Genomic DNA, 72,089 nt, shown 5'->3' with positions numbered 1-72,089 from the left:
CAGCCTTCAAAACTGCTGCTGTCACCCCCACACTCAAGAAACCTGGTCTGGACCCCTCCTGTCTCAATCACTACCGCCCTATCTCCAACCTCCCCTTCCTCTCCAAAACCCTCGAACGCCTCGTCTCCACCCAGCTCCAATCCCACCTGCATTCCAACAACCTGCTTGAACCCCTCCAATCTGGCTTTCGCCCCCTCCACAGCACAGAAACTGCACTCCTCCAAGTCCTCAATAACCTCCTCACCTCTGCTGACACCGGAGCCCTCAACATCCTCATCCTCCTGGACCTGAGTGCAGCCTTCGATACCGTGAGTCACAACATTCTTCTCACCAGACTCCAAGACATCGGTATCGAAGGTACTGCACTCAGCTGGCTCCAGTCATACCTCACCAACAGATCTCACTTCATCTCCCTTCACAACAACTCCTCTGCCACATCCACAGTCACACAAGGTGTCCCCCAAGGCTCTGTACTCGGTCCACTCCTGTTCATAATCTACTTATTCCCCCTCGGTCAGATCCTACGCCACTTCAACCTGGACTTCCACTGCTATGCTGACGACACTCAGATCTACCTCAGCACCAACACCCCTCACAACCCACCGCTCTCCCACATCAACTCCTGCCTCTCTACAATTAAAGCCTGGATGCAACAGAACTTTCTAAAACTCAACAGCGACAAAACACAACTCCTCCTCATTGGCTCCAAATCCACCCTCACCAAAACCAACAACCTCACACTCAACATCGATGGCACTTCTGTTTCCCCCTCCCCCCAGGCACGTAACCTTGGCGTGATCTTCGACTCCACCCTCTCCTTTGAGCCCCACATCCGCCAACTGGTCAAAATATCCTTCTTCCACCTTCGCAATATCGCAAAAATCCGTCCGTCCCTCACACCCCCTACAGCAGAGAAACTCATCCACACCTTCATCTCCTCCCGCCTTGACTATTGCAACTCACTCCTCTATGGCATCAGCAACACCTCCATAAATAAATTACAACTGGTCCAGAATGCAGCTGCCCGACTCCTCACCCACACCAAATCATGGCATCATATCACCCCAGTCCTGAAAGACCTTCACTGGCTCCCCGTCTCCCACCGGATCTCCTACAAAATCCTGACCCTCACCTACAAAGCCCTCCACCAACTTGCACCCCCCTATCTCTCTGAACTCCTTTCCCCCTACCAACCTCAACGGTCCCTCAGATCCACCTCGGCTGGTTTACTCTCCACCCCCACGTCCAAACTCCGCAGCTTTGGGGACAGAGCATTCTCCAGGGCAGCTCCCAAGCTCTGGAACTCACTCCCCAATCTCATTAGAGACTCCGATTCCCTCACCACATTCCAGTCCCGCCTCAAAACACATCTTTTCTCATCTGCTTACCCGTAGCCCCCTCCTTCCCCCTACCCATCAGTCCATGTGTATGTATATGATTGTGCCTGTGTATGTCGCTTTTTGTCGTTCATCTCCTGTCTGTCTGTCTCACACCGTTTTCCCCCCGACTATGTTAAAGCGTCTTTGAGATTACTATAAAGCGCTATATAAATCTAATATATTATTATTATTATTATTATTAAATTGCTGTCAGCTGCTCCAGCAGTGCCTGCCCAGGAGAAGGAGGAGGAGGAAGAAGGCCACGCCTCCCAACACACTGACAGACTAGACAAAACAGGGAAAAACACACAGGAAACAAAAGGGCAAGGAAACAGAGGAAACACAAGGAAAACTAGGCTGCCAAAGTGATATCATGACAACCTTCTGCCGGTCCCCTACTGGTTCGTCTGCTTGGACTGTTTGCTTACCTGGTTTCGGATCCTCTGCCTCCACGACTACATCTCCTGCCTGCTCCTCTAAGGTACCGTTGCCCTAACCCAGGTATGGGCAAACTACGGCCTAGGGGCTGTATACGGCTTTTTAAATGTTATTTTTTTTTTGGGGGCATTTTTTAAGCATTTTTTTATTGATTGGACAGTGTTGAAAGGGGGAGAGAGAGAATTGACATGCGGAAAGGACCACAGGCCGGATTCGAACCCGGGTCCACCGCTGCAAGGGACAGAGCCTTGGCGATACATGGGCGCTCGCTCTACCGACTGAGCTAACCAGCCGCCCTGTATACGGCTTTTTAATCCAGCCCGTCGAATATTGGTACAAAATTGTCCAAATTATAGTAAAGACCGCATTCATTTTGCCTTTTTCCTGCAATACTCGGTGTTTCAGTTGATCCCACTCCCCAGTATGAACACTCTAATAGTCCTTATTTAAAAAATTAAGTTTTTAAAGTTGTAAAATGAACTAGCAGCTGAATCCAGAGTTATTTTCCTCGGCATAATGAACGCGCATCAGACCCACGAGACTGCGCTGCCCTGCGCGCTCATGTGACATATCGGGTTCTGCCTGCCAGCTTCCTGCTAGCTGTAATAATGGAGATATTGGCAGTAATTCATCACTTTTATCGTCTTATAATACACCCATGGACTGTATGCTGTAAAGCCTGTGCCGTGAATGTATTCATGCATTCCGTTAATGTAACGTACGTTAATTAACATCTCCGTTCCCAAACAACCGGGTAGTAACTACTAGGTAGTAGAGTAGCACAACACAAACGGAATTTAACGTAGCTATGCTATTATTATTATTATTATTATATCTAATGCAGTTAAGCACAAACTGAGTTTCTCATATCCTTTTGCAGCACCGCTGTCTCCTAAACAAACACTAGCTGCTGCGGTTAGCAGGCTAGGCTACTACATTAGTAGTACCAGACTGCTACCAACTAGCTACGAGTGAGTAAGCTCATGAACGCGCAGTAAAGTCGTGTACGCTACGTTCATGCAAGCGAGCCGTGACGCAAGGCCTATGGAAAGAAGGCTTGGTCACGGGTCTTGAGGTCTAATTCACCTTTGCTACTGCATTGAGCCCTTCTGTAACAATGAGTGGACCAAAGAAAAGAAAAGTCGACAGTGAGTGCCGAGTGTTTACTGAGGAGTGGACTGCTAAATATTTTTTCACCAAAGTGCGATCAAAGGCTGTATGACTCATTTGCCAAGAAACCGTTGCGGTTTTCAAAGAATACAATCTCAGCCGCCACTTTTCCGCCAAGCATGCTAACTACGCTAGCCAACAGTCAACGCAAGAACGGCCGGCTGCTGCTCAGAGGTTGGCAGCCAATTTAAAGACTCAGCAAAATATTTTTCTCCGACAAACTGCTATTCAAGAGTCAAGCACCAAGGCAAGTTATTTGCTAGCATTCAAATTAGCAAAGGCCAGCAAGCCTTTCTCCGAAGGGGAGTTTTTGAAAGAATGCATGGTAGAGACAGCAGGTCTCTTGTGTCCAGAGAGCAAAAACAAATTTGAAAAAATTAGTTTATCACGCAGGACAGTGACTCGCCATGTAGAATTAATTGAAGAAGACTTAGCCAGCGAGTTAAACAAAAAAGCTGAGTCATTTAAGTTATATTCGTCAGCACTGGACGAAAGTAACGACGTAAAAGACACCGCTCAGCTCTTGATTTTTATCAGAGGGATTAATGACAATTTTGAGATAACGGAGGAATGTTTAACCATGGAATCTCTAAAGGGGACAACACGAGGAGAGGACCTGTATGACAGGGTGTCTGGTGTCATCGAGAGGCTGGAGCTACCTTGGTGTACACTTGCCAATGTCACCACAGATGGATCGCCAAACTTAACAGGAAAAAACGTCGGGCTGCTGAAAAGAATCCAGGATAAGGGGAAAGAGGAAAACCCTGAGCTGGATGTAATTTTCCTACACTGCATAATCCATCAGGAAGCCCTGTGTAAGTCTGTATTGCAGCTTGATCATGTAGTGAAGCCAGTCGTAAAACTCGTTAACTGTATACGAGCGAGGGGACTTCAGCATCGTCAGTTTATTAAGTTCCTTGAGGAAATTGATGCTGAACACCAGGACTTGCTTTATCACTCTCATGGTTAAGTTTGGGGAAAGTATGTCGACGAGTGTGGGAGCTCAAAGGGGAGATTAGCTCATTTTTGGAGTTAATCAGGAAAGCTGACGATTTTCCCGAGCTGAGCGACGCAGATTGGCTTTGTGATTCTGCTTTTGCTGTGGACATATTGACACACATGAATGAGCAGAACATGAAGCTACAAGGGAAAGATCAATTTGTGCATGACATTTACACAAATGTGAGAGCCTTCAAAGCCAAGTTGACTTTATTCTCAAGACAAATTTCAAACAAATCATTCGTTCATTTCCCCACACTAGCGACACTGAAAGAGGCCCCTCGACATGTGAGGAAATACAGCAAATCGCTGGACGACCTGCATGGAGAATTCTGCCGTCGGTTCTCTGATTTTGTAAAAATTGACAAGTCACTTCAGCTGGTGTCATGTCCCCTGTCACAAGACTATGAAACAGCGCCGCAGGAGTTGCAATTGGAACTGATTGATCTTCAATGTGACGCCGTCTTAAAGGAGAAGTTCAACTCCCTTAAACTGGATGAGTTTTATGCTTCACTAAGCAAAGCCAAGTTTCCAAACATCAGGAGGATGGCACAGAGGATGCTGGTGTTGTTTGGCTCTACCTACATGTGTGAGCAGACATTCAGCGTGATGAACATCAACAAATCATGCCACAGATCCCAGTTAACTGATGAACACCTCAGATCTGTCCTGAGAATTGCCACAACCAAACTGACTCCAAACTTTGATCAAACTGGCAAAAAAGGGTGACCAACAACACTGTTCCCAGTGAAATTAAATGTAAGTTTTCTTTCCTTTTTAGTTAAGGGCTTTTACTTGTAATTTATTATTAGTTCACACAAACACTCTCCATCCATCTGATACTGGCCTGGCCCGTCTGTCAAATTTTAAAACTCATTGTGGCCCCTGAGCCAAAAAGTTTGCCCACCCCTGCCCTAACCTGAACTAAACTGTGTGTGTGTTAGGGCAAACGTCACCACCCACTCACCTGCTTCTCGGTCCAGTTTGGCCTGTCGAACCCACCTGGTAGTCGCCGACTTTGTGGAGATTCATTGCTGGATTGTTGAACTGTTCTGTGCACTGCTTTACCTGCCCAGCTGTGTCACTGCTGAGTTTGGCATTAAAAGTCATTACCAACTGTTCCGGATTTCCTTTGTGCTGCAAATGGGTCCTACTACTATTACTACTACACTACCCTGATTACTTTTTATGATCTAGAGATGTTTTGAATAGAATTAATCAATGCTCAACTGGAACTCAAGTCCTGTCTGATCATTGTCCTATTAGCATTACTATTAGTCCACCATATAATAATCCTTCTTGCAGACATTGGCACTTGAATTCTCATCTAGTGAGTAATCTCCAATTTAAAGAAGTTATTGCCAAAGAACTTGAATTCTTTCTGTTGTTGTGTTACGTGCCGTGTTGTTTTGTGTGTTTCTGGCCACCATTCCCCGCCGTGCTGTTACGGTGAGTAGTTGTACGCGACTGCGCCCAATCACCATCAGGGCCGGGTGATTAAGAAACCAGGAGAGAGGAACAGCCAGTGCCAGTGAGCCTGTACACAACATCACGTGATGTGTGTTTGTGGTTGGTTGACGTTGATGGAAGATGTGTGTGCCGGGGTCGGCAGTATAGCTCCCTCTTAGAGAAAGTGTGTAGAATCTGTAGTCTTTAAGTAGGACTTAATTAGTTGTTTAGTTTTCACAGCACCACTCTCCCTTTGGAGAGTAGCTTTAAGTTGGTCATTGGAACTTTTCATTTATTGATAATAAATTGAGACACTTGTTTGCACTCCTTTGTTGCCCATCTCTCTTTCCCTGAGTTTGTTTTATTGTTACTCCCCCCCCCCCCATCCCCTGGACCCTAAACGGCGGAACATAACAATTGGGGGCTCGTCCGGGATCAAAGAAGTTGATTGGGTAACTGATTTATGGTGTGAGCCAGTGTTTCTTTGTGTTGAGATTGTCTCCGGTGGCGATCGCGGTAAGTGTTGTTGTTTGGATGTCTATGGTATAGTTTTCATTCAGTGTCTGCACAGCTTCCTTGGACTATACAGGTGAGTGTCTAGCTGGACTGTATCAGTCTTTCCTACAGAAGCTCGTTTATTATTTTACCGTTTTTGTTTTCAGAGTAATCCTGTGCGGGGATTTATTTCTCTTTTGGCGGCAGTTGTTTCAGGCCCCCAGCCACTGATGTGTGCCCTCTCAAATCGCTTCAAGCCCGGCACGCTTCAGAAGATAAGTAGCTAAGTTTTTGTCAGGCAGGATCTAAGGAAATTTGTTTTGTGGTGAGACAGAACTTAATGTTTGCATGTGTGTGTGGCATCCGGCATCAAACTTATCTTGTTTGTCACTGGTAGATGAGGATTTTTTGTAACTGGTGAGTTAATTAGGCTGATTGTGGCTAGCCGTAGCGTTAGCCATAGCACTAGCAGAGTCGCTAGGTTTGAGTTAGTCTGCATTCTGGCCTGAGAAAAAGAAACTCAGTTAATTTTGCAGCCACTAGGTGGTGCTGATTCTTTTTACTATAGGCTTTATTGCTTGTCCTTTGAACCCTGTTCCCCATGTAACCTGTCCTGTTGATGGCTTTCCGCTAGCTAAATTGGTAGAAAGATATATCACATAGGCTTTATGAGGTATAATAATAATATCTTACTCATTGTTTCCTTTATTTTCTTTCTTCATTTCAGTTTAACTCCATTTTCATACTGTCAATACTAACAGTGCGCACTAAATCTATCATTCATTGACTACAGTGTGTTGAAGGAGTTATCTGTCTGTCTAGTTAAGGAAGGGGACTCTTTGATGAGGACAGAACAGTCTGACTGTCACTGGTGAGTATGGCAGCCTTTATCTCTGATCCTACTCTGAGTCAGTTTGAGAAATGTAAAAAGAGCAATTTGCGGGAGATTGCAGAGTATTGTTTCTGTGTCAAGTTCCCTTGCTAAAGGGGAATTGAAAGCTGTTCTTTTGAACAGCTTGTGTAATAAAGTTGTTTTCAACTTACCGGCGCATGCGGAGTCTCCTGGTTTGGTGACTGGGGCTATGACAGTGGTATCTCCAGGCGGGGGCCGTTCTGATTGCCCGGTGAGGGAGACGACCGAGCCCTAGCCGGTTAGCTTTACACCTGCTGTACAGAGCGGTGGGGCGGAAGCAAAGCCGCAAACGTTGCCACAGTTTGATCCGTTGTCTGTAGAATCATCTCCCGCTCTAGAATTCATGCTCGGTTGAGAGTGCGTTCAGCTCGTCTACAGCTGGAGAAAGAGGAACGAGGGCAGGAGTGCGAGTTTAAGCTTCGGAGGGAGTTAGAGCTGCGAAAGTTAGAGGTGGAGTCAGAAACAGCTATGAAGATGTGTCAGTTAGAGCTTCAGTCAAATGCTGTTTGTACCTCTGCTATCACATCATTTATCGCCTGGTTCTGCTGCTGAATTCGACATGAGTAAAAGTATTTCTCTTGTACCTGTGTTCCGTGAGTCTGTGGTGGAGTCCTACTTTGGTGCGTTTGAGCGCATTGCTGCTGCTTTACATTGGCCAGAAGATGTGTGGGCTATACTTCTGCAATGTATGTTAGTCGGTAAGGCTCAGGAGGCTTGCTCTTCTCTTCCTGTGGAAGACAGCCTTGTCTGAGAAGGTTAAAGGCACTATTCTGTGAACGGACGAGTTAGTGCCAGAGGCTTACAAACAGCGTTTTAGTAACCTTAAAAGAGCGTACAGACAGACTTATGTGGACTTTGCCAGGGAGAAGACAATCCTTTTTGAACATTGGTGCAAAGCATGTAAGGCTGAAGACCTAGCCTTAGTGTTTGAGCTGGTGATGTTAGAGTAATTTAAAAACGGTGTGCCTGAGTGTACTGTCATTTATTTAAATGAGCATAAAGTAGCCACCCTGCAGCAGGGCAATGAGTTCGCCTTCAAGCATGATTTCCCTAATTGTGACTCTAACCAGAGCTCTGATGACATGCAAGTTATGCATGCCAGTGCATCGTCGGGTTTTAAGGTTGAGAAACTGTGTTTTCACATAGTCGATAACTGCATGTTGTTGAGACGGAAGCAGCAGGGTTCAGCTTCACCACAGTCCAAGGGTGTGCGGTTAATTAAAACTGTGTTCCGTGGTGGCCACAGTCTGATGATTGTTTTAAACCGTTCATCTCTACTGCAGTCAGAGAACCAGCGTCTGGTCATGCTGATGGAATGGATACCTGCTGCCATCAGGTGGCTGTAAAGAGAAACAGTGTAAAGGCATGGGCTTCAGTAGTACTGACTGTCATGACAGACACAGCTTTATTCTATAGTTGAAAATAATGCCATAACTGCTGGTTGAAAAACCATGTTGTAGAATAAAGTTAGTGTTGCTCTTGCAACAATTAACTAAATTACACATGCAAATATTTCGTGTTTGCAAATGAATTTCTGTCCATGCACAGCCATAACAGAATGTGCCATCTCAGGAATCCATTTCATCAAATAGAAATGATGGAGGAAGATTTCAGGGTCTTGCGTGCAAGGGGGGTGCTGCAGTTCCGTGAGTCAAGCGACCCTAAAGTCTCGGGGGCAGGGGTAGAAGTCCAGACCGGCATAAAGTGGAGAGCAGAGGCGGCAGTTGAGCAGGCAGAGTCACGGCTACGCCATGGAGTCCTGGTGGGATCAGTGGCCAGAGGAAGGGCTGGGCTAGGAACCACCACAACTCCCCGTTACAACAAGGCTTGGGGGAAGGAGCGGCAGCAACTGCTCCGGGATGAGGTGAGTGCTGCCGTTGAGGAGGAGAGGTCCAGTAGAGCAGTGGGAATGAGGCAGCAAGGATCCTGGACTAGATGGGAACATGCAGTGGAGAGGAGGGGGGGTCCCAAGGCCAGGGGTAGAGGGCCCATGCAAAGGTCTATGGTTGACCCTTAAATGGGATCAAGAACAACACTTTACTTACTTACCCCCCCCCCCCCCCCCCCTCCGCTGTTATTGTGAAAATGGTTCGGTCGAAACTGGACCCGGAAAGCAGCGAGGGGTGCGCACCACCACCACACAGAGGAAATGCGCCAGGATAGGGTCCGACGGGGATCCTTCCAGACCGGGCGAGCGGTCGTCATTCACCCGCCGAGTTGAATCTTCCGGACAGACTGAGCGGCCGACTGACCGACGCCATCCGTGGAGAAATATAAAACTATTGTCGGTTCATTATGAAACTGTGGCGGGCGTAATTAATGGTAAACACTGGAGCCTGATCCGTGTCCCTCAGCTGATCGATGAGAGATGACGTTACCTCCAGAGGGACGGACTCATACACGGATTCAAATGTCCCATCATGAATATAAATATGATGTAATGGAACTTCCTGCTGTAGGGCCCTATATTATAAAGTACGATGATAGTGAAGATGACAGAAGTTGATTAACTAGATTCACATGTTTCTTTATTTGAGAGTTCTTTTTGCCATAGGTTTATTTTATCAATAGTTTAATTTAAAATCAATACACGGGCTAGATAAGACCTGGGACCATTAAAGTAACCGCGTTTATTTCCATTGAATAAGAGAGCATTTAGACATTAACCATCATTGTGGCATGTCTTGATAAACTACGGTCAAGGTGTCAATAAATAATTAATAAATAAGGTCTATGATTCTAAATTAGAAAAGTTCTGATCAGTCAGGAATAGGCGTGGTTTTAAATATGAATAACTATTACAGACTGGGCTAAAACACACTAGAGGCCTGATTCTCCTTTACAATTATTCACCAGCTACATGTTTACAATCAGACAGGCAAACTCATTAAAATACATCATAATTAAGATCAGTGTATATAATGGAATAGTAGCATTACAATGTACCAGAGGTCACCAAACTTGGGCTTTCATAACAAAAAATTCTCCGGGGGGCATGCCCCCGGACCCCCCTAGCTGGCTACTGTTTCCCCCTGGCTGGCTACTGTTTCCCCCTGGCTGGCTACTGTTTTCTCCCTGGCTGGCTACTGTTTCCCTCTGGCTGGCTACTCCATATCCTTGTGGAAAGCCCTGATTGGGGGCTCAACAAATTAAAAGCCAGGGTACAGAGAGAACAAGAAAATTAAAGGATCAGAGAGGCAATGACCAAATCTTTGAAGAAGCAGCAGGTATGACAGGCGAAGCTGAGCGTATAAAGATGAGGAGCTATAGGCAGACTATCAAATAAAACCCGCTAGCAGGCTCATTTTTAAAGTTGAGGTGAAGATACTGGTATCATATGAAACTGGGCGACCTGGATTCGGTTCGGATGAGGGGCCCAATTTGGAAAATCTGTCCCCTTGCCCATAATTCCTAATGGCTGGTCTGGCTGTAATATACTGCTTCTTCAAATCTGTGTAAGTGTGTGTTAATTACATTGGCATGAGTCTTCTTGATGACATGTTGATAGCACAGTAAAGGCCATAGAGCAGAAGCTGCGGGTGTATTAATTGAACTATTGTTGTTTGTTATTGGATTTTTGGGATAATTTCAATCAGACTGTTCAGGTGTGTTTAGGTTGATTTTTGACATGTTTCTCTGACATTACAGATGCACTAGACTATTTTACCGCTGCTGTACTGATCATAGTAAGTACTTGCCTGTTCATCATATGACACAATTGATCGGTTCATTTTTCAGACCTCTCAAACACTGAAATAGGTAACTGTCAGGGGAACTGGCAAAGGAGCAGTTTTCTTTCTTGCTTTGCAGTCTTACAACTGTAGCTTACTGTTTGATGCAGTGATGTTTTCTTGTCAGATCTGTGGACATCAGTCTAGCACCTCAGTGGCCTATGTGAGACATATGAAAATTCACAGTAACATACCCAATTTAGTAATGCAGTGTTGTATGCCTAATTGCAAAAGGACCTTTTGAAAATGTGTTGGTCTGGAAGCACATATAAAGTATACAGAAATCATAAGGGATGTGTGATTGAGCCCGGAGTAAGTGTGTCAGTGGACCTGACATGCCATGTTGATTTCTGCAGTGCCAAATGTGATTCCTTGACTGAGTTTTATTCTCACCTTAAAGTGAATATCTAAGAAGGACAAGCAGTTGCATGTCCTTTTAAGCAAGGTGAAAAGACATTTACTGTGGTATCTACATTTACTCATCATTTGTCCAGAACACATAAAAAAAATCCAGAGGGGAATTTAATAGAGTCAATCATTGCCCCAGCAGGTGTAAATGGAACTAGTGGCACTCATAATGATAGTGATTTGCTGTGTGACATGCAGCTGACAATACTGAGCATTTGGAGGTTAGCCCTGAAAATATTGATGATGCATTGTTTTTGAGGAATCTCTCTCTCTTTTTATCTTAAACTACAAGCAAAGTCGCTGCTTCCACCCTCCACTATTCAGACAATTATTGAAGATTTGCAGTCAGCACATGACATCAGCCAGTTACAGTTACTTTTTAAACTGAATGAGAAGTTGCGTATGCTTGGGATTCCAGATGATGCCATAAAGACTCTTATTAGTGATCTGAAAGCAGAAGATCTTTTTCGGACTCACAATACCAACACACTGAAAACAGATCAACGTAGAAAGACGGTATTCAAAAACCAATTTAATTATGTTGAACCAGTGCCTATATGTCTGGGACAGAATGAAGCTGGCAAAGAGTGCTTTGCACAATATGTCGCCATAAAAGAAACACTTGAAGCTCTTTTCAAGTGCAAGTCTGTAAGTGAACAATACAATCAAGTACACACCCGTACCCAAAGTAAGGATGTTTTTCAAGATGTGTGGGATGGGGAAAACGTTACTGAGATCTCACTCCAAACAGAGGGGTCTTCTTTAGGCTTGATCCTTTTTCAGGATGCTTTCGAAGTTTCACACCCACATGGTTCAGGCAAAAAGAAACACAAAATACTTGCTGTGTATCTCACGTTGGCAGACCTATTACCTCACCACAGGTCAAGTATTGACCAGATGCAACTAGTTCTTCTCTGCAAAGTACAAGATTTCAAGTATTTTGGTCAGGACTTGGTCATGGGTCGTTTGGTAAAAGATCTGAAAGACCTGGAGAACAATGGTGTAGTGTTACCTGAAGGACATGTCTGTAAAGGAATACTGCATGCTATTGTTGGTGACAGCTTAGGGTCACACAGCATTGGAGGATTTCTTGAGAATTTCAGCTTGAGTGTTAATTTCTGCAGATACTGTGAAATAGACCGAAACACTTTTCAGGTAGATTGTCTCTGCAGGGCCACTACTTGCACAAAACAATCATACAGAGAGCATGTTCAGAGACTGCAAGGGGATTCAGTCCATAGTGGAGGTATCAAATTTGACTCCTTGTTCAATGAGCTGTCCTTCTTTCATGTATGTCAGCATGGATTGCCTCCATGTATTGGCAATGATTTGTTTGAAGGCATTGTAGCCTTTGATCTCGCGTTGTACATCCAGCATCTGGTGAAGGTAGATCAACAGTTTACTTGTCTTGAACTGAACAGAAGAGTTAGCCAGTTTAAATATCTAGGGAATGATGCAAATAATAAACCTTGTGAGGTGACTCCAGGAAGTGATAAGCTGAGTGGGCATGCTGTCCAAAACTGGTGCTTGATGAGGATGCTACCAGTGCTGATTGGAGAGAAAATTGAATCTCCAGGTGAAAATCAAACCTGGCAACTGGTTTTACAATTAAGAGAAATAGTTTCTCTTATTTGTGCACCAGCCATTTCCACTGGCCAAATAGCATATTTGAGACTGCTTATTGATGAATGTATGTCAGAAAGCAAGCTTTCCCCGATAAACAACTAAAGCCAAAGTATCATTATGTCAGCCACTATCGAGAGCTCATAATCCGCTTCGGACCACTTATTTGTTTGTGGACATTACGATTGGAGAGCAAGCACAGTTACTTCAAACAGTGTGCGAGGAAACTGCATAATTCTAAAAACTTGTGCTTAACTCTTGCAGACAGGCATCAGCTCCTCCAGGCATATCTCAATACTGGCGATTTCTTCCCATCAGCTGTTGTAGTGGAAAAGGCGACAGAGTTTTTTACTCTGGACTACAATCATAACATCAAGGAATCGGTATCAAGCTATGATTTTGGCCCTGACAATACTTTGATCTCTCATGAGGCAACTGTGAAAGGCACAAAATACAAAAAAATATAGAAGACAGTTCTGAGGGCCTTGTGATTGGAAAGATCATGGTGATACTTATCCACAATAATTCAGCAGTGTATTTTATCACTGAAAAATATAATGCTCTGCTTCTCCATGATGTAGGTGTTTATGGCTTCACACCAATTCAGGAAAGCTACTGTTGTGTTAAACAGGATGACCTAGTTGATTATTATCCTTTACCAAAGTATGTATTGTGTGAGATGCCAATAATTGTTCCACACCATTCTTTCCTCTCTATAGAGAACAATGACAACCTTGGCAGAGGAGCTGAAGGAGATCATCCCTAGAGCCTTGCCAACTATTTCTGAAGCTGTTCAACAGAGGACATTGTAGACTAACTACCTGTTATTCAACAGCGAAAACTTATAGATGCATTCAAAATAGGTATGTTTGCTTACTGTCACAGCATCACTATTTCATTATACGTTAATAATATTGTATTGCTTTTTTTAAAGCTGTATGTCCTATGTCATATTTGTTTTCATATTTTAGAGACGGAGATAATCACCTTGGACCTCCAAGTCCTGCCGTCGCCTACCACTGCAGTCAGCAACCACTCTACACCATTTTCCAGTCCATCCAGCACATCTTTGCTCTCCTGCTCGGAATCTAGTGGTACTGAAGAGAGCCAGCCATCCTCCCACATCAAATCATGGCCAGAATCGTTTCAGGTACCATGGAACGCCATGCCTGTGGACCTTCGTTCAGACATCTCAGGTGGTAAGAGGCCTTCACCTACCTCACGACGGCAGATGGTGAGAGTGATAGCAGAAGAGATGAGGAAGTATGAGCCAAACCCAACACGCTCGCAGTGCCTCACAGTTTGCCAAAACATTGTTCGTCAGTACCCAAACAGTTTCCCCGATCAACTTCACAGGAAAATGGATGTACATCACTCCTGATCCAAGTAAAAAATCGTATCGAAAACCTGAACCGCACCAGCAGCTTTTGACAGCACCGTTCATCCAGCCATGGAGAAAAGAGATAACCTACTGACATGTATGGCTGTGCCAGATTCCAGCCCAGCCTCCCACCAGACGAGACTGAAAACACAGTAGAGAGCAAACGTCAAAAACTAGAAGGGATCTACAGTCGGGACGGTATAAATGGGGCTGAGAGAGCAGAGGTAAAGTAGCTAATGGAAACAACTTTCTATCTGCAGTGGTGCCACATAAATGCTCTACCAGCACCAACCATTGAGGATTTAAGAACCAAGTGGCCATACCTGTTCACTCAGAAAGGGTCCTATGCTCACTTTGAGCATCTCACTGATATCCCTGTGCTGCGTACACTTCAGCTTTCCCTGGAGAAATTTGGTAGAACCATTGTAGAACTCTTCAAGACCAAACCCACCAATGCAGGAGTCAAGGAAGTTCTCTCTCTGCACTGTAAAATCTAATAAATTGGCTTTACTTAAAAAAAGTATGCAAATTCATTGCCTCAGAAAAACTAAGTTAAGTAAACTTAAGATAGTGAGTAATAAGAACTTGTTTGTTCTGAGTGTGCAATACTTAAATTACATAGTACAACTAACATAAACTTTTTAAGCTTTTGTAACTTAAAAGCAATGCTTTGCGCTTACTTATTTTTTTCATTTTGTGTGCACTGCTTGATACAAATTGAACCCTACTTAAATCAATCACTAGCCACAACTTAACACTTTAAGTTCTACTCACTCATCATTTTCAGGTTCACTTATTTACAGCGGGTAAAATAAGTATTGAACACGTCACCATTTTTCTCAGTTAATATATTTCCAAAGGTGCTATTGACATGAAAGTTTCATCAGATGTTGGTAACAACCCAGGTATCTATACATACAAAGAAACCAAAACAAATAAGTTCAGAAATTAAGTTATGTGTAATAATGTGAAATGACACAGGGAAAAAGTATTGAACACGCTTACTGATATTTATTTAATACTTTGTACAAAAGTCTTTGTTGGTATGGAGAAACTAGTCGTATGCATTGCTCAGGTGTGATTTTGGCCCATTCTTCCACACAAACAGTCTTCAAATCTTGAAGGTTCCGTGGGCCTCTTCTATGAACTCTGATCTTCAGTTCTTTCCATAGATTTTCAATTGGATTCAAGTCAGGTGATTGGCTGGGCCAGACTAGCAGCTTTATTTTCTTTCTCTGAAACCAATTGAGAGTTTCCCTGGCTGTGCATTTGGGATCATTGTCTTGCTGAAATGTCCACCCTCGTTCCATCTTCATCATCCTGGTAGATGGCAGTAGATATTTATCAAGAATGTCTCGGTACATTTTTCCATTCATCCTTCCTTCAATTATGTGAAGTTTTCCAGTACCGTATGCTGAAAAGCAGCCCCACACCATGATGTTCCCACCTCCAAACTTCACTGTTGGTATGGTGTTTTTAGGGTGATGTGCAGTGCCATTTGTCCTCCAAACATGGTGTGTATTATGGCATCCAAAGAGTTCAATTTTGCTCTCATCTGACCAGACTATATTCTCCCAGTATTTCACAGGCTTGTCCAAATGTTGTGCAGCAAACTTTAAACGAGCTTCAACATGCTTTTTATTAAGGAATGGAGTCTTGCGTGGTGAGCGTGCATACAGGCCATGGCGGTTGAGTGCATTACTTATTGATTTCTTTGAAACAATTGTACCTGCTAATTCCAGGTCTTTCTGAAGCTCTCCACAAGTGGTCCTTGGCTCTTGGACAACTCTTCTGATAATTCTTTTCACTCCTGTGTCAGAAATCTTGCGAGGAGCACCTGGTCGTGGCCAGTTTATGGTGAAATGATGTTCTTTCCACATCTGGATTATGGCCCCAACAGTGTTCACTGGAACATTCAGAAGCTTAGCAATGCGTCTGTAACCAATGCTATCAGTATGTTTTGCAACAATAAGGTTGCGAAGGTCTTGAGAGAGCTCTTTGCTTTTACCCATCATGAGATGTTTTGTTGTGTGACACCTTGGTAATGACACACCTTTTTATAGGCCATCAGTTGGGACTGAACCAGCTGATATTAATTTGCACTGACAAGGGGCCGGATTACTTTCTAATTACTGATTGATTTCAGCTGTTGTCTTGGCTTTCTATGCCTTTTTGCACCTCCCTTTCTACATGTGTTCAATACTTTTTCCCTGTGTCATTTCACATTATTACACATAACTTAATTTCTGAACTTATTTGTTTTGGTTTCTTTGTATGTATAGATTACTTGGGTTGTTAACAGCATCTGGTGAAAATTTCATGTCAATAGCACCTTTGGAAATATATTTACTGAGAAAAATGGTGATGTGTTCAATACTTATTTTACCCGTTGTAAATTAAACAAACTAATTTCCTTGAACTGAAAGAATTCTACTATAACAATTACAACACTTAAATCCTTTAGCTATATACACACATTGTGTAAACTATAATAATCCCCTATAAACAATACATTGAGAACACTCATTAGGTTTATTTAGCTGCAATACAACATTTTTTTTCAAATGCCAAAAAATCATTCAACAAACAGTGAATATTGGACAGATCTGGGCTGAACAATAAACAAGTAGATGATATTGCCATTATTTTAGCTGATGAGTCCAATATTATTGTATATATTATCCAACTATTTTCTTATTATCCAATCCAACTGTCCATACTGTGATCTTTGTAAGGTATTTAACACTATTGCAATAGCAATATGAATTTAGTCTATTGTTCAGCCTCAAATAGTCTTCTGTCCCTAAATATCAATCTCTCGCACATGTAAGGGATAATGAACAGCGAGCCGGTCATTGTTGTGAAAGAATCCCCTTTCATGTCTGCGTGCAGCATCGCCCTGAAGGGGATTCTTTCACATCAATGAGCCGCTAGCTGTACTTTATCCCGCTTATTACATGGCTACTTACTGAAGAAATCAATATTATTTGTCACGAAAATGGTCCTCCAGAGTCTGACATCAGAGCTGCGCCCATAGCAACGGTCTGTTATTCAGAAATAACAGACTGCAGAACGCCGTGATTGACCAATCAGAATCGAGTATTCAACACAGCCATGTAATAATCAAGTATAAAATATCAACTCAAACAACAAATTTGTGGTTTGATACTGGACTGCAGAACATGTGGATTGCATATTTGCATCAAATGGACAAGGCAAAATAAAATCTTTATGTAAAATTTGTATGTGTAAATTATTTGCACTTGAAAAGGAAGACATACTAACCATTAAGTGTCTCACAATATTAAACATGTAAGCACCTGTTAACTACAAGACTGAACCTATCCGGTAAAGCAAAACAGACCTGATGCAATTCTGACATAATGAATACATTAAAACCTTTAAAACAATTACAACATTATGTCCCAAACCAAGCATCAGTCCTAGGATAAAATCAACACTACATCAGTCCTTGGTTTTAACTCTTCACAGTCTAACCCAGTAGACTTTTTTTTTTTAGAGTTAGCAGTTTTGGTGGAAGGGTTTTGTTTCCCAGTAAAAGCATCACTGTTTGAGTGATTTTGAGTGTATTTGTCATGCATTTTGAGTAATCCAAATGCAAAGTATATGTAAGTCCAAATAACAGGCATACTGCCTGAGGCAAGTCTTTAAAATAGTCCATGACAATACCGCCCTCAAGTACGATGGCAGTGGAGATAGGCTGGAGGTGCATTGGGTTTGGACCCTGCTGAGGACCATCTTCACTGAGAGCAGTGAGTACACCAACTGTGAGGGATGCTAGGGCTTCATCTCTCTCTGTATCCTGTAAAGAAACACACATGTTCTTTGGAATAGCAAGTTATGTTTGCTACCCATTGGATTTGCTCTTCTTATGAAAACATTCATTTTTGGTGTTAAAGTATTTGCTAGAGAATAGAATACTTCTAACACTGTAGCCAAAGACATGTGGTATCAATAAACTAAAGATATGGAAGTATAATGAGGTCCGTACATTTTTGAACAGTCACACTGACTTTTCACTAGACACTAGACTCCTGCTCCTGAGAATTGAAATGAATGACTATACGGTTAAAGTGGCAACTTTCAATTTTAATTACAGGGTGTTATTTACATACTTATCAGATGAATTGTGGCAGAATTGGAGCAAAAAACTTGTCACTGGACAAAAACTGCCAGGCCTCACTGTATATTGTGAAGACATTGTTACCACTTTGTTCTGAGTCTGTATAAGTACTGGATATGTTTTGTCAAGAAATGCAGACCAATCTGTTTTTTGTGTTGAAGTACTTACAACGCATGTCTTGTAGAAATCACTGGAGTCATTGCCGACTACAATGGAAATGCCTTTGAGGACAACAGAGCGCAGTGCGGTAACGTCTGGTGTCTAATGATACAGAGATAGAATAGATGACTTAACAGACAAATTTATAAGGCACAAGCACAGGACAGACAGGAAGTGGATTAAGTTGGCCTGTATCACCTTGGTGGGGGTTCACACAGACCTTTGAAGTAGCGCCTTGTAGATGATGCTATGGATTACTATAAAGTTGCAAAATGAAATTACTTACCACCCGGTTGAATTGCTGCATTAACTCGGTCAGTTTCTGTCCAGCAGTTCCTTTTTTTGACTTGAAGACTTCAATGAAACGTGGGGTGTGCTGGTCCAGAGACTCAAAAAAGACTCCCTCAAGATTCTTACTGGCAATTCTATTAAACTCAGCAAATACCTGAAAAAGCAGAAAAGGAGGGGGGGGGGGACCAGCATATTAATTAGAAATAGATTGGATTCATAACATTAGAGCTTACAAGATAGAAAGACAAGTTACATTTCTAGCTTATTAAAATATAATACTATTTTCAAGCAAATCAGAATAGTGCATATACGACTTTTTAGCCAACAATACAAGATGATAACTTCTGATAGAATCCGGGTCAAAACCATTATTTAATAGTGGACATAGCATTTCACTTGCCAACACAGTTGACCTGTATTGGCTTTACTGCTATGCTCATTTAAAAAGCTCCATCAGATTTTACAAAATTAACTTCTTAACACATTTCATTACAAGTTGACTCCATATGATAATCTCTTAATGACAATAAAAAATATTATAGGTGATATAATTACTGTCTAATACATGACTCAACTGTCACACATAACCCTATGATATGTACATTTTAAAGTTAAATGAATATATCAATCTGATGCACTTTGAAAGCAAAATTAAGAGGCTAGATCCAACAGTGTGCTCTTGTAAACAACTTCGTGCTCTATTAAACAATTTAATCTTAAACACATTGTTTGTATAGATATGAATGGTGTTGACATGGTGAAATAGTCACCGTAAAGCATGATAAACGAGACGGGTCCGCGTTTCAAGACGGGTCGAGTTGCTGCAGACATGCTGCAGACGCTCCATTAGACAGCCCGGTCCTTCTCCGCCGGGAGAGAGGGCGAAGAGGTCCGGGAGAGCGGTGCTGGAAAGTTCACGACCGGAGCCGCGAGCAATCCTCACCCCGAGCCTCCTTCACACTGGGCCTTACCGAGCCGACGAGCCAGTCGCGGTTGGAGGAAATGCTCCCATTCTCCGTGCCAGCCAGCGCCGGAGGGAGAAGTCCCTCCACACAGAGTCTGCCTGTGGGCAGACCACGCGCACCACACCGGCAGACCGCGCACACCACACCGGCAGACAGCGCGCACCACACTGGCACACAGCGCTCACCACACCCGCAGACAGCGCTCACCACATCGGCAGACAGCGCTCACCACACCGGCAGACAGCGCGCACCACACCCGCTATTTACGGTTCATTGTGAAGTTAGCAGCGGGCCGCCACAGTCTTGTAAAACACTGACATTGATAACGTTAACGTCACTTACGTGAGCGAGTGGATGTTTTGAGAGGGAAAAGTAAAGAGCTAACTTTAAGCTATAATTTACTAAATTATATCCGAACGTCAAGTCATCCAAAAAACACATTATAATGTATTGAGATAAGCCCAGTCAGCCCCTTTGCATATTTTATCTTAATATACGGATGGACGTTACTCCATCAAGTTTATCTGATAAATGCTGTGAAACTAACTTAGTTGTGGATTGAACATTTTTAGCCTCGTGGCCAAGCTGCTAGTGAGGCTAACGTTATCCCTAACTAGCAAGCTAACGCCTGGCACTGAATTACAACAGGACAGCAAAACGTTAATAACAGGTTAATAAAAACTGAGTTAGGTTCACTTATTTCTTTTTATTGAATACAATGTTAGTACTTACAGTGAGGGGGAAGATGTCCAGCTGTCATTTTGTGTCATCCAGCTTCTGATGGCTCAAGGTAAGTTTCCTTTCCTTATTATGTATACAGTATGTATATATATATGTATATATATATATATACATATATATATATATAATGACTCATCTTACCAAGAGTACACTTTGTATTTCACTTTCTTTGTCCCAGGAATCTGCCACAGCAGCTGACATTGAGAGGACAATCTCCATACCTGAAACTCCTCGTCTGATACTGCTTGGTATGTTTACATCATTGGACAGGGAAGAAATAAAATTTTCTATTAAAGGTCCCATATCGTGATCATTTTCAGGTTCATACTTGTATTTTGTGTTTCTAATAGAACTTGTTTACATGCTGTAATGTAAAAAAAATAAAAATGTTCCTCATACTGTCTGCCTGAATATACCTGTGTTTACCCTCTGTCTGTTTCAGTGCATTTCAACGGAATTGCAATGGAATTTTGTTGCTAGGCAACAGTTTGGGTCCATGTATACTTCCTGTCAGCTGATGTAATTCACATCCACTGCAACAGGAAATAAACTGGGACACATTTAGAATGTTTACGTTTAAAACCGTGTAATGATCTATATATTGTGTATTTGTGACATCACAAATGGACAGAAATCCTAACGGCTTGTTTCAAACGCACAATTTCTGAATACAGGCTGTGTGTTTCTCCGTATATTGAGCGTTTTGATAGTTAAACAGTATTTTTATAGCACTTAGACCTGAAAATCTCACTTTTTACAATATGGGACCTTTAAAGCATATGTAATAGTCTTGTAAAGAGATGATGATCTCATTTGATGATCTCTATTTTCAAATGTATCTTATTTCTCTTAGTTGGAGTAATGGTTAATACATAAATCATTTATTTTCTAAAAAACAAAAAATGCCATTTTTGAAAGAAAATAGAAAGTAAACCAAAACCCCCTCTAACTGTATCATAGTGACTTACAGTAGTAGTTTGAGCATCAGCTGTTCTTTCTGCCACTAGCCAAACAGGATACATATTATATCACAATAACTATTCTGTAACGATAAAAACTTCATCTCTCTGCATGTAACTCTGCGGCTATTGTTATTGGGGGCAGTTGAAAAGAGAAGCAGTAACTGTTGATTCAGGGCACTAGAAAAACAGATGGACAGAATATTCACAACGGAAAAAAATAGGGTTTCTCAACTGGTATTACAGATGACAAAATTCTTTTTCACCACTCAACACGTCAACATTGACTAAAACCCCATAAATCTGACAGAGGAAAATTCTTCTAAGTTTCAGGTGAAACGGCAGGAAGCTGTATTCAGCGCTGGATGATCAGCATTGAGGGCCACATTATATGTGAGGGGATCCAGCCCACATTCCTGACGGGGTTTGTGGCATTGTTTTCCACCTTCTATACCTTTAATCTCCAATACCAAGAAGAGGCACATGCACACTGGAATTCATCCAAAAGTTAGATACTTTCAGTAAAAGCTGTTTTTTAAAAAAAATCTTTTTGATGACATTGCACATCCATATATTTGGTGGCTTTTATTGTGTTATTAATCTGAGTGAGTTACACAACTAGATTTTTACACAGTGTCTGAAAAAACACTATCATTTTTCAGGCTCTTCGTTGTAATAAACCCTGAAAGAGGCACCAAGGCTGGACGGGGCAAAGTCATATCAAAGAAAACTGGCAAAGTCGCCAACAAAAACACAACAACCGTCAATCCAAATGTGTCCACCCTGCTGAGGAGACTCATGGACTTCCAGTGGGACTTCATTTAAGATGGTGAGCTTACTTTATCCTATTACTCATATAATATATATTTATCATAACACAGAGCTTGTCTCATTCCTGTAATTCTTTATCCCTCTCAATCTCACCCTCCATTCCTCTCTCTCCTTTACAGAGTAGAAAGTCTGAGAGAACTGGTGTCTTCTAGTAGGCCACAAGTCATTCACTTAGTACCTCGCCATCACCCAATACTTGGATTTCAGCATTTAACCATTAGCCTGGTTGGATCCTGAACATACAGTTCAGTGCATGTCTGGTGGGGTTCATTTTATTTATTTATTTATTTTTTTGACAGAGCCATTATTGACAAAACACGTTTTATTTAATGTTCTTTTTCTTATTTGTATCACTGAAATGCCTTAAGTTTGGGGAATATATACAATTTATTCACGTTATATTATGCACGGCAAGATATGTGAGTGTTTTGTTGTAATAGTTCAACTTTCTGTAACGGCTCCACAAAGCAAGGTTTGCAAGATTGCCAGATGACTGCATTACAACAAATGATGCAGTTTCTTCAAATGAGCTGTTCTGCTCTCACCTGGTTTAGTTTTCTAAACATTCTTTCAAATTTTGCAATATTCATATTGTTATTCAAAAAAGGTTATATAGTTGATCATGTTCAAAGTTCTGAGCCTAAGTGCCTGCACTTGTATTGCACTATCTACAGCAAAAAGCCAAAAGCATTTTGAGAGAGAAGGCTGTCTCGGCTTTTGTTAGCATGCAATTGTTCTGCATGTGCAGTTTATATAAAAATAAAAAGTAATGTGCAATAAGAAGGTGTGGATTTGTTCTCTCTCACATTGTAATTACATTTTTGTACAATCAGTGATTTAACTCTGTTCTTCACTCACAAATATGATTTTGTTATGGTTCGTGTTCTGTGCTTGTAGCCATTCTTTTGGGAAGACTTACAACCAGTAAGGTCTATTATAGCCTTTTTCTGAACAAAAGTGCCTTTAATCGTATGTATAGACTATTCCTGTGTGTATAATCTGTTAAATCAGTATTAATTAAGGAAAAAAAAAATTAAATGGTTTATTAAAACGTATGTAAAAAAAAAAAACTAAATAGTACATTAAAACAAGTCTGTCAACTGTAAGATACTGTAAAAGAAAAAAGATGAAACAGCTATACAATGTATTTTTAAACTAGTCAGTTAACTGTAAAATACTGTGAAAGAAATCAAAAAAACAGTTCATACTGTACTTGTCATTAACAGTACACAACCGTAAATGTCAGTGACAGTAAAACAATGTTAATTTTACAGTAACATAATGGCAACCCTGCTTCCAGCTGTTTGCTGTTTTTTTACAGGACAATTTCTAACAGTGGGGATTAACGAACCTGCGGCGTCTTGTTGTGGGCACAGAGCAGCAACTAACCATCGACTTGTGGAGGTAAACAGATAAACACAAACTGTCTGTGCAGAGAAAGAACTGACAGCTGCAGATTCTGAGGACAGACAGGCTGGACATCTGAAACATGATTCATCAACCCCGCTGTCTCAACAGACCTTTTATTTTACAGGTTTAATAATAGACTAATGACGTTACACCAGAACACAACACAAGAGAACAAGGCAGATAACCAAAGGTTCCCATTCATTTTTATAATGGACATTTGTGTAGTGATATTTTATCAAACCGTCAAAAAAAAAGCCTACAGTCACAAGACCAGTCTCTTGAGACAGCGGGGTCTGTGAGATTGACAAGTCCGGCTGGCTAGCTAGCCATCCCCGCAGGCTTGTGGATGCTTTGTGGAGCTTCTCAACTCTGAAAATGCTGTCCTGAATACCAGTGGTCTAGAAGTGCAACAACAGTCACTGATGTCCGACTTTCCCATTTCCACAGTGTTCAACTGAGTGAGTTTGTTGCCTGACCCTAAATAAACTTCTCCCATGTGCCCAGGCCGGTCACTCTCCTTCCTACAGCTACTTCCTACCTGCTCTGCCCTTTCTGAGTTTGATTAATAAGACTAAGAGCATGACACAACATGCACATTTGCATAATGAAGCAGAAATGCATAAAGAAATGTAAAAACAGATGTATGAATAAATGTATAAAGAAGAGAAGACAATGAAATAAGTTTGGGGAAATAACTAAGGGCTGAAATGCTAAGGGAAAACATGCATAAATAAATAAATGCTTTTACACATACTGTAAATAAACACATAAATATATATAAAATAAATAAAAAGCAAATGCAAAATAAATACAGAAATAAAAATAAATGCACAAATATATAAATATTTTTTTTAAATTAATACAAATAAATACATTAATAAATAAAAGTGGAAATTAAACAACATTAACTAAATAAGGGAATTAATACAAAGGTAAATAAAATAAAAAAAAAAGCTAATTAAAATCAATTTATGTCACATTTTATCAATTAATTAATGACTACATTTATTTTTAATATTATTTGCTACTTTGAATGGCATATTTGTTCATTCATCTAGTCATTTATTTATGCATTCATTTTGGCAGGTTGTGTCCTCCATACCCTAGAAGTTTGTCCCATGGACAAGACTCAAACAGTGTGTCCCTTATTGCAAAGTGCTACCAGATTGTCTTTCTGTTATTCCGTTTCCTCTGCTCTGTCTTGTCCTCCAGGCCAGCTGTTATCTTGTTGTGTACACTGACGTCGTGTCTTATAGTACGCAGCCGCCTGGCACGCCGATGCGCTGCGGCGTGGAGACCCAACCAGAACGCACCAGAAGCAGTTTTGCGTCGTGGAGAGGTGGATCCTGACTATTCGCAGTGCAGAGTCGCTGTTGAGCTGCAGCCCGCCGTCAAGACGTGATAGAAGAAATCAACCACAATGTAAACATCAGCTTCTTCAATGGAGCATCGTCTCCCGCTGCGGGCGCCTGCGGTGTTCACCATGTTCACCACTACACGATGCGGACGCTGATGCGGCGAGCGGGAAGCCTCTGCGCTCTTGAAGACCGCCGAGGGTGAAGAGAGAAGAGCAGCTGCATCCACCAGCACCCACCAGCATCCAGCAGCCTCTCAGCCTCCACAGCAGCAGCAGCAACAGCAGCAGCATCACACTCTGCGGATTGTGTGTTTCCACTCCCTGCCTCTCTCCATCTCTCGGTTCTAGTCGCCGTGATCGACCGAAAGGACCCTGAGATATTAATCTTCTTCATCCAACAGCACCTAGACAACAGGAAAATCAAGATGAAATTTCCAACTGAGAATCCAAGAAAGCCTGGGAGCATGAACCCTCCACCAGGTTAGACTGACAATTCATCTTCGATATTGTTTTCTGCAGTGAGTCCACAGGCAAAACATGTTCTTATCCAATCTGTATTTTCCCATCAGCTGTTGTACTGAGTCTGGTGAAAATGTCTCTTAAGATCATCTCATTACTGCCTGTTGTTAAATAAAATGTCACAGTGTGTGAACCAGTCTGTAGGCTACCTGGTCTGCAGCCACTGGGCTGGTTTCTATGAGGCAGCTAGATATATATATATATATATATATGAGCTATGAAAGATTAATGCTGACCAGAAATTGACTTTACAGAGAAATATGGTAACGTTACAATAGAGGCTGATGCTATGGGAGAATAGGTACTGCAGCTGCGAGCTGCGTCTTCACTGTGGCGTCTATTGACGGGGGGGGGGGGGGGGGCATGTGTTGATACCTGTGCAACCATCCATTGGGAGGCAAGGAGAAATATGTATCTGAGCTAATTATGCCCAGGAAAATGAAAACAGGAGCTTGAGTGTGATGCAGTGGAGACATGTTGAAACATTACCTCATCCACCGCTGGCAAGATACCCCCAAATCCTGCATGTCTGTCATGTCCTCCAGCGTCCGCATCAGCATGCTACCCAGTCCTTACAGGTGATTTAGAAGTTCAGCACATGAGACAGACAGAGAGAGTGATGACAGCCTCCCACACCATTAGTTCTAGAATCTCTAAAGCGTGCTGTTCATCAAAGCACCTGCATGTGAACAGTGCAAAGACCATTCTATATTTTCATATAGATGATGAAATGTGAAAATCCAGTGGTTTTGTTTTGCCTGTCGGTCACGTCGGGAGATCACCACTCCCATGGGAGTGTAACCAGTCAGCAGCCTGTGTTGGTTCCAACGGATAACTGGCAGCAGCAGCAGGTGTGACATTTAGCACTATGTTGCCTTTTCTATATTGAGCACTTTTAATGAGGTACACAAATGGGGTGAAGCCAGGTAAAGCCATTTTCATTATAGTATTTATTAACTCAAGGTCCACTATATATCTTTTTCCAGAGCTTTCAACCACATCTCACAATCCTCTTCAACTGTTTTCACCCCCGCAATGGCAATGACAGCATTTTTATTAAAAACTGAAAACTTCATCGACAAAGTCCACCTGCTGATGAAGATTGTGAGATGCAGTTGAAAGCTCTGGAAAAAGCTTGTAAGTAGACCTTGAGTTAAGAATTTCAGTTTAAATACTATTTACTGTAGCTCAGAGGGTAGAGCAGGTCATCCACCAATCGGAAGGTCGGTGGTTCAATCCCCGGCTGCTCCGGGTCACATGTCGATGTGTCCTTGAGCAAGACACTTAACCCCAAATTGCTCCCGAAGGCAGAGCCATTGGTGTGTGAATGAGTATTTAGACCAGATCCTGATGGGCAAAGTTGGTACCTTAGCAGCCTCTGCCATCAGTGTGTGAATGCATTTTTGCTGCAACCCAATTCTTTTCATTATTGATGAATACATGGAAAAATGCCAACATCTTTCTTTTTGTCTTTAACCATGACAACTCATGTAAAATATGCAGAGTGCTCCATAAATCTATACTACTTACAGGAGTCGTTTGTGAAATAGTTACTGTACAGGGTATTTATGCTTTTTTAGATAGTTCATAGCAGGAGGCTTTCACTATTGTTTGTAAGTCAGGTATTGTCTTCAGGGTTTTCCTCCTGTCGTTCTTGTCATTCATGCTGTTCACCTATTGCATATCAGTGTTTATCAGCAGGAAATATCACCGTATCATGCAGACAATGCATGGTGCTCAAACCTACAAGTTGATGGACAATGTTTCCCTGATGTTGAACTTTTAATGTTAAGATTATCTGCCCAGAGAATTCTTTACATTCCTCCTGATGCTAATTCAAAAAAGACACTACGGTAGTGGACTACAGTTTTGGTTTTCTTTCTTGTGCATTTCGTTGTGCAACCCTTTGTTGTACAATGACAATAAGTGAACCTTGTGATGTTGCAGCACACATCACGCTGCTCAATTGTCCTTTCTTTCAGTGGACGTTCAGACCAACCTGGTCCCCCCCAAGAAGGTGCAGCCAGGTATGCTTCAGTCCAGCCTGGTGCAGGCCAGCTTGGCCACCATGCAAAACCCGATGGGCTGCCCTCTCCCGAGGCTCTCCGTCTCCTCCCGCGCCCCCAGCATGGTGGCCAGCATGGAGGCGGTGGCCGACGGCTCGGCCCCCTTCACGATGATGAAGCTGAAGACGGTGCTGGCAGTGTTTGTGGTGGTAGTGGCCTACCTGGTGGTGGGGGGCTTGGTGTTCCAGGCACTGGAGCAGCCCTTTGAAAACGACCAAAAGATCACCATCACATCAGAGAAGGCAGACTTCCTGAAGAAACACCCGTGTGTGTCCCCAAAAGAGCTGGAGGCTCTCATCAAGGTAAGAGCAGCCGTTGGTCGATACTGCAGCCTTTCCTCAGCTCTAGATGTAGTCCCCAGTGGGGACTCAGGTCTACTGAAATCTGAGCTTCATATCGATCTGACTCCATTCAAGCTCCACACACACACTCCACACTCTGCCAGCCACCCTGGAACTGGATACAAACCACACTGAGCTGTCTAGTACATACACAGGTGTAGAGTCTTAATGGCTCCTTGACATCCTTGAAGCTCCTCGAGGTCATGTGAATCTGACATAATATTCTCCTGAGATGTTTTTATATGAGTAGTCGATTAAGTGAATCGCTTTGGATTTTGGTCTGTTGGTTGGACAAAGCAAAACTATTTGAAGCTGTGATGTCTTTCTGAGATGTTGCTCTTGGAAATTGTGATGGGCGTTTTTGACTAAATGTTTAATTGCTTAATAAAAAAATCATATTAATTAAAAAAATAAGAGATAACGATTGTTAGTTGTTGCCCAAGCTGAGTATCTTTTTTAGTGTGGTTCAAACCACCAGGAGCCAGATGTTCAAACTTAAAGCCTTACAGTGGAGATTTGCACATCACTGAATTAAAACAGATTTCAGAGTTCTTACATAGAGATTAGTTATTGTTCAAATTTTACACCTAGTAACTGTTGTAGCTGACTGAACAACTAAACAACTAATAATAGCTAATAGCTTGCTAGTATATGACTTGTTTAGGGTGAAGATTGTAAGAGGGAATATGTAATATGGTAGTCATATCTGACCTTAAATCTGATTGAAATGCTGTTTAATAATTATGTTATTGATGGGAAGATTTATTAAATAAATAATTAATAAATTAAAAAATATTCTGTCAGTGACATTACACTAAATGGCCAAATGAAGGTTGCAATATTTCACAATATTTTCACTACTCACTCTGTAACACGTCTCCATGTTTGCATATATAACTAAAGCAAAAGCATACCTATAGTTATAAAGTATTATCAAGTAAGTTCAATATATCATTTCTAATACAACATCGCTCTTCAGGAAGTTTTGTAACAGCTTGTGAAGCCACAGTGAATTCCTGTTTACATAGTTGCTTTTGATTGGACAGCGTTACAAATGCTTCCTGGCAACCGATTTACGCATCCCTTCACTAGCGAAGGCAATCCTTGAAGGTCTTATTGATGACATTTTTATGTAGATAAATCATCTTTTGAAAATAATACTTCCACAGAGCTTTTAGAAAGGTGCCGAATAACACTCGCCGAGTTTCATGTTGACAGCTCGCTGATGATTCTCTTTTACAAATCTTACACAGAATCTATTTCATCTTTTTCGTTCATCTGATGGCATGGCGGTCAAAATATTAAATCCAAAAATGCACCGGCAAAAATAGTAAACACGAGCAGTAGAATGACACTTGTCCAGCAGAGATGCCTGACTGTCAGGTGGTGAAGAGGGCAAAATCCATCCGATCTGACCGCACCCACCCTCTTCATCAGGAGCTTATATCCCTACCCTCTTCATCAGGAGTTTATATCCCCACCCTCTTCATCAGGAGTTTATATCCCCACCCTCTTCATCAGCAGTTTATATCCCCACCCTCTTCATCAGGAGTTTATATCCCCACCCTCTTCATCAGCAGTTTATATCCCCACCCTCTTCATCAGGAGTTTATATCCCCACCCTCTTCATCAGGAGTTTATATCCCTACCCTCTTCATCAGGAGCTTATATCCCTACCCTCTTCATCAGGAGTTTATATCCCTACCCTCTTCATCAGGAGTTAATATCCCCACCCTCTTCATCAGGAGTTTATATCCCCACCCTCTGGCACCCTCTTCATTAGGAGTTTATATCCCTACCCTTTTCATCAGGAGTTTTATATCCCTACCCTCTTCATCAGGAGTTTATATCCTTACCCTCTTCATCAGGAGTTAATATCCCGACCATCTTCATCAGGAGTTTATATCCCTACCCTCTTCATCAGGAGTCTATATCCCTACCCTCTGGCACCCTCTTCATCAGGAGTTTATATCCCTACCCTCTTCATCAGGAGTTTATATCCCGAACCTCTGGCACCCTCTTCAGATTCCCGTCAGTCAAGACAAACAGATACAAACACTCATTCAAAGGAAAAGGACGTAGTTTGCTGCTTAAGCTGACTTCTTATGATGATGATGTTGATACCGATTCTCATTTCTTGTTGTATCGTTGTCGCTGGATGATTTTGTTTGCTTGTTGGGTGTCTTGATTAGAATGCTATGCTGGTCATATTTAGCAGCGGGATGACAGGTAGTCTTTATTATATTGTTTGTTCATTGATGCAGTGCTGCTGAGTCTGTACTGCTGAGAGTGTGCTATTTTGACTGTGTGATTTCATGTTGTCTTTATGTTTTATGTCACACCTTGTGCTGCCAAACCAATTGTCCTGCAGGGAAAAATAAAATTGAACTTGATCTTGAACTTGAAGTATGGCTTTTCTAAAAATTTAATTTTATGATTGTGAATAAATCATTTTTTTAAAAATTGATGGGTCTAAAATGAATGTTTTATCTCTCTGGAATTTATGTGACATTTGTCTAACGAGACTTGTGAGCCAATAGTGTAACAACGTTGGTATGTCGTGGTATCTCTTTCATCAGTGATCAAGTTGTCAGTGTGGAAAGCAGTGTGGAAAACGTTTGACAGTAAGCGGCCGGCTTCACTCCGCTACCAATCCCAGTGCTCAGCGATAAAAGGAAGCTGCCTCTGTCATAGCTGGCCGCAATGACACTGGTGTCTCATCGTCCGAACAACAATAACCCATAAAAATTACAATTTGGCATATTTAAACAAAACCAACAACAACTACCAACAGCCAAAGTCCTTACAACCTTAACTAATGTGTTGTCACCGGTTAGATCATCAAAATGAGAAAAATTACAGCTTCAACCCCTGAGGAGATATGTTAGCATCTTAGCATGGCGACCTGTTGCCCAACGTTATAGTTCCCTCAAACAATGTATAACGAAGATGCCCATGAGAGGGGATTCAGGGTGGTCGACCAAACCAGAGTTGGTGATTGTTGGAAAGACATACCAAGACAGTTTTGGTGAGTTATATTTTGTTGCTGCTGGAACAGCTGATCTCCCTGCTGAAACAAGGTTACGATATTGCAACGCTAGTTCTATATGCACACGCAGAGCCCTCTACTGGACTCTATGAGTGGTACTCTCCTCCAATCACACGTATGCATTCGCCCACTGAATTATGCATAATTGTATCGAGCCAATCAAGACACGTCTACGTGCGGCCCCCACAGTATACGGCAGGAGCAACTCCTTGGTAGAGGTCTCCACTTGTGCTGATAGAACTATGGTTACAATATTGTAACCTTCGTTCAAACTCACACAGGCTCTGACCTCTACTGGACTACTGGGGCGATGCACTCACAAAGCAATTCCGCCAGGTGCTTCTCGAAAAGGGCTCCACCGGCCACACCATCATCGAAGCACACAAACAACTGTTCAGTGTGCCTGAAGGGGGGCCGTGCGTTCAACATAACATGCCAACGCACAAATAGGGCATCCTGCCTCCCTGTCTCCCGCACGGGGTGGAGGACAAAAAGCATCTGGTTGTATGACTCTCAACCTGAATGAACTCCTCAACTTCTTGGGAACAAAGGAGGGGTTCGGTCTGAGAGTAGCCCTGCTACGGTCGACACAAAGTCTCAAGCAACTGGGGTGCACCGACAGGGCGGTTAGTTCACATGTTCTCTTAGCTGAAGTCAAAGCCAGTACCAATGCTGTCTTGAATTACAACGCCTTCAAGGAGGAACGCTCTAGAGGCTCAAAGGGGTCCTTCATAAACACTGTAAAGAAGAGTGAATAGACGCGACTGTAGAGGGCAGGGGATCTAGCCTTCTTTCCTCACTCAACGCTGGAACCACAACCACTTTGACATGTAACAGGCAATTGTGGATCCTGCTCTTGCCACCTGGATGGTCTGCACAACCTGTACAGACAGTCCAGGCCTCCTCAGCCTGTCCCTCTCAGGAGCCAAGCCTGGAGAGGATGGCCCATGTGGGCATCGCGCCTATTGCCCCCGCCTCCTGAGACCCCCCACAGAACAGGGGGATGGTCCAGGGCTGGTCCGCTAACAGTCAGTCAGTTCAGCCAGCTGCGTTCCCAGTTGAAATATTTTGTCAACATTTTCCAGCACTTGACTGTCACATAGCATTGCTGTTGGGGCGGCTGTGGCTCAGAGAGTAGAGCAGGACGTCCACCAATAGGAAGGTCGGCGGCTCCTCCGGGCACTAGTCGAAGTGTCCTTGAGCAAGACACTTAACCCTAAATTGCTCCCAAAGGCTGTGCCATCGGTGTGTGAATGAGTATTTAGATTAAATCCTGTGTGAATGGGTGAATGCTGACATGTAGTGTAAAGAGCTTTGAGTGGTCAGCAGACTAGAGAGGGTATATAAATACAAGTCCATTTACCATTTACATAACAGCGTTATGCTTCGGCTTAAAACTCTCTGACCAGCCCGCTGATTGTGGAAGCAGGTAGGCCGCGAGTTCTTCATTGATGGGGGGCATGCCGAAGCAAGACGCCTCTGTGCAACCCTGCACCCTGAGAAAATCAACCATACTTGCCACAGGAGCGCAGAAATTGGACGATAATGCGGAAGTTAAGGCGAGACGAAGGCCGTCTGAGCTGGCCGAGCCAGAGACGGCTTATCAGTCCCAGCGAATCGAAGTCGGCGGTGGGCTTTGGCAAGCTGAGGACCCCCAGGAAATATTGACGCCATCATCTGCAGATGAAGCCGGTGTCTAAGCAGGAGGCAGCAGCGGAGCATTGGTGGCTGGAGTGGGGACTTCGATGGCGTCGAGCTCAGACTCCGGGTCACTATCATCACAGCGGAGCATCACGTTGCATTGTCGGAACTGATCCCACCGCTGCTTGCATTGAATCTTGGGAATTGGCCGGCAGGCCAGGCAGTCTGGAGGTTGCAGAACACTCTCTTCTGCATGGTCCGCCCTGAAGCACTGGAAACAGGCGTCCTTGAAGATCCACTCCAGCAATGAGGCTGGCGCACAACAGACAATGGCTAGATTCTTGAAGCGGCGTCTCCATCCATGGAGATTAACAGTCAGTAGGCAAACTGCTGACCGCTGAAGAAGAAAGGATGACTGACAGGAAGGGGCACTGTATTATATACTGTGGGGTCCACACATATTCAGGTAGGCACGTCCTGATTGGCAGGCTACGTTTATGATAATTTCAGTTGGTGAATGCGTGCGCATGATTGGAGGAGAGTTTAACCCATAGAGTCCAGTAAAGGGCGGAGCCTGTGTGAGTTATAACTACGGCATTGGGGGAGGGAGGGGGGAACACACACGTAATGTAGGCCTATAGCTACATGTTGTAAAATGATTTCATTACTTTACCACAAAAGATTCATCACTTGACATGACTGACTGAGTCTCACTCCAGTCAACCATAAAATATGCAGGTTGTGCAACAAACTGGCAACCACTTGTTTTGAAGTTAATGCCATGGAGCGAGGAAGGAGAATGCAAGATCTAGTGGCTGAATGTTATCAATGTTAAATTGCACCTTTAAGTTTTAATGATAGAACCAGATTGAAGGATAGGTTCACAATTTCTGAAGTTGGTCTTAAAACAATAGTTATATTAGTTCGTCCTGTTCTACTGGCCCTGAAGAGATCTGTTCACATATCAATTTCAGTGCAAGTGATGGTGGAAAACATTCACAGTCCTTATTCTGTGTAAAAATGCAATCTAAAGTTTATCGTAAGCTAATGTGAGACTTCAACAGTCTGTGACCAATAAACTGGATATCTTCCAAAGTTTCAGTCTTTTCAGTACAAAATTCCCTCTTTGTGTTACTATCCCTCTGCGACTCAGACAAAAAAAGACATCTGAGGAAACCAAAAGGGGGATGTTTTTACTAAAAAGACTACATTGACTTACATTCCATAACTGTGGGATATATTGTTGCACATAACGAGGACTCATTTACTGTTTGTACTTATTACTACAAAAAGTAAGCACTATAATTTGCATATAACCCAGGTAATCATGAGCCAGGATGTGCAAGTCTGTCTCTAAGGAAGTCAAGTGACGTAGTTTAGAGAGTGACAAAGTCCAAACAGACCTCACTGTGTTCAGATCTGCATACTATACCATACTCTGGTGAGCCTGATTACATTCCAACTGCGATGTGTTCTGCGTGCATTCACACCCTAAAGTCTAAATCTTAGAAGAAAATCAAGAATTCAGGAGGTTTAATAGAATGACATGACTTCTGCCTCAGACACCATGCTGAAACCTTCAATGACAAAGTCTGGGTTAGTTTTACCTAGAGTATACACTGTACACTACACTACACTACACTTTACAATTTGGGGGAAGACATTGAAGATTATTGAAAAGTCCTTGAATAAGGTGTCAGGTGGTGTGTGGGCGCTGCCAATCTGTTTGCCTGTGAGCGTCCGTCAGCGGTGCCCTGTGGGGTGCGTTCCCTCTGACTGGTAATAACCTTGGTGCATGTTATGTTGGCTCTGACATCTTTCAGGCCCTGGCTATTGCAACCAGGTGTTAAATTACAGACATTATCGCTCACTGTCAGTGGAAACGTGTGTCGAATTAAAACCTCACCCGGGGGCCCGTCATCTCAAAATCAATCCAGGATTCTAACTATAGAAAAGGAAAAACAGCATTCAGGAAAGAGCTTTGGTTTTCTATTGGTCTTGCAACAGTAAAACGTGAGCAATGTATGTGTAGCTTCCAGTTGATCTTCCCTCTCTCCTGTCTTCTGTGCCTGAAAAAGCTCAGAGCACTGTGATCCCCCTTTTACATTAAAGGTCACACATTATGCAAAATACAGTTTTTCATGACTTTTCATCATACCCATGTCCCCAGTGTGTCTAGAGACCCCCAAAGAATGAGAAAATACCATCCTCTGTGTTTTTCTCTTGCTCCATCTATCAGAAAACGTGTGTCAAAAGGGCTAGACAGATTAGCCTCCCTGTCCGATGAACACTACCTCGAGCTAGATGACCATGACGGAATACCTAGTGAATCTACCTCGCTGTCCGCCATTGTTATTTCCTCGCTATCGCCGACCTAGTAACACGGTAAGACCAAAGTACGCTACTTGTTCTGTTGGCTGCAGGAACCAACAGAAACATCTTCATGTACTGCCATCATCTGGATATGAAGACCCAGTGGATTACATTTATTTTTGACTGAAATGTCCTCACAACAACTGGACAACTGTTTCTCAGCGAGGGTCGGCACACAGTCGGATTCACTTGAAAACTAAACCTCGAGGACGGATCGATACCAGCCCAACTTCAAAACGGGAAGCTGTAAGTGTTACCACTTTGTTTATTGCTTATTTTGCAGGTTACCTTGTTGAACATAGCATTAGCATGTTGTACGGCTAATGTGGCTAGCTTGGATTGTAGCGGTAGCGTACTCTCTCTTGCGTTGTGTTAATGAGGTACACACACCTTCACTTTTGGCTCCAACTCGCCGTTTATTCTGGTAATACAGAGATGATGTTAGATCTCCCACAGTCAGTCTCACAAAAACAAAGCTTCTCAAAGATGCTAAAACAAAATCAATCAGTTGAAGTTGCTGTTGATTAGCCGGCTACAGCTCAGACTAAGCTAGCAAAGTCACCGACAACGTGGCGTGTTCAACAAAGTGCTCCACACAATCAAAGAGGCAACTAATATCAACATTCAGCATTTTCTCTAGTACTTGGAAGCTGAGCTCAACATACAAAGTACAGAAAACACACTTTTACCATAAAAACAAGACTTATGATCTCTATATTTACGGAGCTAATTGAAAGTCAACCTACCACGGAGACGGCACATGCAGACTGTTGACAAGATGTGGGGCGCACCTGCCAAGTCTGCAGGGGCGCAGTAGAGGGCGCTCATGCTACGTACACACAAAGGTCTCCATGGTAACCTCCACTATAATCAGACAACAGAATAAATAATATATAAAATAAATAATAATAATAAAATAATGAAGTAAATAATAAAGTAAATAACATGATATTGAAACAGATGACAAATACTAAATTAAATTCAGTGTACATACATTTAAAATCATTAAGACAGAGCTAGTAATGGCAAGTGGAATCATTAACTCCGCTACACCCACACACTGGAGCAATGTTGGAGTTTGTGATAATGAGAGAAACTGTGTGAACCTTAAGTCTCATCTGAAGCTAATTAAATAGCAAGCGTAGTAGGTTGGATGTGGAGAACTGTTTTTTATGTTGCTTTCTGTTTTCATAGTACGCCAGCTCAGCCGGCTTTGTTGTTACATCTCCTGCGCCGTGATCCTCACTGGTGTGTGTGTGCGTTGCTTCTGGTGTGTATGTAAATGTACTAAATAGACATGCCCTGAAGATACATGTGAAAAACAAACTGTAGGGAATTTCAGAAACACTGATTCCTTTGCTTGGCAATGTTGTGTAACTTTGATTAACGTTAGCACACAGTTGCTACCTTGCTCAGACGCGGGAGCTGTAGCAGCTCGTTGGGCAGTAGTTATGTGTAAAGTTAGGCTGAGGCCAATATGACTATCATGATCACAGATACACTTAGCGTTACTGCAGCACTAGTATTAGTGACACAATTGCTCCTTGCAGTTTTTAGATTAGATTAGATTAGATTCAACTTTATTGTCATTTCACATAGTAGCCTACAGGTACTGAGACAAAGACATTTGCAGAGTAGTGTTCATTTTGTCAGCCTTTTTTTGTATTTTTTTGTATTTAGTTTAATCTTAGTCCCGTGTCAAACATGCTTGTCAGTTTTTAGCATATTTCATCAACCTCATCCTGTCTTTTAGTCAAGTTTGAATTGACTAAAAGTCTTATCTTTGGCAAAGAAAACCGTAACTATTTGGCATTGTTTCAGTCAGTGAAATGGTTGATATTTTAGGGGTTTTAGTTTATAATTTTTAGATTATATTGAACATTTCAGTGAATCTATTCTAGCCAAAATATCACCTTGTTTCTTTCTCTCAAGCCCTGTTGTTGTCACTGTTAACTTTGAATAAAGAATAAATATAATTCGGAATAAACAGTAAGGTGTATGAATAGACTAGACAAATAGAGTATGAGCAGTATGAGCAGTAGGGTGCTGGGAGGGGGGGGGGTCAACAAGGTGCAGAGTTCAGCAGGGTGACAGCTGAGGGGAAGGAAAGGGGAGGAAACAGCACACAGTCTGGGGTCAGGGGTTCTTGACAATGCTGGGCGCCCTCCACAGACAGCGCTTGAGCTGGAAAGGCTTGATGACAGGAAGGGGAGAACCGTGATGTGTTGGGCAGTTTTCACCACCGTCTGCAGTGCTTTCTGGTCTGAGACAGAGCAGTTGCCACACCATACTGACCTGTTTCCCCGAGGATTTTGTCCAGCAGCGTTGCTGAAGTGAGTTTTATTTTGCGCCGCTTGAAGATATTTAGTTATAAATTTAGATATGTTGGATACAAATGTTTACACTGTTGTTGATGTTGAATTCTTTTTAATAAAATGCTTCAAAACTTACCAAAAATATACACTTTTTGTTGAACATATAATACAATACAAATAACGTCAAATCAAACCACGCCAAATCAAAATGATGCAATAAAGAGGTCAGTGTCGATAAACGAGAAGCCTCAGTGTCATAAATTACATCCTGCATGGGAGCATTTTATCCTCCTGGTGGAGATTATTGAGATTATTGATGTCCCTAATATTAGGTAATTACTGAAGTAGCAAACATTATTAGCTGTTACCACATTACAAACGAGTTCAGTTTAGCTAATCAAATCATAACAGAAAATATAGCCCAGTAAAGACCTTAACCATCTAGGCATATTATTATTATCACATTATTATGATTATTCATCACTAAAAAAATGGTTAAATTTAGCACCAAATCTGTGTAACAAATGGTGTCAACCCCAAAATTGCCGCAACAACTTATGAGACATAATCAAGCATGGAAATGGCCATCATATACCCCATCATATACTTCCATTATAATGTTCTAAGGCCTTATACACTTTCACAAATTGATTTTGATTAATAAATTAATGAATTCATGTTTATTTCTGATTTATGACTAGAGCAATTTGACTAGTGAACACCCAGAAACTTTGGGGCTTGTGACATGCTCAAGCTCCATCCCTTTGGTACTGATGGGAGAGTGTGTGCCACCTTTGGTCTTCCTGAAGTTCACGATGAGCTCCTTGGTCTTCTTGATGTTGAGGTAAAGGCTGCTGTCAGAGCACCATGTTGTCAGGTGCTGAACTTCCTCTCTGTAGGCCTACTCATCGGTGTTGTTGATGAGGTCGACCACTGTTGTGTCGTCTGCCAACTTGATAATGGTGTTGGAACCATGTACAGGCATGAAGTTCCAGTGTAACATATTGGAATGCTGTCAGCAGAACCAGGTGTCTCCTGTTTCGGTCATGTAATCTCGTATTGCATTACAAACAACACTCTCACTTGGAAAATGGCACTTTTGCACCACAAACCTGTACTGAATTTAGAAGCTTTTGGTACATCACAACACAAGTTACACTTGAAGTCAAATGTTCTGTGTAATCTTCATCCATACTTGATAAAACAGATTTATTGTATTGTATATACTGAGTTATTATTTTTTACGCTGTTTGTAGCTGTTGCCATAACTACACATTTAAGATGATGTTTTAGTAAACTATAACTGTTTCCCGCATGCAGGCCAGCAGCACATCACAACAGGTAACTGAAACGAGGGATGTTGCCTGCCAGATGAGCACATGCTTGGTGAGCACATCCCAGACACTTCCCTCCATCACACTGGGCTTCCAGCTCCTTCTAGCGGACCACGTAATGGAGCTATCGGGGGAAAAGATGGGGAGGCAGAATCTGCTTTTACACAAACAAAGGTTGGTGTACAGATGTCACAGTCTTGAAGAAAACATGCAGTCCTCACCTAGCAACTTTCACTATCTTCATAGAACTAAACTACAGAATGTTGTTCACTGCAGGAGCTTTCCTCGTTTATTCTGGCTGGTGTTCACATCTCACCTCAGGCCTGTGTTAGTGAGGCGTTACAACACCTGGCTGATCACATTACCAACATGGAGAAAAGTCATCCAGACTCCCTCTTCATCGTTCTTGGAGACTTGAACAGAGTGAACCTCAGCAAAGAACTCCCTAAATTCCGACAGCATATCAATAATACCAATAACACACTGGACCACTGCTATACAACATTAAAGGACGCCTATCGCTCTGTTCCCTGTGCAGCTTTGGGACTCTCTGGTCACTGTCTGGTTCATCTTCTCCCGACTTAAAGGCTGAAACTTAAATCTACTCAGCCTGTATTAAAGACTGTGAAGAGATGGACCAACGAGGCAGAGCTGGAGTAACAGGCCTGCTTGGACTGCACTGATTGGAGTGTTTTTGAGGCTGCAGCTACAGACCTCGGTGAGCTCACTGACACTGTGACATCTTGCATCAGCTTTTGCAAGGACATTTGGGTGCCAACTAAAACCTTATGCACATACAACAGTAAACCCTGGTTTACTGCAAAACTTAGAACCCAGGCAGCTTTCTCAGGTCAAGGAGGAGGCCTACAGGAGTGGGGACAGACTCCTGTTCAACCAGGTTTCAGTGAACGAGCCTAAAGAAGTGAGGAGGATCCTGCAGGACGTCACCAGTTACAGGAGACCAACCCCCCCCAACCCGTAAGCGTCCAATCAACTGGCCGTTGACCTGAATGTATTTTACTGGAGGTATGACAAGCCCACATTCACACCCTTCACCCGCTCTGACATCAAACAACCCCCTGCACCCCCCTCACCCCTCCCCACTGAACCCCCACCTGCACTCAGGATCTGTGTAGAGGACGTGTGTCAGCTCTTTAACAGACAGAAGATCAGGGAGGCTCCAGGCCCAGATTGCGTGTCTCCCTCCTGTCTGAGAGTCTGTGCTGATCAGCTGGCCCCCCCATCTTCACGCAGATCTTCAACAGATCACTGGAGCCGTGTGAAGCCCCCTCCTGCTTCAAACGCTCCACATCATCCTTGTCCCCAAGAAACCCTCCATCACAGGATTAAATGACTACAGGCCCGTCGCCCTGATGTCGCTGGTCATGAAATCCTTCCAGAGACTGGTGTTGACCCACCTGAAGAACATCACAGCAGGTGAGGCTGGGGAAAATCACATCCAGCACCCGGACCATCAGTACTGGTGCCCCCCAGGGATGTGTGCTCTCCCTACCGCTCTTCTCCCTCTACACTAATGACTACACCTCAGGAGACCCGTCTGTTAAACTCCTGAAATTTACAGACAACACAACGGTCATCAACCTCATCCGGGACGGTGACGAGTCTGCAGACAGAACAACCTGGAGCTGAACGCTCCTGAACTGTGGAGATGACCGTGGACTTCAGGAGGAGCCCTCCTACACTACCCCCATCACCATTCTGAAGAACTGTGGCTACATTCCAAATCACATTGTTACCTCCGCCTACCTCCTTGTTGGTTTGTGGGTTGGTTTGTTTGTCTGTTCGCAGGATTACTCCAAAGGTTCGCGATGGATTTGAATAAAATTGTTTGGAGGGGTGGGGTATGGATCAATGAACAATCCATTAGATTTTGGTGGCGATCCAGATCATGATCCGGATTAAGGAATATTTTTGAAGGAGTCCGATCAGCCTGAGCATTAAGACCACAGGGTATAACACATGCGCAGTGTGACTGATGACACATTGATGACGCGTGACCCCGCCTCCTTCTGACAGCAGAGATACGTGTGTGGATGTGTGGTGAGACTCCAAGGTGCAGGAGCTGCTGTCCGTCCGCGGTGAGAAAGAACAAAGCGGTAGATGACGGGATGAAAGACAACGTAGTGTAACGTTCTACAGACATAACAAGGCTGCTGGATGAGAAAGGCATCCGCCCATACGTTACACGGAAACACACCGTGTATGAATGTAACTGTTTTTAACATTGCTCTATTGTTGTCTGGCCGTTTGCTTCTTGTAATTTGTTAATTTTGTTCTGTGTATTAATTCTATTTGATGTACTCTTGACATCATGGAAAGTGAGGGCATGCCCTCAATGATTCCTAAAGATTTCAATAAAGGTTGAATGAATGAAAAGTTGTTGGCATGTTATCTAGATTATTTTTGATTAACTGAGTAGGTACCGTTGGACTGTTTTGTGTCACCTTAATATCATTTAGTTTTTAAGTATATTTCAACCTCTCTCGTTCAGTGATTCAGCCTCTCTCAGCTTTCGCTCCCTGTTTTTCTGGTTTGGAGCCTCATCCCTTTCACAGCCTGTTCAAGGTGGGAGTGTTCTGCCGTTATTCCGCCTTGCTGTTCTGTATAAAAGATACGGAGGCGGAATGGGGGACAGAGGTAGTCACAGAGCCACGCTGTCTTCTGTGTAATGGTACGTGTCCACAGGGGTGTTTTTTAGGGGCTCTTCCCACCTGATTGGATGAATGCTTTCCCTCCGTGGGCTGTTGCTCACAGCTTTCAAACCGGAAACAACATGGCGGCTCGTTTGGAAACTTTTTTCTCTTATTTCACGTAAATAGTTCACTGAAATGTGTTTCTGAAAACATTCGAGGCGAGAAATAATCCATACATTTATTTTGGATCGACAACATTTTTTTTAAAAGCCTTCACAAGCTCTCAGATCTTCTACTGTTGGGTTTTTAATTACACACAATTATACGCTCAAGAAACTAGGCAGCGCAGCCTTTTTTAACTATGCTCCATAATGATGGAATACCATACAAAACGTTTTAAGAGATGCAGGCTCTTGTCTTCTCTTTGTCATTTGAACTAGTGCTAAATCCTGACTGATAATCCTCAAATAATTATATGAGCTATTAAATCCAGAGGTTCATTAATTATTTAAAATTAAATAATGTATCATTGAGGTGAATAAGTGCCACATTGAATTGTCACCTGCCGCCTGAATTTTGTGTTTTGCTTTACATAAATAAAGACATTTCCACTAGCACCATAGGGGAAAAATTCACCAGAATGCAGGAAATAAAGTGTTTGATGTTGGGGAGGTCCCCCGGACTCCCCCTCCACCCCACGCTTCATGTGTTTCCCCACCAATGTTGACGATGTACAGTTTTAAGATAAAGGTACTTCTTTTCCCGCTGACAGGATGTTAAATGTTCTTTCATTTTGAGCAAACCAACTTGCAGTTAGGGTTAGGGTTAGCTGTTTTGTGTGTTGCATGCACACGCATGTGTGCACAAATGACACAATGCACATTTCACACTACTCAATTGTCAACAGGTGGCAGTACTGCTCCAACACGTTCAGTTTGTTGAGAGAATAGCAGCAAATCCTCTCGTCTGAGAAGCTGGAACCAGTGAGTTCAAAGTGTTTTTGCTGGAACAGTGAACAATAAATTGATTATCAAAATAGTTGCAGATTATTTTACTCTTGGTCGACTCATTGATTCATTGTTGACAATCCAGTTTTCACCACAATATTTTCATATATTCATATTGCACCTTATGATGTTTTTTTTATCATTCAGTATTGAATGAATACCTACTGACTCCATCCTTTTTTTTCTTTATTACATTCTATATTATTATTATAGGGTTTCAGAGTGCCAACATTTTGGTCACACATGCGACCTATAATCTGTCAAGTGTGACTAAACATTTTCATTGGTCCCACCGGTGCAGCTGACATTTAGCCAGTCTGTCTCTGTGTGTATCTTTACTGAAACATCACAACCAGAAAACATACTGATAATTCAAAATGAAGACAACTATTGATTGTTTTTTCATCAAGAAAAAGTGCTGCAATACACTTGTCCCCGGCCCTGAACAGCCCAGCCCCAACATCATCACCACTCCACCACCTGTCTCCCATGTCCCCCTCGCATCATCTGGGGAGGGGGGGGGGGGGGGGGGGCAAAAGTGTGTGTGACACTGTACATTTAATAACACACTTTACTGCTGATTTCTTCTCTGCTTCGAGTGATCACCAAACAGCTGATCTGCTCTGAGCACATCTCTCTCTCTGTCACTCGACCACACACTCGCTACGCACTCATTACATTAAGCAACTCTTAGACCAGGGGTCAGCAACCTGCGGCTCCGGAGCCACATGCAGCTCTTCAGCTCCTCTCCAGTGGCTCCATGTGGATTTATAAAAATGGAAAAGAATAACTGTTTTTTGTTTACATTTTAATTTTTATTTATCATTGTTGTAGGTCTATGGTACGACGGTACGACGGTGTATTAGGGTCACATTGAGGAAAAAAAATAAATTTGAGATTTCGAGAATAAAGTCATAATATTATGAGAACAAAGTCATAATATTGCGACAATAAAGTCATAGGTTTACGAGAAAAGAAAGTCGTAATATTATGAGAATAAAGTCATAATAAAGTATATAAATAAAGTATATAAAATAGTAATTTTACGTGCTATTTTATTTTTTTCCCGTAAAGTTATGACTTTATTCCCGTAATATTCCGACTTTTTTTTCTCATTAAGTTATGACTTTATTCTCGTAATATTAAGACTTTTTTTCTCGTAAAGTTATGACTTTATTCTCGTAATATTACAACTTTTTTTTCTCGTTAAGTTATGACTTTATTGTCGTAATATTACAACTTTGTTTGTCGTTAAGTTATGACTTCATTCTTACAATACTACGACTTTTTTTGTCGTTATGACTTTATTCTCATAATATTACGATTTTTTTTCGTAAAGTTATGACTTTATTCTCGTAATATTACGACTTTTTTTCTCGTAATATTCTGACTTTATTCTGTAAATCTCAGATGTTTTTTCCCTCAATGTAGCCCTAATACTCCGTAGTACATTGTGTCTTTGGCCCTCACTGCATTAGACTTATATACTATATACTTAGACTATAAACTGTGTTACCTTCATCACAATGATCAAATGTTTTGCGGCTCCAGACAGATTTCTTTTTGCCTAAAATGGCTCTTTTGATAGTAAAGGTTGCTGACCCCTGTCTTATACCAACAGAGTATGTATGTATGTGGATTGCACTTAAACCCAGCCATGGCCATTTTCACATGGTAGTACTGCGAGTATCAAAGCTGGCGCATTTTGTGGCATTTTACAAGTTTTCTTCATCTACTCTCGTTTGCATTGCAGACGGGGCATAATGTATGTGTGGGGATAAAGGTGCAGTGACAAATTTTGGTTGCACCTAAATTATGCAGTGGTGCACCTAAATGAAAATGCTAGGCGCACCAGTGCAGCCAATGCAAACAGTCAGACTGGAGCCCTGATATTACATCCATAGTAACTTGCATTGTTGCTTAACATTCAGCAGTGTGTTTATTTGATTTCAGTGCAACACTCAGAAAGTCACAGAATCACAGACAAGAAGTGATTACTTCTAATATACCCTCTTTTATTGTTATTTATCATTTATTGATATGTACTGTGAAAAAGTCCAAACTAGGGCTTGAAGTCTGTGACAGAGTTTGACTCTCTGTGCATGAGGTGGATGAGTTGTGTCCTTGTGTGATTGCCCTTCAGCTGGCCACTAAGGCTCAGCACAGAGTGGGGCTCATTACACTGAGTCGCCATCTGCCAGGACGGACATCTGCAGGGAGGACTGCCACTGATTGTGATGCCTACTCCAGATATCAGCCTCGTGTCTGTGCCCTCTCCCTGCACCTCTCTGTGCAGAGGGCACACACACACACACACACACACACACACGCGCACACCCACACACCCACACACACACACACACACACACACACACACACACAGGTGTTTCAAGGTGTTTCAAGATTCTTTATTTGCCATTTGTCAATTCCAGTAAAGCAGTCATTGGGAAGGAACATCTTTGGTCAACAATGCTCATAAAATATCTATATAAAAGGGGAAAGTAATGCAAGTATAAGTAAAAACAAAATGATAATCTAGGGCAGGGGTCAGCAACCTTTACTATCAAAAGAGCTATTTAGGCAAAAAATTAATAAATAAATCTTGTCTGGAGCCGCAAAACATTTGATCATTGTGATGAAGGTAACACAGTTTATAGTCTAAGTATATAGTATATAAGTCTAATGCAGTGAGGCCCAAAGAGACAATGTACTACAGAGTATTAGGGCTACATTGAGAACAAAGTCAGAATATTACGACTTCTTATAGTCGTAATATTACGAGAATAAAGTCATAACTTCACGAGAAAATAAGGCATAATATTAAGAGAATAAAGTCATAACTTAATGAGAAAAAAGTCGTAATATTACGGGAATAAAGTCAGAACTTTATGAGAAGAAAGTCGTAGTATTGTAAGAATAAAGTCAACTTTACGAAAAAAAAGTCGTAATATTACGAGAATAAAGTCAGAACTATTATTGTGGTTGCTTCTCTCTCTCTCTCTCTCTCTCTCTCTCTCTCTCTCTCTCTCTCTCTTTCTTTCTTTTTCTCTCTCTCTCTCTCTCTCTCTCCCCGCAGCCGGTCTCGGCAGATGGCCTCCCACCCACAGCCCGGTTCTGCTCCAGGTTTCTTCCCAGTAATCGGGGAGTTTTTCCTGGCCACAGCGCGCTTGGTGGATCTTGGTGGATCTTGGTGGATCTTGTTGGGTCTCTAAACTATGGTGTACGGTCTAAGACCTGCTCTATATATAAAGCGTCTTGAGATAACTTCTGTTGTGATTTGACGCTATATAAAAATAAATTGAATTGAAAAAAAATGTAATAACTTAATGAGAAAATAAGGCGTAATATTAAGAGAATAAAATCATAAGTTTACGAGTAAAAAAGTCTTAATATTACGACAATAAAGTCATAACTTTACGAGAAATATCCACAGGGAGCCACTGGAGAGGAGCTGAAGAGACGCATGAGGCTCTGGAGCCGCAGGTTGCTGACCCCTAATGTAGGGCATAAAATAGTGCAGTTAAAATATGGCGGTTAAATATAGACATAAATAAATTTACAATAGTTGTAATTTTGTGGTAGATAGTATTTCAGATGGGAAAACTGAATGTAAACAGGATGTAGTATGTATACTCTATACTATATGATCTCTTCGTCTTAGCCATCTACCTGTCTCTTAGACCCCATCCCAACTTGGCTGCTTAACAAGTATTACCCTTAGTTAGAACCTTAAGAAGTTTTACCCTTAGTTAGAACCTTAAGAAGTTTTACCGTTAGTTAGAACTTTAAGAAGTTTTACCGTTAGTTAGCACCTCTTTACTCTAAACCAGCCGTGCTGTTCACCCGCTGATGAGCAACATGACGGCCCTGTTATTGTCCGAGCCTGTGGAACAACGCTGGACCCATCAACAGACTGAAACGCACCTTAATTGCTCTGAGAAGCAAACTCAAGTAATGCCCAGTTCAGACTACTAGATATCAGCCCGATTATAGCCCGACACGGCCGTCATAGGGGATCGGGAATGATAAATGAGTGTCGTGTGCGAAAATCGATCCTCTTATCTCGTGTAGTGTGTCATATTACACGACAACCGCCGCCACGTCTGGGACGCCCCACGACACCCCGAGGAAAAGTCTAGCCTGTCAGAATGTTTCGTCTCAACACGCCTAGTGTGACATCTCCAAACGACGTGTTCCTTTGCGTTGACCAATCAGGTGCTCTCTAATATTGTAATAGACAAACATGACAAAAAGGAGGAGGGATGCCGAGTTTGCTGCCGTCAGGTGGGACAACCAAACTGACGAAAAATTCATTGAGTTGTGGCGACTGTACCCCTGCCTTTTTATATATTCAAACATTCGTTACCTCAAGTTCTGTTTGAAGTATGGACAGCCCGTACCGTCCTCTCTGTGTCACCTAAGAGCACATCCACAACCCTTTTTTCTTTCTTTTCTTTTTCTTTCTGCAACACCAGACCACCAGCATCACACACAACGCTTCTGTTGCCATGATCGACAGTTGCTTCAACCGCCTCAATAGCAACCACAATAATAGCAGAACAGCTGTAATTTGTAATACAAATAGGACTATTAACAATAATCAATAACAGTGACTATATGATGATATAGTGATAATAGAAATAGCAGTAATAATAGCAGTAATAATAACAGAAATGCTTTGCTCAGCTGATGGCAATTTTCTCTGGGCAATGTGAATCAAATAATGTGATGGGCATTTGCACATGAAATCGATCAGCATGCATGCTACACTTAATTTTATAGCATATGTTATCTCATCCTCAAATATAGCAGCAACAATTAGTGATGTGTCGGTCGCGAACGAGCCGGTCCTTTTTAGTGAACGATGGGAGCCGGCTCCCGTACCAGAGACGTTTTTTTAAATTATTTATTAAATTCAAGGCAGAATGATAGGATGATGTTCTCCGGGCTACCGGCACACAATCCACTGACTGTGACTGAATGTTGTGTTAATGACGTCCATGTGACCAATCAGGTGATGACAGACAAGGATCATACCATCAAGCAGGGAGGGGCGGGGGTACGCGGCGTGCTGACGGTCTACAGGTACAGAGCAGGAGGGAGAGGAGGAGAGAAAGCAGCATGTAAAATGAATGAAATTATAATGTTTAGTATAATTATATTGAATAATTTTAGTGATATATGTGCACACATACTAATCATAGGTCTAAACTGTGCTAAATTTGGCTGAATTATAAAAGGCAGAAGTGGTAAAACGAAGAGCCGTTTGGGAGTCGAAAGAGCCGGCTCTTCTTGGTGAGCTGAGCCAAATGATCACTAGCAACAATGTGGTCAACACCAAAACCACTCCCCACAGACACAGCATTGAAACCGCCAACACAGTTCACTATTTCTGATGGGTGGAGACTGTCAGAATAAGTTGATTCAGCTGGTACATGCACGTATATCAGTGCCTCCTGACAGCTGTCAGAGATCGTTAGTTTAAACTTCAACTTTTTTTCAACTTATCCAACGGTCTGTGGCTTATAACAACCTTTTCTTTCTTTTTGTGTTTTGTGTTTTTCCCAAAAAATTTTATTTATTTTTTTTCAACGTAACAGCCACAGCATAATGCTCGCACTGTTAAAGCCCGGACACACCAGGAACGTCAGGAGTACGTGGCAGCTGCGTTACCTGTGGATTTTTATTTCGCCGTCCGTGTTAACAGGTTAGAGCAGCCACACTGCCCGCGTGTGACGTGCGTGAGACGCGCGTCTCATGCTGCATCTCTTCTAGAGAATAGAGGTCTCACCTATTTTTTGTCTAGCAACAGACAATGAAGGTGATCTATTGACTGTATATTAACATCATATCAGCAACATTACACAGCTTCAATGTCTATCTGTAGAATATGTTACGGACATGAAAAAAAGGTAAAGACTTATTTTTAAATCAACACTTCCTGCTTTCATTCCAAAATAAAAGCCCTCAAGCATTTTTTCTGTGGACAGAATTCCTTCATTGTTAACACAAGGCTTTTATTCTGAAATATGTGCCGGACATGTATTATGTGTTGTAAAACATGCAGTGACTTGGAGAGCTCCATGAATGAATATAGTACAGTTTTACGGGAATTACAGTTTTAATTGTGGATTATTACTATTATTTACAATTACCACACGTTTCTTAACCTTTCTATAAATGACTTCTCTAATGAAATGAAATGGTCATTAAAAGACAAACTCTATGTAGAAAGAAAGGGCTGACAGCAGCAGCTGCAGCAGCAGAAACGCAGCAGACACGCAGCTAGTGTGAGCACCCGACGCGTGAATCACGCAGCCGCCATGCGCTCCTGACGTTCCCTGTGTGTTCCGGGCGTCACTGTACTGCAGTGGGCCAACGGCCTAGTGGAGTGTTACATTCCTCTGCTTGCGCAAGGTTACATATAATAGTAATTAGTTATATATTAATATTACAGTAATCGCTGATAAACTGTAAGTATGTTAGACACACAATGTTTTTAAAAAGGCTTTATACAACACAAAAATCAAATCCACTTTGCATATAGAAACCAATACTATTAGCAGCAAGAAGATACAGGAGGAAGTATTCATATACTGTATGTATGTACAGTTAAATGCTGGCCTTTTATATCCCTATTCTTTTAATCTGCACGCTTTACTTTTTCTACCGGGCGCCTACAGCTCTGCAATGCAACAGACCTATCGGCAATCCTATGCAACAGAACCTTGGTGTGCAACTAGTGTGGACCCTAACCCCACTATTCTCCTGCAGCGGACTCTCAGACAGCAAAATAGTTCTTAAGCTATATGGACCCTAGCCCTGCAACCTATGGAATTAGCATATCAAGCTAATCTTCAAGACCTTAGTGCTATTTATGTTCACCACAGTGGGCTCTCAGCCTGGCACTATCTGCCTGTAACTGAACCCGAGCCTTGTGTTCCTATGTTATCAGTGGTGGACTGCCAGCAAATGCTTATTACTCATCTAGATAAGTTGAACTTACTGAACACCTCTGAAACATATCATCTAATGGTATCGCTACTGCATTGCCCTGGCCTGCAGCATTATCTTTGTTCAGGACATGTCCTTTAACTCCCACATAAAATCAACTTCAAGGACTGCTTTCTTTGTATGCAGAAAATTTGGAAAACATTTGTTCTTCTTACCTTGTAGTTGAGCTCTGGGTGCATCAGTCTGGGGCAGGGTGTGGTCCCTTCCCAAGTCCGGAGGCTCCACAGAAGCCTCCTGGTTGCTCACCAAGAAACCGTGGTGGTATTTCTACTGCTCCATCCAATATCTCAAAATATTAAAGCGGCAACTTATTGAAACTGAAACTACATTATGTTTAAAGTCTGGCTACCTCTGCAGTTTGCCTACCACCCTCATCTGGGAGTGGACGATGCCATCATCTGCTCTGTGGTGCATTTAACACCACCCAGCCACGGCTACTGAGGAAGAAGAGTAGACACGTCCATCATCTCCTGGATTACAGACTACCTAACAGTCAGATCGCAGTTTTATCCAACTGGGCAGTGTTCTGTCTGAAATGGTGGTTAGTAGTAGGGATGAGTTATAATAGTTTATGCGACTATTCGTCCCATCTTAAAAAATATATATTTCCCTTGTAATAACCGTTGCAGGCGCTGCCTGGTAGTAACGTTACTACCGGTAAAACGTGTGTGGCACGTTCAGTTTGGCTCTTTTCTGTTAGCGCAGGGGTGTGTGTGTGTGTGTGTGTGTGTGTGCACTGCTTCTACAAACCCCCGTGCGCCCTCCGTAGGAAAGAGAGTTGGGTACCCGGAGGCGCACGTCAGGTGACCAGGTTGAGGCCACCGGGCCGCATTAGGTTTAAGGTTCCCAATGGCGTGCCAAGCCCGTTGGCACCAGATCACCCAGGCAGACCCCCCGTGAGCACACCCCGACGTCGTGTCTGTGTGCAAGCGGCGCCGCGCTCCTAGTAGTTTCAGCAGGTAGATCAGCTGTTCCAGCAGCGGAGCATCTCGTCATTCAAACCCGACAGAAACAAAATAAAACTCACCTAAACCGTATTGGTTTGTCTTTCCACCGTCCTCTTCCACTGTTCCAACAATATGGTTGAAATAAACTCTCAATCCATGGTGTTACACGTGTATGTGTGTGTGTGTGTGTGTGTGTGCGTGTGTGTGTGTGTGTGTGTGTGTGTGTGTGGGTGGGTGGGGGGTATTATTTGAATAATAATCTAATAATACCCAGTGATTTTCTAATAGTATTTTTGCTTGGAATGTACATTCCTAGTTAGTAGTACTGGAGCTCCACAGGGAACTGTGCTGTCCTCCTTCCTTTTTTACCTTGTGACACCAACAGACTTAATAAACTGATTAAGAAAGCTGGCTCTGTAATTTTTGACATTTTTGAAGTTGTGTTGGAGAAGCAGGACACTGAACAAACTGTTATCCCACATGGATAATCCTGACCAGCCTCTCCACCACCTACTGGACGGGCGGAGCTTCTTCTCTAACAGACTGATTTAACTTCGCTGTCACAAGGACTGATACCCAAAGCAATACCTCTCTACAACACCTCACCTCTGTCTATCAGAGAACTCACAGCTTTATACAGTAGCTTCTGTCACAAGCACACTCCACTCTGTTCTACTCCTGCAATAATCTTGCACATGTTGAATTTGCACATCGGTTAACTACCTCATTAAATCTTTTTTTTAAACAAACATTGCAACTTGCACACTTTGCTAATGTATATAGTATGCTATTTTTATTCTATGTATTTTATATTTTCTAAGTTGTTCCATTAAAACAAAGAACTACAATAACAAATAGTCAGCCAACTAGTAATATATGATACCAAATAAATCACCCTTAGCAAAGCATCCTACAGATGTACATTTTCTCCTACACTACAACAGTAGCAGTGAAAACTGTCTCCTCAGAAGCCAGCAGACACTGAAGAATGGAGAGTTGGTAATTCTAGCATGATGCTAAATCCAAATCACAGTAAGACAGATCCTCAACAACCATAGTGACACCAAGACTTTCTGATGGTCATCCTCCTCTACTTCTCTTCCCAGCACTCTGTGGAGGCTGTGAACGCCGGAGTGAATCCCATCGGTGATACCTCCTATAACTCCAGCCACTGGGATCTGGGCAGTGCCTTCTTCTTCGCCGGGACTGTCATCACAACCATAGGTACTGTGATTATGGCATGACTCAATGGCTCACACTAAACAGGTCAATGGAGTTCTATATAGGCAGGGGTCAGCAACCTGCGGCTCCGGAGCCACATGCAGCTCTTCAGCCCCTCTCCAGTGGCTCCCTGTGGATTTATAAAAATGGAAATGAATAACTGTTCATTGTTTACATTTTCAGTTTTATGTATCGTTGTTGTAGGTCTATGGTACGACGGAGTATTAGGGCCACATTGAGGAAAAAAATAAATCTGAGATTTTGAGAATAAAGTCATAATATTATAAAGTAGTAATTTTACGTGTTATTTATTATAAGTTATGAATTTATTCTTATAATATTATTACTTTTTTCTCGTTAAGTTATGACATGACTTTATTCTCGTAATACTATGACTTTAATCTGTAAATCTCAGATGTTTTTTCCCTCAATGTGGCCCTAATACTCTGTAGTACATTTGCACTTGGGCCCTCACTGCATTAGACTTATATACTATACACTTAGAGTCTAAGTATATAGTCTAAGTCTTAGGCTATAAACTGTGTTACCTTCATCACAATGATCAAATGTTTTGCGGCTCCTGACAGATTTTTTTTTAGCCTAAAATTGCTCTTTTGATAGTAAAGGTTGCTGACCCCTGTAAATAGGAAATGCACTGTATGTTGCATTGTGTGCTGGCTTTACAAAATTGTACAGTTTACCTGTACACTAACCTATGTTTATGAATTTATGCAATAGGATATTTGCTGGCTCTATCCTCAGCTGTACTGTTGATCTGAAAAAAAAAAAAATATATATATATATATATATACAGTATATACGTATTTCCAAATAGTGATTGTTTTTGTCTCTTTTCTCAGATTTAAATGGGTTGTAATCATCAAAAATGGGCAACTTAGTTTGGTTTTATTTGGGAGATTCTAATATTAATCCAAACTAAGCTGCTCATGTTCTGGAGATAATCTCTTGTCAAAGTGAAGTATGGCCCATATTATCGCTGTCATTACTGCCACAGGTGGACAGGTGATGATTCAGTTCCTCGCACTCCTGTCATTAAAGGGACTGTTTGTAATTTCTTACATGTATAAATCATTCCGGGTCGGTGTCCCATGCACGTCCCCATGTGGCTACGCTGTTCAGACTCAGACTTCAACACAAACTACATGGAAGCACCAAAACCTCTTGGTTGTATCTAGTGAAGCCCGTCTGTTAAACAGTGTTGGCCGCGGTCGGAGGACGCGGGGGAGACCGTAGCTTTGGTCTCCAGGACCGGAGTCTCTGCTATACTCTGCTCCTCTGCTCCTCTGCCTGCCTTCACTCACACACCGCGCTCGTTCTCACTCTTGCTTCACTCTCACTTGCACGTTCTCACTCTCCACCCTGCAGGAGAGTTAGTTTAGCTCTGAGAATATCTAGTGAATGTACAGTGGACGTTTGTGTAGAAATAACTGCTGCAGCTCCTCCAGACCAACAGAGGTTTCCCGTGTCTTGTGAAGTGACGGGGCTCCGCAGAGAGAAACGTTATCGTGTCCGACCAAAACTCCGGTGTCTCCCCTGTTCCCTCCGGCCGCGGTCGGTAGGCTGAGGCAGGAAAAGCCAACACTAGGATCAGCATTGATTCATGGAGAGACCTTCGTCTGGTCAGCTAACATTACTGCTAAGCAGCTGAAATATAGAGTGATATTGTGCTTTTAGCTGACGTGTGTCGCCTCACTGTTTTGAGCAATGCTCGTTCATGTCTATGTAGAGCGAGCACAGGTGCGAGCGCGAGCAACAGGACGCTGACTTTCGTTGACTTAACGGCCACAGTTGTTGCTGTTACCAAGACATTTCTGATTCTTACAAACAGTCCCTTTAAAGCTGTCCACTTGTGATTGATCCGATCACTGAGGACGCATGTTAATACCAGGTCTGAACAGGGCCTTCTTCATCACTGCAGCAAGGTGAAAAGTTACAACTGGAGGTCAGCAAAGACAAGATTTTCAGGGGGGGTTAAGTTACTCTTCAACCTTGTTTTCCACTCTTGTTTATAGTGCTAAGCTGGACTTGAAAATCAGAGCCCATGGTTAACATCTCAAGAAAACTCACAGCAAGGCAGCTGAAGAGATCTGATTGGACAACAGACATTTCATTCATTTATCTTGTTCGTATTAGTGAATTAAAATCAATGTCTGATGTGCATGTTGTATATCCGTTAGAATGTGTAACTAAATGTGCCCAGTGCTTTTGTTTGCTTCATGTAGTCCTGTAAAACTCCTTTTTGTCTCCTTTGTGTTCTCCAGGGTATGGTAACATTGCTCCGAGCACTGAGGGCGGGAAAATTTTCTGCATTCTGTATGCAATATTTGGAATCCCACTGTTTGGATTCCTCCTGGCAGGCGTCGGGGACCAGCTTGGTACCATATTTGTCAAAAGCATCGCCAAGGTGGAGAAGATGTTCCGGGTGAGTCGCAACATAAATCTCCTATCGTCCATGAGTCAGCTTTGTGGAGATGATATGGTTATAATATTGACATTTTTAATGTGGTCCCTTGGTTTTAAATAAGGGCAGTAATTGACGAGAGGACAAGACACACAGTAATAAAGTGAGACGCACTAAGCATGACTTGTTCAGATGTCAGATGTCTTTTATACATTTACGGACACTGTTGTTCAAAAGTTTAGAATCTCCTGTTTTATTGATGTGTTTCTTCTTCCCTTAAAAAATGGCTATTTTAACATAAAACAGTATAATTCAGACACCAAATGTATTATTTACATTTAAAATACATTTAGCCCCAAAATAAGAATAATTAAATGATTAAAGGCTGTGAGCTAGAATTCCTATAAATTCTAAAACCTGTACAGTATCAATATATGCATCAGCATTCATCATCTTCTACCAGTTTGGGTACTGTGCTTCAGGATATTTTTGCGCAAGACTGCTTTGCCAAAGATACCTTCAGCAACTTTAGCTACTTAAATATAATTTCAATTTACTCTGCTTTTTTATAGGAGCCTTTCACATGTTAGATCAGACTTAGAAAATGGATCACTGTCGAAGCAAAGTGTCTCAGATCTTGGGCCAAAGTTGTCTGGAAACCTTGATCAACTTTCTACAAAAATCAATGTTCAAGATGTCAAAAAAAGTAAAAACAGGATACTCAAATAACTCTCTGGAGATGGTCCAAGTCTTGGTGCAAAAAGCAGAGTTTTTATTGTGTTCTATTGAGACAGCAACACAACCAAAATCTGAGCCTGGTCCGGAACAGACTGAAAGCAGGGTTTGGAGCACAGTCTTTTATACAACTTTGAGGAGCTTGCTACTCCTTTTTGAGCATAATCCAAAAGTCATGCCGGTTTTATTGGTGCCAGGTGTTATGAGGTCATAGCTCTTAAACTCAAGAGACATTCGGTCACCTAATTTTCCTCCGGTATCTCCGGGGTGTTAAAGTGTCTGTTTTTTTTAAAATAACTGTTACCTGATGTCTGTAATCTGACTAACCGGCACCTGATGTCTGGTACCTGATGTCTGTCACCTGTCTAACCGGCACCTGATGTCTGGTACCTGATGTCTGGTACCTGATGTCTGTCACCTGTCTAACCGGCACCTGATGTCTGGTACCTGATGTCTGGTACCTGATGCCTGTCACCTGTCTAACCGGCACCTGATGTCTGGTACCTGATGTCTGGTACCTGACGTCTGTACATTTGACTATCAGCTAGGTTTAAACAAGGTCTCTATTCATTCCACAGTCTGCTGAGAGAAGCTTGCAGTCTTATCAAGTTATGCTGTAGCTCATTCAAATCACCTTGGGATGGGTAGGATGAGGTCAGGGTTATATGTAGGGACATGGCTGGGGACTGCAATATAACATAAACAGTGATTATATACCTTTATGATCAATATTCTCTATCCTTGGTTAACATATTTCTATAAGTTTACTTATAGAAATATGTTTTACTTCCACACATCCCAAAACAAAATTCTATAAATTTCACGTGAGTCCATGTGTCTTTAGTTTAAAAACCTTGGTTTGCCAGCACAAATGTTAAGAAACTAGAAATATAGTAAACTTCTGCCATGGTACAAATAAAAGGAAACAAATTATAGGGGTGACTTCCCCTTGTGGAACTAATGAACTGCCAGGTCAACTTCACCCTCCTAAACAGAGTATACACTCATCATAATCACTGGTCATGCTGATGCCATAATAAAGCCACTGTGACTGATTCATCAAAATCCTTTCTCAGACTCTGCGCAGTGCCAGCAAGGAGTCCAAACGAAACCAGAAAACTGCTGAAAAAGAGACAAGTATGGTTCACACTGTGCTTATACTTTGTGTGTGTGTGTGTGTGTGTGTGTGTGTATGTGACTTTCTCTCACAGAATAAACACAACCAGATCAGTCAGACTAAAATCCGTGTGGCCTCCACCCTCCTCTTCATCCTGGTTGGCTGCATCTTATTCGTCACCATCCCAGCTGTGATCTTCAAACACATCGAGGGCTGGACGGCTCTGGAGTCGACATATTTCGTTGTCATCACTCTGACAACAGTTGGAATAGGTGACTATGTTGCAGGTGAGAGCTCATCATTCATAGTCAGAAAGTTGTATCAGACTAGGATGATATTTAGGTCATTTAGAGTTGCAGCTTTTTAAAATTATATATTATTTATTTATTTATTTATTTTCCTTTATTTAACCAGGTTAATCCCACTGAGATCAAAGATCTCTTTTACGAGGGAGACCTGGCCAAGATAGCAGCAAGACAAGTAATAGTAAAATTAACAGACAACACATAAATTAACAATATTAAAACTTGCTCATACAAAACACACAGACAACCTCGACTGCAGCGATTTCACAAGAGCCTTAAACTCATTCAAGGTAACTAAGTTTTGACGTTGAAGATCAGATTGTAAATTATTCCAAGCAGCAGGTGCCGAAAACCTAAAAGCTTTTTTTCCTAGTTCAGTTCGTACTTTGGGAACAACAAATTACAAAAAGTCCATAGAATGCAGATTATGACTTACAGTTTTCCTTTTCAAAAGTGAAGACAAGTAAGAAGGAACTAAACCCAGAATGCTTTGTAGATAAACATACCAATGACTGAAGTGACGAGCACATAAGGATTACCAATTCACTTTAGGATAGAGTGCACAATAGTGAGTAAAATAAGGACAGATTATAATGAATCTCAGTGACATGCTATCCAGCATGCAAAGACAATGAGCAGAAGCATTCATATACAACACATCTCCATAGTCAATAAGAGGCAAAAAGGTTAATTCCACCAGTTTCTGTTTCACACGAAAAGAAAAGCATGATTTGTTTCTGTAGTAAAATCCTAATAAGAGCTTAAACTTTTTTATAACATACTGAATGTGCTCCTTAAAAGAAAAGTGGTCATCAATTAAGAATCCTAGATATTTAAAAGTAGATACCAACTCAATTTGTTGACCATTTATCTTTACAATGTTCTCAGATAGTGCTGATCTTGCTGTTTTTGAAGTGGTAAAGAACATACATTTTGTTTTGTCTGCATTAAGAACAAGTTGCAGATGACAAAGCTGCTTGTGTTCCCTATCAAAGGCATGTTGTAAATATTCAAAGGCCTTAGCAGGAGTGGGTGCAGAACAGTAGATGACAGTGTCATCAGTGTAGAAATGAAAGGCTGAGTTTGGAATATTCTGTCCAAGGTTATTTATGTATATAGTAAATAATAACGGGCCCAGAACTGAACCTTGAGGGATCCCCTTTTTTACTTGCAATATCTCCGAGGCAGAACCGTCAATCTGAACAGCCTGGGCTCTGTCTGTGAGATAATTTGCAAACCACCCAACTGCTTATTTAGAAAATATATAAGAAAAAAACTGTAAGAAATATAATATTAAAAGAAAATGTTCATCATGAATAAAAACTCACATAGGACTAAAAATCTAAAGCCCTGTTAGTGGCTGAACACCTTGGAACATAGTGTTCGACGATGAATAACCACGTTACAGTATTGTTAAAATCATCATCTTACATTCTTCCCTCTCTTCAGATGAAAGGTCCCCATTTCAAAGGCTAGGAAATGTAAATCTCATCTCAAAACTGAAACACAGAAGAGAAAATAAGTACTCTAGAACTGTTAGGTAGTCAAATCAAGTCTACGATATTTGTATAGCCCAAAATCACAAATCACAAATTTGCCTCAAGGGGCTTTAAAATCTGTACAGGATACGACACCCTCTGTCCTTTACAGTACGACCTTCTCATCGGATGAGGAAACCCCCCCCCCCCCCCTCAAAAAAAGAAAAACTTTAACAGGGAAAGAAATGGAAGAAACCTCAGGAAGAGCAACAGGGGAGGGATACCTCTTCCAGGATGGACAGGGTACATAGATGTTCTGTGTACATAGTAACAACAAAATGAAAATACAACATACAGTATATAATCCATATGACAAAAATTCATACATATAATGTGAACATATTTGAAGAGATGGATCCAGAATGATGTCAAGCAGCTTCCAGGTGTTGCCAAACCAAGAGAGAGGACAAGAGGCACACAAACAACGGAGGGTTATTGAGATGCAGTGGCTTAAGGTTAATATTATTCTCCTCGGCAGGACTGCCAGGCTTAAATTATACATTGAGACTGAGACTGACCCGCCAGCCGAATAATAAAAGAAAAAGTAACCAATTGAAAATTAAGGCAAAAAGATGGGTTTTGAGTTTGGCTGTAAAGGCATCCACATAATCAGAAAGTCTGATGTCCATCGGGAGGTTATTCCAGAGGAAGGGGGCTCTGTGGCGATCTGCCATTATTATTATTTTTTCTCTCAATATAAATGATAATTTCACACCACAGTCACACACACCCTTGTTCTGCTAATGGAATTCTGGCATCCACCAGAGAAATCTGCCCCCCTTCCTTTAAATGAGGATATAAAAAAACAAGATGGAGGCCAACCATATCACTGTAGAAGAGGCAGAGTCTGTCTAGCAGTGTGTCATGTGTAGCAGTGTCCATGGTTTATCCCTGGCCCCGTGTACAGTCCGCGGTCGGTAGGAGGAAAATTCCCAGAGCTCCATACTTCGCTGTACATCTCTCCAAACAATCCTGGACCTCAACAACACGGGAAATTTTGGCCAGGCCCGCATATCCTCTGTGCACGAAGACAAATCAACTTCCCGGTACCGGAGGTAACTCCGACTGCGTCAGAGATGTTGGGATTAATTCTATTTAACAGAGATTCTTTATCAATTTGTTTGGGGAAGAGAATTCACTCAAGGGGAAAAATTGAACAAACATAACATAATTCCTTTACTGGTTTGTTTGAGAAGAGGATTACATGTGGGGAATTTACTGAACTGAACTCAACAAACAATTTGTTTTGCTGGTTATTGCTGAATAGCTGCATCCCAAGCACCTATAGGTAACCTGCTACAGCACCATAAGAAACGGTCCTTTGGCCTGCTAACTTCTTTTTTACTCTGGTGATAGACAGGAGCCCTGTATTCTGAGAGCAGAATAGAGTCCTGATTGGAGTATAAGGTTTAAGTAGATCAGAAAAGTAGGAAGGAGCGTGTCCTTTTTATAGGTCATCAGAAGCACCTTAAAGTCTGATCTGACATGAATCGGGAGCCAGTGCAATGAAGCTAAAATTGGTGTGATGAAATGTGGTAAGATTTTCTAGGGTTTAGTTCAGATTGTAGCTGCAGCGTTCTGAACCATTGGAAGATTTCTAGCACTAGAACGGGGCAGGCATAATAGCAAAATGTAAGTCAATAATCAAAGCAATAATCCAGTCTGGACAATATAAAGGCGTGAATTAGGATCTTTGCATCAGCCATGGATATAGAAGACCTGATTTTAGCGATGTTGCATAGGTAAAAGAAGGCGATCTTAGTTATATCTTTAATGTTCAGATCAAAAGAAGGCACATGGGCGGCTGGTTAGCTCAGTCGATAGAGCGAGCGCCCATGTAATGCCAAGGCTCAGTCCTAGCAGCGGTGGACCCGGGTTCGAATCCGGCCTGTGGTCCTTTCCGCATGTCATTTCTCTCTCTCCCCCTTTCTAACACTCTATCCACTGTCCTATCAATAAAATGCTTAAAAATCACCCCAAAAAATAACTTTAAAATAAAAAAAAAAAAAAAGGCACATACAGCTGTGTATCATCAGCGTAACACTGGAAAATAATTCCATGACTACGAATAATTTAGCCAAGAGGTGTGATCTATTGGGAGAAGAGCAGAGGGCAAAGAACAGAGCCCTGAGGTACTCCATATTTCACCTCAGAGAATATTGAAGTCATATTATGGAAAGAGACACACTGTGTCTTTCGGATAAATAAGATTGTAACCCCGGAAGAGCCGGCCCAGAGACGCCAAATTTGTTCTCCAATGGATCAAGGAGTATACGATAATCAATAGTGTCAAAGGCTGCACTGAGATCCAGAACTATAAGTACTGAGGTGGAATCTGAATCCATGTTTAGGAGCAGATCATTTACAACTTTAGTAAGCGCAGTTTCACTGGAGTGGCAGGCCCTGAAAGCAGATTCAAAGGGTTCAAAAAGATCGCTATTTAATATGTAAGGGATAATGTAAAGAGAGCCGGTCATTTATGTGAAAGAATCCCTGACAGGAGGAAGGGGTTTTGTTTCACAACAATGACCCGCTAGCTGTACATTATCCTGCTTATTACACGGCTACTTACTGAAGAAATCAATATTTTTACACAAAAACGGTCCGCCAGAGTCTAACATCAGAACTGCGCCCAGAGCAATAGTCTGCTATACATAGCTCTGCTATACATAGCAACGGTCTACTAAAAAGAAATTGCAAGTGAAAAAAGGCTAGGCAGGTATGCTAGGCTAAACTAAGATAAACTGGGCTAAAATAAATAGGGAAGTCCGGCACAGGAAGCAGGTAAATAGGGAAATAGTAAAACATCATAATAGGCACATGAGGAGAAGTAACCTTTGCACTTATTCTGCCATAAATGCCTTAAACACTCCTGTATATCCCATGCTAGCACATATTAGAGACAGTGCATACTTAATACAATCCTGCAACACTACTACTTCAAACCAGAGAAAAACCTGAATACGTTTTGTTTGACCATTTATTTGTTGATCATTAAGGGGTTTACACGTACCATTTTCAGATGGACAGTGTTTGGAAAACAAACAAAAAAAAGTGACAGTCTCCCAATAAATGTCAATAATCAGTCCATATTTTCCAGAGTTTGGGTATGAGTCACTTGTTATCTGATCAGACAACCAATCCAGTTAAGGTCAAGTGTCCTTCTTTGTGTAGTGGGATCGTCCATTCATACCAGGGGTCTCTCAGTGCATATGAATTATTCTGATTTATTAAACCATGCGAACACCTGTCAGTGCGCAATTTCCTTTTATAAATCACAAATCAACTTGGAATTGACCGCACGTGTATCAGCCTCGTTTCCCGCCCTCGACATGCCCACATTCAACTTCAACTACCGAGAGGACGACAGAGAAAAGGATTTTTTTATGACACAGAAATGGAGGAGCTTGTGGGTGAAGTGGTTCCTGAACATTCGATCCCTCCTAAGTCTTTCATTCATGTTGTCCTTGCAGTGCCAGTTAGGGATGCTCATTTTGAAAAATGTTCTTAACCGATAACCGACCCTCGTTAACCAATTATCAACCGTTAGCCGACAAGATTAGTGCCTCGTACCAGCTGCAGGAGCACAACAGATATTGGTTGACGGGAGTCTCCAGTTCACCGTCCGGGAATCTTAACTTAGCAGCTACGATGCTGCGTGTAGTGTCGCGGACATGCAGCCACTTTCCCAGTAAAAGTCTCCACTGCACATTTAGTTTAGTTTAGCAGGCAGCTGTGTGTCTGCCCGGCGGAACTTTAGCGAGTGGCCAACAGTGTGTGTATTTGTGCTACGTTAGCAGCTCTAGCATTGCCGGAGGCTTCGTGCTCGCCGCCGCCGCCACACGTAGTCTGAGTAACTTTAGTGAGTTTCCAACAGACCGTGTGTGTGTGTTGGCGGTGAGTGTGAGGTTGTTGGTGGCGTTCTAGCTGTGATCGTAGGTGTAGCAGTGTGGACAGTTTATTTGTCGGTGAATAAATGCTATGAAACTACAACTCCTCCACTCCGCTCAAGAGAGACAGAGACCCGACTTCCTGTATCCTGCAACTCCAGCTCCGCCTCTTAAGGTGGACTGTTAAGGTGGACCAGCTTTTCTTCTTAAAGAGACGAGTAGCTCCTCTGAGCCGCTCAGCTTTTGAATTAATTATTAACAATTCTTTTAACCGTTTTAACCGATAGCGTTAATCGGTTAAAATGCTTAATGTTGGTTAACGGTTAAACGGTTAATTATGGACATCCCTAGTGCCAGTGCATCCACCACGCAGATCAACACATTTATATTAAAATTAACGTTAATAAAGTTATTAAAATCTATTTACAGAATGGAATAATAATAGCTTTAAAATAAGAAATACAAAAGTTGAAATGAAATATTGACTGTACAAAGGAAGTATGGACTGGGCTACGGACAAAGAAATGAGGTGTATGAAATAAATATGAAGGTGACAAGAGCAAAATTTTAATGTGACATGGGCATTAATAAATAAATCATGTAAAAATTGAAGTTGAATGCAATCAACAATCTAAATCCAGTTTGATGAAATATATGAAAGTGACAAGTGCAGGGATTAGATGAGGCATGTGAAATATAAAATCCAGTTTGATAACACTGTGTTCATTACATTTATTTAGCCATGGTACAGGATTTACACCTTGGAGTGCTTTATTGGATGACATGGCTCAATATTTATTGAGGAATAGTCTTTGTTTTAAGATCACTATTACTATTATTTACAATATTGGTATATACTGTAGTATACAAAAACATTCCAAAAACATTATCAAGGACTCCCCCCACCCAGCACATCACCTATTGAACCTGTCGCCCTCCGGCAGGCGCTACAGGTCCATCAGAGCTCGCACCAGCAGACTCACAAACAGTTTCTTTCCCTGGGCCATAAGAACTCTAAACTCTGTCAAACAGTAAATACCTCATAGTTGTGCAATAATTATTTTGTATTAGTGAAATAGCTACACTATTTATACACCGTTTTTAATTGCACTGATCTGGAGAAGCACTCCAAATCAATTACATGTGTATCATGTGGGGAACGAATGGGTACTATGAATGTTGTTAATGTTATGTGTAAAATGGAGGAATGAATGTGTATTGTAGCTGTCTGTTATTTGTATTTATCTATTTTTAACTGCACTGAGCTCGAGAAGCATCCAAATGTCGTTGTACCATGTACAATGACAATAAAGCTTTCTATTCTATTCTCTATCTATTCTACATATTTTCCATATTTATTGTTGTTATACTGTATGTTGTAGTACAATGCATACATTTTCACATTCTTATTTTGATTTTTTCCTATAACTTATCTATGTTCATATAGCCTATATGTTTATTCCAAAAAGTATAAATTCTTGGAAATATGAAATGAAATAAACAACTTGTGCATGTGTGCCTGTGTTGGTTGACGGTGTCTTCACCTTTAAAGAGGACCAGTGAATGTGACTACAGAACCAAACACAGTTTATCATTCTCTGAGCTTCAGTCCTTGTTCAGGGGATGCATGTTGGCATGGGGTACGTTTCTCCAGTCATTCATGTCTTGTTTTCTCATTAGGGGGAGACAGAAGGATTGAGTATCGGAAGTGGTACAGACCACTAGTGTGGTTCTGGATCCTGGGTGGTCTGGCCTACTTTGCTGCAGTACTGAACATGATTGGTGACTGGCTGAGGGTGCTGTCCAAAAAGACAAAAGAAGAGGTATGCTGTCCTAAGGAATGATCAACACTCGTATGATAATGTTGATACTCATGTTATATTCTTGACTAGGGTACAAGCTCTGGCATCTTCTGATTTATCACCCACCAAACAGGGCTACAACCAATTATCATGTTTCTAATACATCATTTATTAATCATTTTGTTCATGAATTGATTGATTTTTTAGCCTGTTAATGTCAGAATCTGTGACATTTGTTCCTATCCTATCCTATTTCCATCTTAGTTCTGAACACATTTTGGTTGATGGAATATTCTGGGAATACTTTTTGAGATTAAAGGCATACTTAACACAGATTTTTATTGTTTTTATGTCAATTACTCACCCCGTGTTTCATTTATCCAGTCATATGCTCAGTACTTCCCAATGCATGCATCTGTGCTAAAACCTTACTATTTAAAACACTTCGGACTCGCAAGGACAAGTAGTGTGCCTGCGCCTCAAACAGCCGTTTCTAGCATCATCGTTCATAAATTCAAAATATATTTATCACTCTGATGATGCTTCTTATGTGAGTGCTCTGATTAATTCATGTATTCTTTGATTTTGAAACCATAGCTTTATGCTGTTGTTATTTAGCCTTTCTGAGGCTATAGCATGGTTAAATGAGTTCATTTTATTTTATAAAAGAAATTACCCCCTTGCAAATATGCAATATATGCCTATGTCTGTTTCAATGCATGTGTGTTCAATCTCATGTTTTATAGTGACATTTGGGACATGATTTTTGTATTGATGATACATTGTTTCCGTATATATTTTACTTAGTTTACAAACATATTTGAAGCCCAACCATGAGGTTTTTCCTTAACCTAAACCTAAGTGGTTTTGTTGCCTCAACTGAAGTGAGTGGTTTTGTTGCCTCCTGCTGGTACTTCACCTTCATACGCAAGTGTAATATTCACTCCTCGGCGAGGCAAGATGTGATACTGACACACTATCCTCTGGTGGACAGGCGGGTCTATTACATGCTTTTGCATGATATCGTGTTGGTGTTAGGGTATCTTCTTTTGAATATTTTTGTATCATGTCATGTATCATGTTATTATAATAGATAGATAGATAGTAACTTTGTTGATCTCGAGGGAAATTCAAGTTTCAAGTTTCACAGTTCCATAGTGCAAACATGTTAGTAAAAAGGCACAAGTTAGTAGTACAAAGTACAAAGTATCTTAATAGGGGAACTAATTAGCTTTGCATTGTCATATAATGCATTGGATCCCAACCTTTTCATCTTGTGTCACATTAAAACAAAGCAATGTTTATACCACCCCTTGTTGCATACGGTATGCTTCCGAGCCGTAAACAGTCTCAGATTGATCATCAGAATGATTTATAGAGGACTGAAAAGGTAAAATGATCTGGTTATTTGCACACAAAAAAGCCAAGCCTTGAGGGAAAAAAAATATATATATTTTGTGTTTCTTGATGTTAATCATCTCAAGATTCTTTGGAGGATGCCCTCAGGATGGGGACCACTGATATAATGTGTGACAGACCTGATTGGGATGAAGAGATTAATTCTTGTCACAGCTGATGAAATGTATATACGTTTAGATGTGTTTAGAATGTCATGGATTACTTAGTGCTCCTATTAATCTTGAAAAGGAAATTATCAATGTGCTTTTGAGAAAAATATAAATACACTGGTAAGTGATGTACTGATTTGTAATAACTGTCTTTGGTCAAGGTTGGAGGGATCAAGGCTCATGCAGCAGAATGGAAAGCAAATGTGCGAGCAGAGTTTCGAGAGACACGTCGACGTATGAGTGTCGAGGTCCACGACAAGCTGCAGCGAGCCGCCACCATTCGGAGCATGGAGAGACGGCAGCTGGGCTTGGACCAGCGTGCCGTGTCCCTGGACATGCTTTCTCCAGAGCGCCGTGCCATCTTCAACAGCCTGGACACTAACAGCTATAAGACCTCCTCCCAGGAGAGTATTGACTCCAAGCTTAACAACCTTCGACTGCGGGGGGCCGAGCAGTGCGACCAGAGCTCCAACCACCAGACCACATCTGAGGACAACATTTTCAACCGCCTGGGCTCCGTCACTAAGCTGGCCAAGCGCAACAGGAATCGGGACCTGAAGAAGAACATCCCCGATGAGGCTCGCCGGCCTCACAGCGAGGCCTACGGATGCAGCATGACCACTTTTGACTGCAGCACACCCACTGCAGATGAAGGTAAAAGGAAGGACGAAGGAGAGGATGACAATGAGGACAAGGAGTGCAACACTAGCTTGTCTGATTTTCCACTGTTTGTGGATGCTTGCAAGCCGCATATTGGGTTTATTCCGGAGCAGACCAAAGATAATGAGAGTGAGAAAACACTTGAAACAGAGCTGCATATTCAAATGGGCCCATAGACAGTGTGTACTCCTACAAAAGGAGGATCTAAATAACACCATTAGTGCCTTAGGTCTCCCTTATTCATGTGTGTGCTTAGGCAGAGACAACATGTGTCCCATTGTGGTATACTGTATTGTCCACATATTCACTGTGCCCTGTGGATGTGATGGACACACATTGTGTTGTATAATGCAAGACCTGGTAGGGTTTCTAAAATTGTGCTTAGCGAAATGATGGTTATATATATATATATATTATTTTTTTTAAAACTCGGTAGCTAATAAAGGATAACAACATGGATCTTAGTTTTGCAGCTTTGGCCATTATTTTTCTCAGTTATGATAACACTGGACTCAACTAACGTAATTGCTGAGCTCCAGATGCATAATCTCCAAGCAGGATGGGGTGAAGCAAATTTGTTCCCTCAGTATTTGTTCACTCAATATTCAGTGTTACCTACTCTAAACCATATTGGATGTGTAGTGTTCACTGAATAGCTTTTGTTTCATGTTAGTGTGTACATGCCAAACAATAAACTGCTCGTGGCTCATAAGCGCTAACTTTGGGTTCGTTCTGCATCTTCTCGGATTGCACGCATATCTCTAATATATCCATCCATCCATCCATCCATCTATCCATCCATTTGCTTCCAGGCTTAGCAGGGAATTCTAGTTGTCACTCTCCCCAGCAACGTTTTCCCGCTCTTCCTGGGGGACCCCAAGGCGTTCCCAGGCCAGACAAAATATATGATCTCTCCAGCCTGTTCTGGGTCCACGCCCAGGGCGTCTTACCAGTTGGATATGCCTGGAAAACCTATAAAGGGAGGTGTCCAGGAGGCATCCTGATCAGATGCCCAAACCACAGCAGCTGGCCCCTTTCATCGGCAAGGAGCAGCGGGTCTACTCCGAGCTCCCTCCAGATGTCTGAGCTCCTCATTCTATATCTTAGGCTGAGCCCAGCTACCCTAGAAAGGAAGCTCATTTCGGCCGCTTGTATCCGCAATCTCATTCTTTCGGTCACTACCCAAAGCTCATGACCATAGTTGAGGGTTGGAACGTATATGGACTGGTAAATCAAGAGCTTTGCTTTCTGGGTCAGCTCCCTCTTCACAACAATGCTGCACCAAACCACCTGTCCACCTCCCGCTCCATTTTGTTCTGGTACCAAGTACACTTATGAACCGCCCATGCTTGAACATGGTGTTTGTTAATGCCAATCCATGACTAGCACAGAAGTGACAACAACAACAAAGCACCACTCGGGTTCAGATCATGCAGGCCATTCCTCCCAATCACTTGCCTCCAGGTTTCTCCATCGTTGCCCATGTGAGCATTGAAGTCCCCCAGCAGAACTATAGAGTTCCCAGTCGGCGCCCTTTCCAGGACGCCCCCCAGAGACTCCAAGAAGGTTGGGTACTCCGAGGTGCTGCTTTGTGCATAAGCACAAACAACAGTCAGAGACTTCCTCTCAGCGACTCGTAGTCACAAAGAGGTGACCCTCTTGTTCTCTAGGGAGATCTCCAACACAGCAGTGCTCAGCCGGAGGCTCGTGAGTATCCCCACACCTGACCGGCAACTCTCACTCTGGAAAACTCCAGATAAGGCAAGAGTCCAGCCCCTCTCCAGGAGTTTGGTTTCAGAACCAGAGCTATGCGTGGAGGTGAGCCCAACTATATCTAGTTGGTAACGCCTAGCAGAGAGGTAACGTTCTATGCACCTAGAGGCAGTCTGCGATGCCGGGGATCAGCCTTTGCCTGCCGCCCTGCTCACACTGCACCCGACCCCAATGCCTATCCTTGTGGGTGGTTGGCCCATAGGGTCTAACAGGGTAATACACAAGAAAGACAATGTCCGCGTTAAATTAAGTACAAAATGTACTTTTTGCGTCCGCATAGCCATGAGGGACTATGTGCAGCCCAAAATTTAGTGTGACTGTACATGCTGTTTGAACACATCCACCTATGCAGACACCTGATCTGTGCGCTTATCCATTGTCCGCCTTCACATCCATTTGGAGTATAGCTGGCCTATTTCGTCAGTGTTAACCAACCAGGTTATAACTGTTGTTGGTTGCATATAGCACTTTTGAAAACTTGTGTGTGCACTGTCCTGCACATTGTTTTTGGTTCTCCTACCTCCTCATACCACATTGCTTTGTGTGCGGTGTGTATTTTGTGTTTTACTTTACATCCAACATGAAGCGACTGGTTATCCTCTCTGGACTTGTACACAACTTGTTAATGAGGTAATACTGAAAATACAGACAGAGAAATACTTTTGGATTGTTTTTTCCGAAATTGAGATAGTACAGACTTTGAAAGCAAATAGAAGCCTAACTCAATGAGGAGATGGTCAGGCTATCTGACCTGCTGCTGGTCTGGCAGAATACTTCCTCTCAAATGTCTGACTGAAGACTTTGCCCTTCGTGGGATTAAGTTTTAAGTTTTAGTTTAAAATGTATGTTTCTTGCCTTGCCTAACTTTGTTGTAGTGATGTTGGTGTGGTCCCATGTTTCAGCAATTAAGTTACGAGTACAAAGTTATCATCAATGATATAAATAATGGCAAAAACTTTGTGATTTTTTAAAGTTATTACAACTAGACCCAAGTTGTAACTGGAAGTATTTTTGAACATAGAAAGAGTGGAATGCAATGTAGAAATAACGCTGCTGGATGTGACAAAAAATCCTACTCCCTAATATGAAGTGTCACATTTAATGGCCGCCAATGAGATGATTGGAAGTTTTTTTTAATGAGGTCTGATATGTGCACCTGGACCTCCAACCTGGTGCTGTGACGCCATTTATGCCTCAAGTCAGAACATAAATATTACACAAAAATAATGACAAACAAAAATAAATCAACTCAAAAAAAGCTGCTGTGGAAGAGTAAAATATAACACAAGCAAAGCTTAATTTAAATGTAATACTTACTGTGTGTTCAGACCAAGAGCAAAGCAAACTTTAGCCTCGCTTTACTGGCACCAGTTGGACCGTTGGTATCATTTGTGTTCATTCACACTAGACGTGCCAGAGAGGAGAAGGAGCTTTTCTTCATAGATACCAACAACTGTTCTTTCCACCATTTCCTCCATCAGCCGTGGGAGAAAAAAACAGTGTTGCTGCTTTGTACATGTTGAGGAAGTGCAAGAAATGTCAGAAAACATATATGTGTAGTTTCTACACATACATTAATACACAGAGTTTCATCCGGTCTCTGTACAAATATGATGTACAATTGTAGCTCTGGGTGCCCACAGACAGCTAAAACATTTTTTTCTATTTCTGATTTAACAACATCAGGACGTCAGTACGTCAGTGACGACAGGAGAATTTCAACGCTGATAGGCTTTTGCGACACAGCGTCATGCAAATTTCTCGCTCAAGTTGAAATATTTTAACTCCCACAAAATGATCACACTGTGTAATTCATGCCATTCGTGCCGCACGGCACAGATATGCGTCTATTCACCTCTTTGCATTGACCACACGAAAAGTTTGTTTCGCTCTTGGTGTGAGCACACCATTACACTATGTGTTTGTTGTCATGCTGTTTGTCATGTTTTGTATTGAAACTGAATTGTTAAAATGTGCATTTAAATGTGAATGAAAACAATTCAGAACATGCCACATTTTGTGCATGGTCCCCAAGCTAAGCTATTGTTGTCTCTGTACAATATCCAAAAATGCTACCTAGATCATGACCTCTTTGACCACTATCTCAGGGCTTGTTGTCCTAATGTTTGTTGTTGACATTGTCTAACAAGTGCTGCATTCATACTGTACTTTAAGAAGGGACAATGACTGCACCTGCGCTCCATGAAAATTAATTACAACAGAATGGAAGATAAGCCATAATGCAAAAGGAAGGACTGTTCCATACTTTATATGGAACACCAATGGAGTGATGGATGGGTTTGAGATTATAAAGTGCACTGTTGTTACTGGGAGAGAGTATCGTGTACTTTTGGGCATACTTGACTCAAACATATCCACAGACTGTCAAAAAACACGGGAGTATGGATCACCAGTAAGTTCCTGAAGGGACATTTTAGAGCTCAAATTTGGATTTACCTCTCATCTACAACCTGCAAAATCCAAATGTGAAGAAAATTAAAGGAGTGTGGATGGAGCTGAGTTGGGACAAGCAAGCGGCAACCACCACAGCTGATATGCTTGGTAGGCTGAGAGACATCCAAATGTTCCATAACATACTTCTCTAGAAGCCTTAATACCTCTATGATGGATTCTCAAACTCACCCTGATGATGCAAATAAAAACCTTTCTCACTCCCAACTCGTCACATATAGACGCTTGGTCAGTGGTCCTCAGCGTCTAATACTGATGCGCCCTTTAGCGTCTGTATGAGACACACCAGACTTTCTAATGACTCAAATGTCAGCCCATCCATGTCATTATTAGACGCTCAGAGCAACTGATGTAGTATAAAGAGCGACAAAGTCTGCATAGGGAGTAGGACGGGGTGGGTGGATGGGTCAAACAAACACATGACTGTCATTCAGCAGACCACTGTTTGTGTCCCATGTGAAACCAAATATTAACATTGATTTATTTACGTTGACTACTTAACTTAAGTAACTTAACTTACATAACAAACTACAATGTTTTCCTAAACCTAACCAAAATGTTTTGTTGCCTAAACTGAACTGAGTAAACCTAAAAATGAAGGTTACAATATTATAACCCTAGTTCTATAAGCAGAGACGGAGCCCTCTACTGGTCTCTATGGGTAACAGGCAACACACTGGTGAAATAAGAGTCTTTTTTGCTGCAGGCTGTGAAAAAATGAGAGATTGTTTTGTAGAAGCTAAAAAAAAAAAGAAAGAGTGGAAAGAGTAGCAACGTGAGGGAAAGCACAGAGAGACAGAAAGTAATTAAGACTTGGAGGTAAGCAACATTAATAATTACAGTACACAAATGCAATGTTTGGCGTTGCGTACGTCAGAGTTTAGTGTTTACTGCTGTTGCCAGGCAGCCTACTTTCATTTCTGGTGTCACTCGTTGATTTCATGCTTATCCACAGAATATTTTGTTTGTAAGCATTCTGGCATTTCGGAGCATATTGCAATGAACAACACGCTGAGCTGAGCCTGTGCATGCTTATAGTGCGCTTGCCATCTTGCACGAGTATAAACAAAGCGTAATACTCTTCTCCAGTCACGAGCATGCATTCACCCACTGAAAACTTGCATAAGCATAGCCGGCCAATCAAAACATGCATTCCCCAATATATGTGGACCCCACAGTATATAAGGCAGCACACAGCACTGTCTGCCATCCATTTACCATTTACCATATCCTGACAGTAGTGCATGAGACAGGTAATCTGAAAAAAATCATGTACCTCTGTGTTCTCCGGTGTCCTCCGTTGTCCTCTAGTGCTCCTTGTGGCATCTGCAAGATTTAACAGACCGAAGGAAAACAACCAATCAGAGCTCAGGTGGAGTCTTGCTGTCTCTGAGCAGCTGTCAGCCACTCGCGAATTCCAATCAAATGGTCAAATGCTGATTAAATATGAATGAAGATTCTGTTACTGTGATGCCTACTTGTCACGTAAAATGTTTTCAGAAACATTTTTTAGAGTATTGTTTAGCTGTAAAATGAGAAAGTTTGTTACCCGGCCACCATGTTGAGATCAGTTGAGGAAATACCTAGCACCGCCCACCAGCTGGTGCAAACATTTTAATTTTATGGCTAAACAGTACACTACAAGATGTTTCTGAAAACATTTTAGACGAGAAATAGTCAGTAACAGAATATTAATTCATATTTGATCCGCATTCCCTGGTTTGACCGTTTGATCAGAGTTTGCGAGTGATTGACAGCAGCCTTTGTTGAACGAACAGCCAATAGGAACACTCTCTCTCTGAAATGACCTGTGACTTTGTCACAGGTCCAAGATTTTTTAAAGCCTGAAAACAGAGTCATGAGGAGGTGCAGAAGTCTAGTTTTCTCCCAGAACACTTGAATTACAATAAGCTGAAATTCTATGATGGAATTTTTGCCAAATGATGCCAAAAACATTCTGCCTACCCCCACTTTAAGTTCCTGGTAATAAATGAGGTATTATCTACTTTCCTTGCACAAGTATTGGAACCCTGACCATTTTCCTTGTAACAGGCAATGGCAGATCCCGCTCTTGCTGCCTGGATGGTCTGCACAGTCGGTACATACAGATGTCCAGCCCTCCTCAGCCTGGCCCTCTCAGGAGTCAAGCCTAGAAATGACAGCCTAAAGTGGGTAATACGCCTATCACACCCATCCTAAGACAGAACCCCCAAGAACTGGGGGATGGTCCAGGGCTGGGCCGCCATCATCTCAGTCATTTCTACATATCCACTTGCAACTCTGCACTGTGGGGCTACTACAATGACTGACTTCACCTCCTGCCTCACTCTCTCCAACATGGGAGGGATGAGACAGAGTGGTAGAGCAGTTTTCTTGGCCATGGCACATGTGCAAATGTATCCACCCCCAGGGGTTGATTGCCTTGCTATGCCAGGGAGAACCATAGCGGGCAATCGGTGTTGCATCGGTTGGTGAACAGATCC

General features: G+C 42.0%; 1 protein-coding gene and 1 long non-coding RNA gene across 3 annotated transcripts; one reads left to right on the top strand and one right to left on the bottom strand.

Moving 5' to 3' along the window:
• Positions 1–16,307: 16,307 nt before the first annotated feature.
• LOC119476784 lies at positions 16,308–20,676 on the bottom strand. 2 transcript variants are annotated; one of them, XR_005204103.1, is made up of 4 exons: positions 20,278–20,676; positions 18,576–18,734; positions 18,299–18,391; positions 16,308–17,809 (listed from the first exon to the last, which is right to left on the bottom strand). It is a non-coding gene; the product is annotated as an uncharacterized LOC119476784 (long non-coding RNA). The 2 variants fall into 2 exon arrangements; XR_005204102.1 differs by lacking the exon at positions 20,278–20,676 and adding an exon at positions 19,351–19,698.
• A 4,514-nt stretch (positions 20,677–25,190) lies between these two features.
• On the top strand, positions 25,191–67,200 carry kcnk10a (potassium channel, subfamily K, member 10a). The gene is made up of 7 exons (XM_037750295.1): positions 25,191–25,323; positions 27,345–27,730; positions 51,210–51,327; positions 53,607–53,767; positions 55,693–55,885; positions 63,012–63,154; positions 64,863–67,200. Exons 1-7 carry the CDS (start codon positions 25,269–25,271, stop codon positions 65,535–65,537), a joined length of 1,731 nt encoding a protein of 576 aa, XP_037606223.1. The 5' UTR covers positions 25,191–25,268; the 3' UTR covers positions 65,538–67,200.
• The last annotated feature ends 4,889 nt before the right edge of the window (positions 67,201–72,089 follow it).

The sequence above is a fragment of the Sebastes umbrosus genome, chromosome 18 (assembly GCF_015220745.1).
Source record: "Sebastes umbrosus isolate fSebUmb1 chromosome 18, fSebUmb1.pri, whole genome shotgun sequence".
NCBI classification, from domain to species: domain Eukaryota; kingdom Metazoa; phylum Chordata; class Actinopteri; order Perciformes; family Sebastidae; genus Sebastes; species Sebastes umbrosus.
This window is presented reverse-complemented; position numbering and strand designations above follow the sequence as displayed.

Excerpts from the sequence above, each read along its gene's own strand:
- kcnk10a (XM_037750295.1), top strand. The coding sequence starts at position 25,269 with ATGAAATTTCCAACTGAGAATCCAAGAAAGCCTGGGAGCATGAACCCT. Across the intron at positions 55,886-63,011 it reads AATAGGTGACTATGTTGCAG|GGGGAGACAGAAGGATTGAG; the intron begins GTGAGAGCTCAT and ends TTTTCTCATTAG. Across the intron at positions 63,155-64,862 it reads CCAAAAAGACAAAAGAAGAG|GTTGGAGGGATCAAGGCTCA; the intron begins GTATGCTGTCCT and ends TCTTTGGTCAAG.